The sequence below is a fragment of the Squalius cephalus genome, assembly GCF_949319135.1.
Source record: "Squalius cephalus genome assembly, chromosome: 15".
Taxonomy (NCBI): domain Eukaryota; kingdom Metazoa; phylum Chordata; class Actinopteri; order Cypriniformes; family Leuciscidae; genus Squalius; species Squalius cephalus.
In genome coordinates this window covers 27,289,444-27,361,532 of record NC_137136.1, presented here as the reverse complement: position 1 = coordinate 27,361,532, position 72,089 = coordinate 27,289,444, and the positions used below count along the sequence as shown (strand labels likewise).

Sequence of the window (72,089 nt, the reverse complement as noted above, 5' to 3'; positions counted from 1 at the left end):
GTGCGAGTTCCCTCGAAAGGGAACGTCTCGGGTTATGACTATAACCCTTGTTCCCTGAGAAGGGAACGAGACACTGCGTCGTCCTGCCACGCCCCCCAATGCCTGAGAGCGGCTTGCTTCATCGCGAGGCTAATGTGTGTGTGTGTCAGCGTCACTTTTATGCATCCGGTTATGCCGTCACATGTTACGTCGTGACGCAACACCAATCAGGATTGGATTAGTTTCATTCATACTTCAGAGGCGCACGCTAAGGGAGCGTCCCCAAAGAGTCGTTTTCAACGACGCAGTGTCTCCTTCCCTTCTCAGGGAACAACGGTTATAGTCATAACCCGAGACGTTTTTCGGAACGTATGTGATCGGAGAGAAAGATGAGGCCTTTTTCTCTGACTACGTTTGAATGTGTGAGTTAAGTATTTAACTGTTGGTGAGATGAGATGAGATAATGCAACGCTGACATAGGCTACAGTACAATGACAGTTGCACAGATGTTGGGAGTTGGGAACTGGTGAGAAAAATGTCCTACCCGGTAACTTTACCAGTAATAATAACAATATTAATTTAGTTCTACTTAACGGTTCCTGAACGCTGTAACTAACAGCTGCCCAGCCATCAACACAGCCGCGTGTGATTTGTTTAGGTCTATATCTGTATTCTAAGAGTTATTATTACTTGTATGCATGGGCGAGGCTAGCCCCTTTTTAGGGGTGCTTCAGCACCCCTAAAAAGGAGCTCAGCACCCCTAAAACTTGGAGTAAGAAATGTTGTTATTCTAAAAATATATATATATTTTTTTGTCTTTGACAAGGTTAAATAATGTTCTTCATCTTCAGTCCGCAGCAGCGCCAAGCAGAGCGCAGGTCAGAAACTGTTTGTTCATCTGAGCCTCATTGGTCTTTCACTTCTCGTCAATGTCAGAATATTTGAGATGACCAATCAAATCAAAGTAGGCGGGCTTTATGTTCACAGAAGCTGCTGTGCGCGAATTTTACATGGAATTTTAGCAGCACGACTGACGCTTCAGTTTACGGTCAAGTGCGAGTTAAGAAGATGTAAGTAGCTAAACTAAACATTTTATATTTGACAGTTTTTTAGGTCATAAATGTTAAACGAATGACAAAAATAATTAGAAAAATAATAAACTTTTGTCTAATTTCGCCATTTTGAGCTGAAAATAGGCCTATATAACGTGTAATTATGTCATTGTGAGGGGACAAGGAACATTAACAAAGCCGTTTTCATAGGCACAAGATTAATAATGCATGTGTACATGTTGAGAATTAATATAATACAATTTGTAGCCTTCGGTAAATTAAAAAAGTTCAGCTTTAGGAGGGGAAGAGACAGGGCAAGATCAGGAGACTGAGAGAAAAAGACAGAGTGATGGAGATGAGGAGAGAGCAGGTTTTAAATCTATTTCTTATCCTTTTTTGGCCTTCAAACGTCTTGAAATGCACATATCAGAGAAATAAAAATGTTTAACCCCATAACAACCTCAAATTTATGACCTCTTTGATTATAAAGCCCTGTCTACGGCCATGTATTACTCCTAGATCAATAATTAATGTGTACATATTGTGAATGAATTTAATAAACTTAGTTACCTAGCTTTCCTGGTAGCTTTGTCTGAGAAAATGATTCATAAATCAACCTATCAGTTGACCCTATGTTTACTTTCTTCACTGACAGACAAAAATGAAAAGCCTATATCAGTCAAAGCTCAGCTTTAGGAGGGGAAAAGACAGAGCAAGATAAAAACTAAGAGACAAAGAGTGTGATGCTGATGAAGTGTGGAAAATAAACAGCTGCCCGCACATTGTTTTAAAGCTGTTGTTATCCAATTTTTTTGGCCTTCAAAACATCTTAAAATGCACATATGTAGATCAGAGAAATCAAAATTTTCTCGGGGGAGCATGCCCCCGAACCCCCCTAAATACCTCGCATTTGGTACCTCAGTGATTATAAAACCCTGCCATATGCATGTTACTGGATGAATGAATGAAACTAGTTAATAATGCGCATTAGACCATAAACTAACTTTTTTTTTTTTTTTAAATCATACCCTCATTGGGGGCTGAGCCCCCCTAAAATGAAAATCCTAGAATCGCCCCTGCTTGTATGGATCTCGTTAATAACTTGACAGCACTTAAATGTGTATTCTTACAAGTTAAAGAACAAATGTTTGTGCAATTCCTCTTTTTTTCACCTTTTATGAGGCCAAAAAAAAAAAAAAACTGGCTGGTAAAAAGTCACTGTGGCGGGTGGATTTTTAAATCCACCTGCCACAGTGGCTGGTGGTCAAAAAAGTTAACTTCAGGCCCTGCTTGCAAGTATGCAATGGCTAAAGGTCCTTTTTGGAGCCCCCATCAATTTAATTGTGTAGAAAAGATCATGATTTTGCAGAATATTTTCATTTTGTGTTCCACAGAAGAAAGTAAGTCATATGGAACAGTGTTTCCCATTCATTAACTATGTCCCCCCACAGTTTTATAATTAACCGAAGATATAACGCAACGGGCACCAGTTACGATTTATTTTCACATTTGCATAATTTCCAACATTTTTATGGGCAGATGATTACAGCATTTCACTAGATTTGTAATGAGACACATATGTATTCACAGAAATTTCACAGAAATTGCTAGTGACAGGAAAATGAGAACAAAGGAAACTAGAATTAAACCAAAACAGAACATACACGTGACAATAACATGTTGGCAAATAACAGTGTTTTTATTTTTGGGTGAACTAACCCTTGTCTGGCTTAAAGGGATTATTCAGCCAAAAACATTTATTCATTTTAAGAACACAAATACATTTTTAATAATTAACATAATTTTTGCCCATCCACTTAAAGTCCATACAACCAATACTTTCAAACTTCAAAATGTACATAAAGACATTGTAATCCATATGAATCAAGCACTTTGATCCAAGTTTTCTGAACAGACATTATCGCTTTTTGAAAATGTTTGGTTTTGTGGACTTTTAACTAATTGATGGAGTACTATTTTGTTATTCTGTTTTTTTTTTTTTTTCATATTAAGAGATTACTCCTACTTTTGATTTTGTTTTTCATTTTTCATTTTTAGACAACAAGAATCTTCCTTATGGTCGTCCAGCGGTCATGTTCCGCACCAAATACTGCATCCTTCATCATAGTGAATACATTAGCGGCTACAGTGAAGCTTTGTCTATGCCTCTCTGGACATCTTATACTGTATCTAAGCAGGTACAATTTACAAAATTATGTTAGTTTGTTGTCAATTCACAAAAAATAAAATAGGTAAACTGTTGTATTAGAGTCTGAACTTGAATGTGTGGCTTTTGTGTTGTAGGTAGATTTCACCCCTCTGACTGAGGATCTGAGTAACTGTGTTCGGCCTGATATTAGAGTTCTTCCAGCCTACAGTCAGTCCTGCTCAAGCTACCGCGCAGACAAACAGATCTCCTACAGCTTCCTCTATCCACCTCGTGAGGCTTCCTTCTCTTTATAGTGTACACCCTAGCCTCAGTAATGTCATGTACTAAATATAAGCCAATTCCAGAAACCAGCAAGACAGAATTAGTACAGCATTGGGCTTATGTCCTGAAAATCAAGTTTATAGGACCCAAAACTGTGTCAAAGGATACAATTAAAATTGATATCTCAATTGATAGAATTTGGTCAGAGCATATTTTTAGTACACAGGTTTTAGTGTTTTTAGAACACAAAATTGGTTTAAAAACTGCAAGAATTTTGACTTTATTATTCGATGTCTGTAAAAAAAAAAAAAATTATGATCTTACAATTGACAGAGCTTTCCTCCACCCTGGAACCGAGATATGATGCTGTTCTCATTACCAATACTGTACCAATGTATCCAGCATTCAAACGTAAGTGTTCCTTTAATGCTTGCATTGATTCCTCATTGAGTCACCAAAGATTATAACCACATTTTTTTCACAATAATTTAAAGTCTTAAAATCTTTTTTTGTGAGTGCATGTTATAGGCCTTTTGTGAACAATTCATCCATGCATGTTTCTTTTACTTTTTTACATTTTGACCTTGTAATTAATCAAAGTGTCATGACTGGACCTTCTGGGGAAAATTACACTTGATCATATAATTAAAGAGCAAGGAGGAAAACATATTTGATGTGCTGTCTATATCTAAAGGTTTGATCTTGAATTGAGACTGAGCTCTCAGATTACCCAACATCTGTTGAAAAATACCTAAAGTGACAAAATAAGCCTAAAGATGGAGAAGGGTAGGAGGAGGGATGCTTGAGAAACACCATCAGAGGGAGGTAGGCTAAGTTACTGCTTATATACCCTTGTAACATGATTGATGGGATTAAACGAACAAGCTCCTCATCTGAACATCTTTTAGTGTGCTTAAACCCTGCCCCTGCAAACTTGCATTCATCTGCCTCCCTTTTTGAGTGCCACACCCAAATCTCAAAATCTAATAAACAACAACTGATAGATAGAAGCAAGTCCCCGTCCTACATTTTTTCTTTTCCGATAATCTGTTTCACTCGGATGGATGTCACAATACAGAACAAAAGATCGGTTGCTAGTTCCACTTCATCAAGACTTAAACAGGAATTTTTACTCCCATCTGCACTTTTCATATCACAAGAATGTAAAAAGCAAGATGTTTTAGTCTTATCGTTTATGATAAAGTGTTTACAAATATTATTGAGCCACAAATCTAAAGAAACATTACCCTCATTTTATGTTTGCTATTAGGTTTGCTGGGATGGTTTGTATCTTTTAGGAAATCACAAGTTTTACTTAACCATTATGGCCCCCAGGAAACCCTACAAAAAAAGGTGAAAATGAAATTAAGTGTGTGTGCGAGAGTGAATTAATTTGTACATCTGTCTGTGAATTAGAAGCATATGTGTGTGTGGCCTGTAGTAGCACTTTGAAACCAAGCCACCTAAGAGCCACCTCTGTTTCAGAAGAAGGAACTGTACACACACGTCAAAGGAAATTAGTCCCCACAAAGACACCCAAACAAAATGCTTACTCAAATATTCACAGAAAACATCATTTAGATGTAAATAAAATTTCCTTTATACTAGTTCAGGTTTACAAACAAATTCCCCACATGTAATATGCCTCTCTGGAATCTGTAAATGTGTATTTAGAGGGTTTGGCAGCAGAGGTGAAAGGAGAGTGCAGTGATGAATGGTGTGTCTGCTTTAGATTAGCTGTGCTAGGCTCAGGCAGTTAACTGAGCTGCCACCCACAGAGGGACACAACCCATTCCATAGCTTACAGCAGAATGTGTTCTGTCTTTTTTCAAAACATGTTTTAAAAAATCCTCTCTTACTACTCTGTACTAAATTTAAAGAGCTATTTCTAAAGTATTTAACTCATTCAAATTGTTTTGTTGGTATAAATTAATGTATTTGTCATACGAGTGGTTGTAGTAATCGCTCAAAGACAATGGAGCATCCAAAATAAAAACTTTATTTCTATTTGAACCAGGAACACCCAGGTGATTGCAGGAGTAATATTAATCATAGAACACAATGTCTCAAAACAATGACAATAACCAACAGACTGCAAACTAAATACACATGACAAACAAGGGAACTAGACAAGAAATGGGATAACATAATGGTTAACAATAGAAACAAATGGGCACATAATCAGAAACCAAGGAAGCTAAAACTAAATAGAGTGAAGGAACAGGAAAAAACATAAACGGAACATAATCATGACATAACTCCCCCTCCCGGTGGAGCTGACTGAGGGAGGAGCTAGGGTGGAGTTTTGCTGATGATCCAGGCCAAACCTGGGGCAGAAATGGTCTTATGATTGGGAGATACCAGGGTCTGTGGCTCTACCAGTGGAGAAAATGTAATGGCCCACTTGTATCACGTGTGCCTTGATAACCAATCACATTGCAGCCTTGATGGATGCAAAATTATCCATGATTTCTCTTATTAAATTTTTTTTGTCGTAATTTCTAAAATAGATAAATCCAAAACAAATATTTAAGGGCAAATTTTCCCATAAAAGCAGTTTATTGAGTGTAGTGAAACCTCTTCTCCATTGACTTCTATCTATAAAAACGGCCTCTGGTCTCCTTTCCAATTATTTTCCAACTAACAGACTGACAGTCCGAGGTGAAGTCATGAGCCTGGAAGCTCTGCTTCTGGCTCTGGAATGGTCTGAGCAGTAGGCGATGATTCTTAGGCTGACCTGGCAGTAAGATCCAGTCTTGGTCCACATCGGGTGGCTGGCTCTGGCTCCATTGTTGGAGTGGGCTCTAGTGTGGGGTCCGTGGCAGGCTCAGGCTTGGGCTCTAGTTCCGTGGTGGGCACGGGCTTCATCACTGGGCCCATGGCGGGTGCGGGGCTGAAGGGTTCCTCCTCCTCTGCCGCACATACAATGAAGGAGGATCCAATCATTGTATGTGCATGCATAAGATGATATTTTTACCAGCTGATAACTTGTGAAGAGCTTGTAAAAATGAAGATTATAAACAACTAAAGATCTGCTGCAGGGTAATGCCTGTACCAAACTGTAATGGGTAAAGCTGTTCCTATGATGAGGAAAACCAGATATGCTTGATCATTCTGTCCTTTTTAGGGTTACATCTTGTGACACCATGTATTATGTGACTGTAAGGTGTAACATGAGGACTGAGTGTATAAATTTGTGTCATGGTTTGAATCATTCTGAACATAGATTCTGAAAAATGTCATACTTTGTCCGACACTGAAGTATTATCATATAGTAGGCTATTGTATTGTATCGTACTCATGTACAAGAAGTAAGATTTTATTCTTTTTTGATGGTGCTCTTTTTCAGATTTCCAGCAAACTTCTAGAATTCACAGTACTAAGAAATTCTGAAATATGCATTCAATTAAATCTTTCACTCAAAATCATTATGCTTAAGTTTAATCTCTGTTCTGTCCTTTAAAGGTGCATTTCTCATCCTAACTTTTAACAATTCATCTCTCTCTCTCTCTCTCTCTCTCTCTCTCTCTCTCTCTCTCTCTCTCTCTCTCTCTCTCTCTCTCTCTCTCTCTCTCTCTCTCTCTCTCTCTCTCTCTCTCTCTCTCTCTCTCTCTCTCTCTCTCTCTCTCTCTCTCTCTCTCTCTCTCTCTCTCTCTCTCTCTCTCTCTCTCTCTCAGGTGTGTGGGGTTATTTCCAGAAATCACTTGTGAAACGTTATGCTAGTGAGAGAAATGGAGTGAATGTGGTTGTTGGGCCCATCTTCGACTATGACTACAATGGTCTTAGAGATTCAGCAGAGACAATAAAACAGTAAGTTGTCTTCACAGTCTTATACTTATCACATATACAGTACATTTATTAATTTTGCCACGGAACAGTGAGAGAGGACTCAAGCACAGAATGAGTTTTAAACAGTTTATTGAGACACAGCAGGCAGGACAAGAGATGGTAGGAAAGGAGGTGAACATAATCCAACAGACTTGACTTTGACTTGACCCACACAACAGGAAACATAGACAGGAACAACATACAACGAAATCCACAACTGAAACAATGGGAAAGAAAGCAAATGAGGCAATAAGTAACACAGGTAGCAAAACACACTCGATTACAACGACCTGGCAAAATTAGTGAGAGAGAACACAATAAATAAGTAGCAGAGATCATGAGAAACAGGTGAGCACACTCAGAACAATGACTTAAAGAGGGCTTGAACAAGGGGGCGTGGTAACAGGAAACATGGAGACTGGAGGAGAGGAGCACATGGCCAACACAAACAGAGACAGAGCCTTGTGCCCAAGCACAACAAACAAGGAAACATTAAACCAAGATAAGACAGACAGAACAGACAGATGAGAACCCTGACAAATTTAAGTGCACATACAGTGGATATAAAAAGTCTACACACCCTGTTAAAACAGCTGATTTTTGTTATATAAAAAATTAAATGATGATAAATCATATCAGAACTTTTGCACCTTTGATGTAAAAACCTATGCAGTGCCACTGAAATCCAAAGCGATACATTCCAGAGAAAAAATAAAAAATTAAATAACCTGCATGAGTGTGATAATTGGGTTTGTGACTGTTTGGTTTCTTAGCTAAATTAGCTAATTGAATTAGCTAAGCATTAAGTTCATGTGAAACAGTACACACCTGTCTTCACCTAAAGATTTTTCTGACATCTTAATTGTATGCTAATACAAGAGCCATGTACCACAAAGAGCTTATGAAGCATCAGTAGGATCTCATTGTTGAAAGGTATCGCTCAGGTGAGGGCTACAAAAACATTTCCAAGGCAATAGATATAGTTCTTATATGATTTATCTTTGTTTCATTTTTTCCATCATAAAAATACAGCTATTTAAACAGGGGTGTGTAGACATACTGTATGCATACGTTATGATTTTACTAGTTATCCCAAAGAAATGACCAGTAGTTGACTGGTCTGTGGGTCAGAGTTTATCTTATGTAATTGACTCCACATGCAGCAGCAGCAGCAGCAGCATCAGCGGTTTTTGCTCTTTCTGGCAAAAGCAATACTGTGTTGACAGACAGTATGTGAGTGGAAAGAATGTCTGTGCATCTGAGATGATGTGGGGTGACAAATAAAAGTATGCATATCTCCATTACCAGATTCATAATGCAACTGTTGACACAAAACTAGCATTTTACAAGCCCTAATACTGTATGTACATAATTTAATTTGATATAATCCTTCAGTCTGAGTATGTAACTCTTTCTTTGTTTACAGATATGTCAGTGGTTCTGTGCAAATCCCAACTCATTACTACATTGTTGTTACAAGTTGTCTGGATTACACACAGACTCCTGACTCCTGTGCTGGCCCTCTAAGTGCATTCTCTTTCATTCTTCCACACCGATCAGATAATGATGAGACCTGTAATGTAAGTTCTCTCCTCTCCTCTCCTCTCCTCTCCTCTCCTCTCCTCTCCTCTCCTCTCCTCTCCTCTCCTCTCCTCTCCTCTCCTCTCCTCTCCTCTCCTCATGCTGTTTATTACCAGACAAGAACATTACTCAGTAACATTACTTACTTTGTTAAATGGAAGCTTAGCAGGCAGTCTCACTGTTATGTAAGATAGTAAATATGCAACTATTCCGCTGTCAGAATAATTTCTGCTAATACAATCACTTACCAAACTTACCTGTGCCAAGTTACATGGACAGGAGCGCCAAAATCATACTTTTAAAAATTCCAGTGTGAATATGTTCGCTGCAAATGTATGGCCCCTCACCATTTTCAACTAAAAACTAAGGAGTCTATAATTGAAGTCAGAGGCAAAAACAGCATTAAACACACTTTTTGTCATCCAGAGTTCAGAAGACGACTCAAAGTGGGTGGAGGAACTAATGAAGACACACACAGCGCGCCTACGGGACGTGGAGTTACTCACAGGACTAGACTTTTATCGTCGCACCAGCAGGACCTATGAGGAGATTCTCTCTCTAAAAGTGTACTTGCACACATACGAAAGTGAGATCTAAACCACTGCATCCCTGCATTAGCATTCCCTACATCTTAACTGTCAGAATGCAGAAGTAAGGTGTATATTTTTATAGAATCTATCATATTTATTTTTGGTTGCACTTTATTTTAAGGTGTCCGTGTTGTAGTATAGTTATGCATTTAAGTACCGAGTAGTAATAATTAGCTACATGTACTTAGTATAGAGTTAGGAATGGGGTTGGTTTAGGGTTAGTTGCATGTAGTTATGCACAATTTATTGTAATTACTATAGTAACTACATGTAACATGTACTGTAACAAGGACACTATAAAATAAAGTGTTAACTATTTTTTTTATTGCTAGTCCTTAAGTGTATGTTTTTACATTCTCCCACTTTATGACTGTAAATTATAACCATGAGTAAATTTTCTTGTTTATGAATTTTGTAATACTGTGTAAATGTGTTGACTGGTGATGTTTATGTGCTCAAAGTAACCAATTTTTTTTAATGTCTGTACAAATTGTCCTGTTTTAACATTTACAAAATGTTTTGTTTCAGGCCATTAAAGATTTTAGACCATTAACATGATCGTTTTAAAGAGAATAGCTCCGACTGCTGGTTATATGGCAGTTTGCAGGTTATTGTCCAACAAGAGATTATTTCTTGTATATGTTACTTTTGTTGCTCACAATGTTTTATTTTATGGATCATCAATAAACATACAACAGCCTTGTGTTAAATGTTTGTCTCTTTCATCCAGAGTTCATTACATTCAAAGGTTATTTTGGTTAGAAGTACATTAAAATAATGAAGGCAGGCAGGACTTTAGAATCCTCTTGAATAAACACAGGCAGAAAGTACAATAATCCAATGCAGGGGCTGATGAGGATACAGATCCACAGTAGACTTGATAAAGGAAACAATGTCCAATAAATCTTTAAATGGAAAAAAAGTATAAATATAAACAAGTCAAACAAGTTTTTCAAATAAATCCAGGCATGGGCCACAAGAGAACAGGCAAATCCAAGGATGTTTATCTTAACAAAGGAACACCAAGACTGAAAAGTTACAAACAAATTAAATTAGATAAATCCAGGGGCGTAGCCAACAGACGGGTCTGATGGATATATGCCATAGTATAATGCTTGAGTTCGATTGACATCTTTATCCAGGCAGTCTCAAGCAATTTCGCACCTGTGAGTTTGTGTATTCACCAATTCAGTTATAATTTGTGTAACGCGTCTGGTGGCTGTAGAAAGTGCACGATGAAAGAGATGGTGATAGATACAATGGTTGAATCAGAAATCACCCCATATACCTTCAAATAGGGCGTTATTTGAGGGGACCGCCACTTGTAGTGGTGTCCGAAACCACAGTGTACTTTATTGAGTGCACTTATTCAATCCCACATTGCACTACAACAACAAGTGTAATCCCATGCTTCCTAATGATATCTCCCAAGGGTAGCATACTGTATGTGAACAGAAAATGTCCTAGTACTGAGCCTTGTGGTACTCCATACTTAACTTGTGATTGATATGATATCTCTTCATTTACTGCTACAAACTGATAATGGTCAGATAAGTATGATTTCAACCATGCTAGTGCAAATCCACTAATGTCAACGTAGTTTTCGAGTTTATTCAGAAGAATGTTGTGGTCTATAGTGTCAAATGCAGCACTAAGATCGAGTAACACTAATAGACAGATTCAACCACAATCGGATGATAAGAGCAAATTTTTAACTCTAAGAGCAGTCTCAGTACTTTGATATGGTTTACTTTAAATCCACACTGGAAATACTCACAGACAACATTTCTTTCTAAAAAGGATCATGGTTGTGAGGATACAGCCTTTTCTAGTATTTTTGACAAAAAGGTAGATTTGAGATCGGCCTGTAATTGACTAGTTCTCTAGGAACAAGTTGTGGTTTTTTTATAAGAGGTTTAATAATAGTCAACTTAAAAGTTTTCAGGATCTATGACCTCTGGAAGCATCTCTTTCAGTAGCTTAGTCGGTATAGAGTCTAACAGACATGTTGTTGATTAAGATGATTTAAAGAGTTTAGATAATCCTTCCTCTCATATTGCAACGAATTAATGGAATTTTTCCTTAGTAGAGATGCGCGGATGGGCTATTATTTCATCCGCAACCGCATCACAAAACTCATCATCCGTCCGCCATCCATCCGCACCAACGTTTTTGACCAATTTTCAAAACCGCACCCGCCCGCCATCCGCTTAATGCATGCATATATTTTTCATTTGATTGGTTCATTTGATTGGTTCAACCGCCCGCCACCCGTCCGAATTTAATTAAAAAATAATTTTTCGTCACGTCATCCGCCCAATCCACGGTTTATCCGTGGATTCCGTGGCTGTAACCGCCAACCGCGCATCTCTATTCCTTAGGGAGACTACAATGCACTCCCTTATGCGATACTGTAGTAGACGGTTGCATAGTTATAATTTTCTCTCTAATATTATCAATCTTGTAAGTAAAGAAGTTCATAAAGTCATTACTGCTGTGTTCTTTGGAAACTTCAGAAGAAGCTTTATTTCTTGTTAATTTAGCCACTGTATCAAATAAATACCTAGGGTTGTTTATTTTCTAAGAGAGTCGAAACATAAGCAGATCTAACGGTTTTTAAGGCCTTTCTGTACGCAATCGTGCTCTCTCTCCACGAAATGCAAAAAAGGTCTTGTTTTGTTTTCTTCCAGCTACGCTCCACTTTTCTTGCTGCTCTCTTGAGGGCCAGAGTGTGCTCGTTGTACCACGGCCTTGGACTATTTTCTTTTTTTCATTAAAGCTACACTGTGTAATTTTTTAAGTTGATTCTAAGCAAAAAAAAACAAACACTTTGTTCTTTCAAAATGATATGTGCTCATTAATGTGTAATTACTTCTACCAACTAATCAAGTATTCTCGTAAGCGTAGAATCTGCCATTTAAAATACATACGAGTGAGTCGCTCGATTGGCGGCAGCCATATTGCGCCTCAATCTTGAAAATACATTAGCCAAAGAGGGACATACCTGGAAATTCAAGCTTCGCCTTTCGCGTTTTTACACTCAGTGGCACCGTGACGAATGCGAGGGGGAGATTACTCGCTACTGCCGGCAGATTTGAAATAATATGGCCACCGTAGGAGTTAAAACGCCCTCGGAATGGGAGGTCATAAACAATTTCACCGCTAGATGGGAGAAAATCCTACACAGTGTAGCTTTAAGCGCAAAGGAGCAACTGTGTCTAAAGTGCTGGAAAAGAGAGAGTCAAACGTTTCTGTTGCAATATTGAGTTCTAAGCTATCTGAGATGCTGAGGAGATTAAACTGATCAGGAATAGTTAGTGTGGGGAACTGTGTTATTTTAGGAACAGTTCATATAGATTTTTGCAACTGGTGTTTTTTTACTTGCTAGGACCCCACTGAATACAAAACAACCTGTTTCCAATTTTTTTTTCTTCATTTTTAGTGCCAAAATTCAAGATGGCAGACAATATATGCAGAAAAATCACAGAAAATAAAATATATAATCTTTTCACTTCTATGAAGGCTTTAAAATGGTAAACTTTTTGATGAATGTATTCCTAATAAGGCAGACAAGTGAGACCCAGACTATTTTAAAAATATTTATTGGATCGTTTGCCAAAAAATTGGGCAAAAAAAAAAAAAAAAATCTGAAAAAAATGAAGAAAAACAAAATCTGCATTTTGTTTCATTATTGAAGAGTTCAACAAAACAGTCAGTCATTGTCACTCAAGTATTTATCCTCATCACTCTCACTGTCACTGTCACTGTCTGACTTTTCAATATTGGTGCATGTCTTCTCAGTATGGCAAGCCGTTTTAACTTTTATTCATTTCCAGGATATGAATTCTTGATATCAACAATTCAATTTTCACTAGTTAAAACGATAGTTATTGATATCAGAAATGAGATTTCTACTAGTAACAATGGCAATTTTTGATATCAGGAATTACATTTCCACTAGTAACAATGCTAATTCTTGATATCAGCATTTAAATTTTCACTAGTTAATAACCCCTCTGGGCTTCTTCGGTCAAAAACGGAGGAAAACTTATACATTTTGAATTTTGAATTTTTTTTTGCTTCATCGGAATGGGATGACACTTGGTAACTTTTGTTGTATTAGCTATGTGAACACACAAAAAAATCATGGACATGATTCGGATATGTTAAAGGGTCTTAAAAAAAATAGTCACACTTAGCTTCCTGCCGGTCAAAAATGACCGACAAAGGAAATGAATGGGAAATACGAAAAAATACGAAAACTCAGAGAAACTTTTGGTGGTACAAACTACAAATCAGCCACTGTGCAGAAAAAAAGAGCACAGCAATAAAGGGGTAACACTCTAAAACATCAAGAGTGCAAATATGACCCCCCCCACCCCGCCCCCCCCCACACACACACACACACCCACACACACAAACACACAACAAATTATGCTCCAAACTATATAAAAACTATATAATCATAACTCCAAAACTGTAGCAAGGAGAGTCAAAAGGTAGGTATCATTTGAAAGAACTCTTTTTAAATTTTTTGAAAATATAAATTAGATTACATTTAGACATTGTCCTGCCGAGAAACGGCTGATAAAAGACAAAAATATATATATAATTTTTATTATGATTTTGCATATCTTTCTTATTTGTCATGGAATAACTCAGGAAGGAAATAAGGTAGGAGGAAAATTCGTTTTTAGTGAAGTCCCCCTACATGTTAGCTGCATCTGGATAAAAAATAAATAATTTTTGGATAAAGGAATCAAAAGTTACAGCATTAGGAAAAGAGATAGCCTTTTTGTCTTATATTTGACACCCCCTCATGGGCAATTTTTTCTCCATTAAGAATATCTTGTCAGAAAAGCAATAGATTATGTTAATTTTGGGCTCATTTTAATTGTAATAATATGCTGTAAAAAAATTAAGTGCCATTTTCAATGATCTTTGAATGTTTCATGTTTCAATTGTATGATGTTTTTGACACATTGCAGTACATTATTTTATAGATTATGAAAAAAAGAAATTCTATTTATCAGCAAATAACTCAGCAATACATAAGAGTTTTTCAAAGTGGAATCATTCACTGTTCAGACTCTAAGCTTTCAAATGACATCAACTTTGTGTTAATCAAGGCAAGATTTTTGAAAAATATGGTAATGAATATTTTCGCAGCTAGGTGGCGGCTGCTGGCGGTACACTCGGTTTTAGAGGGATTACTCAGCACTCGTTAGGAGTTAATAAATGTAATTAGATGCATTAAAAAGCTGAGATCCTAAGCTTTAAAATGATATATAATTTGTGAATTTATGAATATAATAGAAATATAATTTTTGATATCAATAATTACATTGTTACTAGTAAAAATGGCAATTACTGATATCAATAATTAAATTGTCACTAGTTGAAATGTCTATTCTTGATATCAACAATTGAATTGCTACTATAGTAAAAATTTTCATTTTTGATATCTGAAAATTTATTTCTGATATCAATATAATTTCAGATATCTAAAATGGCTTTCTTACTAGTAACAATCACATTCATGATATCAGAAATTAACATTGTCACTAGTGAAAATGGAATTATTGATATCAAAAATGAACATTGTTACTAGTAGCAATTCAAATGTTGATATCAAGAATAGACATTTCAACTAGTGACAATTGAATTCTTGATATCAAAAATAAAGGTTTTTACTAGTAAGAATTGTGTACGAATTGTAGTAAGAATTTCTGATATGTGAAACTGGAATTTCAACAAGTAAGAAATCAATTCTTGATATCAACAATTGATTTTGAATGGCAGCCTATGGTGACATTTCACTAGTGAAAATACAATTACAGATATCAAGAATTATAGTTTTTACTAGTTGAAATTCAATTGTTGATATCAAGAATTATCATTTTAACTAGTGAAAATGTAAATACTGATATCAAGAATTAGCATTGTTACTAGTGGAAATGTAATTCCTGATATCAAAAATTGCCATTGTTACTAGTAGAAATCTAATTCCTGATATCAATAGCCTAACTATCATTTTAACTAGTGAAAATTTAGTTGTTGATATCAAGAATTCATATCCTGCGAATGATTAAAAGTCAAAATGGCTTGCCTATTGCCATTCCCAGGATATAAATGGTTAATATCAAGAATTATAGTTTTTACTAGTTGAAATTCAATTGTTAATATCAAGAATTATAGTTTTTACTAGTTAAAATTCAATTGTTGATATCAAGAATGAACATGTTTAATAGTTGAAATGTAATTCCTGCTATCATCGTGTGCATTAATGACATCATCATCTGTCTAACAAAGGTGTTATGGCCTCAAAAGTTAACATGGTGAGCATGAGGAGCTCACAAGAAGAGGCGGACACTCTACTGATCATGTACGCAGTAGCATTACCAGGGTTCCATGCACTCACAAGCTGCGATACCACAGGCCATATCCGTGGGAAAGGAAAGGTTTCTTGTTTCAAGTCATTCATGGAGACAGACGATGATGTCATTAATGCACTTTGTAGGCTTGGTGTAGGTCCTCATCCATCTCCAGACGTGTTAGCTGGATGTGAGAAATTCATGTGTCAGCTCTTCAAACCTGGTTATGAAACAGCTAAAGCCCTTCGGTGGAACATGTTTAAAACTCTAAAACCCAACCAGGGAGTGGGAAAACTATGTCCCACTTCAGGAGCAGTTACAGAGCACATTCTGAGAGCACACTGGCAAGCAAATGTTTGGGCACAAGATGCAGTGCCTGCTCCAAAGATTCTTGACGCACTATCACTGGGATGGAGGCAAATTGATGATGGGCAATGGGCTCCTGTCCTGTCAAAACTTCCACCAGCACCAGAGGCTGTTATGGAGCTTGTGAAGTGCTCTTGTCTTGCCAGCCAATGCAGTAGAAGGTGTTCTTGCAAGAGCAACAACTTACCATGCACGCAACTTTGCATGTGTGAGGGCTCTGAGGAGACATGCACCAATATTGAAAAGTCAGACAGTGACAGTGACAGTGAGAGTGATGAGGATAAATACTTGAGTGACAATGGCTGACTGTTTTGTTGAACTCTTCAATAATGAAACAAAATGCAGATTTTTTTTCCCATTTTTTCCAATGTTTCTATTTTTTTCACCCAATTTTTTGGCAAATGATCCAATAAATATTTTGAAAATAGTCTGTCTCACTTGTCTGCCTTATTAGGAATACATTCATCAAAAGTTTACCATTTTAAAGCCTTTATAGAAGGGAAAAGATTATATATTTTATTTTATGTGATTTGTCTGCATATTGTCTGCCATCTTGAATTTTGGCACTAAAAATGAAGAAAAAAATTGGAAACAGGTTGTTTTGTATTCAGTGGGGTCCTAGCAAGTAAAAAAACACCAGTTGCCCAGGCTGGAAAAATAATTTCCCTCTTCCTGCAAAAGCTCAAAAGTTTCATTTTGTTTATCGTTTCCTAGTAACAAAGGCTGGCTATCTTTCCCATCTTTCCATTGGCTTCATGTAATCCATTCTCCCCAATAATTTTCCATGTCATCTGATTGTTAACAGAATTATTGTGGTGAGCGCAGAACATTATTTTAATTAAAATGATTATTAGGTTATATGAAGGAAACTTTTAATCAGTCAATGCGTTTTTCCGGGTATGCCAATAAATAGCATAATGGTGGTTACACCCATCATTGGTTGATAATCATGATAATTCATGTTACCCATGGTCATATTTATTACCCAAGTCAATCACTTAATTAGAAAATGTATGTATATAATGATATACCTAACATATATCCATTTGAAATGTTTAAAAAGGCGATTATTTGCAATTTTTGGTGATATGTCCGCCATCTTGGATTTTGGGCCTGTGCAGCCCGGAAAAAAATCGGAAACAGGTAGTTTTGCAAACTATAGGGTCTGAAGAAGTCAAAAAACATCATTTGCAAAAATCTATATGAAATGTTCCAAACACTTTATTTTGCTACATATGGCCCTGCACTAAGTATTAATAAAGCAATCTTTAGTGGCAGAAGTGATAGTTCTAACATATTTGTAACACAGAGTCTGCTTTGCAACCTTGGCTAAATAGAGTATACACAAGACTAGATAATGATCTGAGATGTCATCGCTCTGTTGCAGAATTCCAACGGCATCAACATTGATTCCATGTGATAAAGTATGATTACGACAATGAGTGGGTCATGACACGTGTTGTCTAACTCCAATGGAGTTCAGAATATCTCTAAATTCCAATCCCAGTGCATCTTTTTTCATTATCTACATGGATATTAAAATCACCAACAATTAGCACTTTATCTGCAGCCAATACTAACTCCGATAAAAAATAAGCAAATTCTTTGATAAAGTCTGTATGGTGCCCTGGTGGCCTGTATACTAGCACAAATGTCAAGCGGGATTTATCATTTACACTAGATAGTGTTACATTAAGTACCAACACTTCAAAAGAATTATATTTGAAACTAGACTTCTCAGTAATTCTGAAGATATTACTATAGATTACAGCTACACCTCCCCTTTTTCCTTTCAGACGTGGCTTGTTTTATAACAGTAATCTTGGGGGTGGATTCATTTAAAGTAATGTAATCATCTGTTTTTTAGCCAGGTTTCTGTCAAACACAGCATATCTAGGTTATAATTTGTAATCATATCATTAACAATAAGTGCTTTTGAATTATTCATCTGTATTATTTTTTTTTATATATTTGTTGAACATCAATACAAATTTTACCCTTAAATGTGTTTGGAAGTTTTTTGTATTTCCTAGTTCAGGGAACAGACACAGTCTCTATGATGACTGAGACTGAGATGTCTCTAGGTGAAAGAGTCTCTTTCTGATGGGCTTTATCTGACTTCTGTGATGTGAGACAGCTAGCAGACGGTTGGTTTAGCCAGTCTGTCTGCTTCCTGACCTGGGGTGCGTTTCCCGAAAGCATCGTTAGCCAACTATGGTCGCAAGTTCCCTCGTTACCAATAGAGTTCAATGGACATTGCGATGAACTTGCGACCATAGTTGGCCAACGATGCTTTCGGGAAACGCACCCCTGGGCCCCAGAATCAGATAGTCAATGATCAACTCTGAGTCTATGTCCCATATTACTAGAGAGAAGAGCAGCACCATCCCAGGAGGGATGAATACCATCTCTTTTCAACAGGTCAGGTCTGCCCCAGAAACTTTTCCAATTGTCTATGAACCCTATATTATTCTGCGGACACCACTTAGTAGACTGTCTTCACTCAATGGCTGGCTGTCTGAGTATCTCATCACTCCGGCGAACAGGAAGGGGTCCAGAGCAAATTACAGAGTCTGACATCCTTGCAAGTTCACACACCTCTTGTTGTTAATTTTAGTGATCTCCGACTGGCGAAGTCGAACATCATTAATGCCGACGTGAATAATAATTTTAGAGAATTTACGATTAGCATTAGCCAGCACTTTTATATTTGCTTTGATGTCAGGCACTCTGGCTCCCAGAAAACATGTGACTATGGTGGCTGGTGTCTCTATTGTCACGTTCCGTGTAATAGAATCACCAATAACTAGGGCACATTCAGCAGGATTCTCAGTGGGTGTTTCACTGAGTGGGGAGAATCTATTCGTTATGGTAATCGGAACGGAAGAGCGGTGTTTTGTCCCGCGACTACAGCGTCTCACGGTCACCCAGTTGCCCTGCTGCACAAACAGCCGGAACCGAACAATGTACAGAGTTCACTAAGCTAGCCGCATCCAAAGCAGTATCTAAAGCCCATGCATTCTTACTATCCTCGATTAAAGTTTGTAAATGTTAAACTAAAGAAAAAGGGGATGGTGAGGACAGGAACAACACTAAACAATACAGTGACACACACATTACTGGTGTTAAAATTTGTGCAAAACAGATAATGTGATATAATGTTAGTATGAACTTAGTTACATGACTCACCATGTTTATTTACTGATCCTACTCACTACAGTTGTTTGATGGACTCGTAAAAGACGGCAAGCACGGATGGCAGGTTAACAGGCTAGCGAAATAACGATTTAGATAAAAGCTAGTGATGTCAGATTAATGTGATAGGCAATATTAGACAATATCTATTATATGGTAATATAAGTTCATAACACCACAATTCTATGCTCAGGTTAGTAAATGGACTGAAATCCATCTTAGGTTGAGCACACAGACTGAAGTTTTAGAGATCCGACTTAGACATTGGCATTAGTCAATGTATACTTAGACTGGAGAGGCTAATAATGGGTTTTCTGTTTAGAATAACAGAATGTTCTTAGACCAATCTGAATAGGGTGAGCCTCAACCTCAGATTATTGTATAGTATTATGCTAACTATGTGTACGTGGGAAACCATGGCATGATTATACAAAGTTACCATTAGAAGTATAAGTTGGTCAGCTTGGTTCTATGGTAATGGTCGTGGCCTCTGGTTAGATCATAATCATAATAATCATAATAATCTTACCTTAATTAAGTGTGTTCAGATCTATGGGGACTAAATAATATATTCTAGAATGAGCAAAGTGGAGTACTGCCGATATTAGTCAATTACCTCTGTCTAATGACAGAGACTGATGAGCTTGTGATTATGAGATCGTATACCCTGCCGGTGCGAGACTCAAAGTGTTATAGGAATCCGGATGAACAGGTGTAATTTCAATAAAGAGTTAAATAGAATAATCAAACATTCACCAAAATTGAATGATTAACAAACATCAATTAAACCTACACACACACACACACACACACACACACACACACACACACACACATATATATATATATATATATATATATATATATATATATATATATATACACACACATCATATCATACCAGGAACTAATGGCTCCAAATTTGTATCTCATAAATTACCCCACTAATAATGCCCAGAATGGTACCAAACTTATACAGTAGTACAAATAGGTTCTGTACTCAAACGAGGCATTGGAAAGTTTGTAAGTACATCAGGAGTTTATTTAAATAACATTTGCCTGACGGCTCATGCTACTGCTAATCCGGACGTCGACTTCACTTCACTGAGTTGAGAAAAGCATGTAAAAGTCCTGACAGAAAGCAATGCATAAGGATGTAGTGTAACAACGCCCAGTTCCAGGAATCCACTAATATTTTGTTGGTAGTACCAGTTTATAACAATTATTAGATAACACTAAGTTGTCAACACTTCGGAAAAAAATAATAATTCGTTGTTACACTACATCCTTATGCATCGCTTTCTGCCAGGGCTTTTACGTGCTTTTCTCAACTCAGTGAAGTGACGTCGGAGTCCGGGTTAGCAGTAGCATGAGCCGTCAGGCAATGAAGTACTTACAAACTTTCCAATGCCTTGTTTTATGAGTACAGAATCGATTTGTACTACTGTATAAGTTTGGTACCATTCTGGGCATTATTAGTGGGGTAATTTACGAGATACAAATTTGGAGCCATTAGCGCCCGCACTAAGCCATCCGGCTGATTTCTCAAAATAAGCTTTAATAATCTAACTTTAATAATGTTCAACCAAGGGAAAAAAGGCTTCTGGGGGGTGTTTGGCTCGATGTCATGGTGCAAAGGACCCTAGGTTGATTTTACTCCGAACCATCCCTTTAAGGCTGAATGAAAAATGAAATGATACTCTAAATAATAAACTAAAATTAAGTGGTGGCAACTCACTAATGACCCTTATGAAAAATAAATATATTCAGGTCATAAGTATAGCACATAATCTTCCCTTGTCATATTTTTTGCAAGTATCTTAGCTTTTTGAATGGTTCAAATGTATACCCTCTATTTAAAATCGTTTCTCTAGACCTTTAGCTTTATCCTCAAAATCTTTGTGAGAATTGTTTCTCACAAATTCTACTTATTCTTTGAAATTGCCCAAAAGGTATATTATTAATCAATTTTGGGGGTGAAAACTTCTAGCAATCAGAATTATTACTATTGCTAATAAACTACAAACAAACAAATAAAAATGTTTAAAACCTTGATAGGCCTATTAGACATAAATTTCACATCATTTGTGATGTGCAACCAGGTGTAAACTTGATTTTCTAAACCTGATTATTGTAGCACCGTTTGTGCTGAATATAGTAAAATCAGACTTTATCCATTAAAATGTTATAAAGTAACTGAAATGTCAAAACCTCTCCAGGGCCCCCAAAAACAGAGGTTTAAGTGGTCAGGCGCTCCTAGGGCTTTTGGGAAGTTAAAACCATTGGCTCCTATTCTTATTACTCTAGGTCTGACCTGTCAGTTTGTAGTCCTAGAGAGCTGGTCCCCTCCTGATGTCTTTTTGTAGCTTCTTTTTGTGTCTTTTGAACTTCCCAATAAATGTTACTCTTGAGGGGTTCTTTTTGGAGTGCTTCAGGAGAGCTCTTGGTTACCTGTTTTATTTTTTTTATTTTTCTGTTCATAAATTTCCTTGTTTCCCCTCCCTGACCCTACACTGGGGAGGCCTGGCCTGTGACATGACAAGACTTAACTCTTTGTGGGAATCGTAGACCGCTGTCTCTTTTAAATAGAGGAGTTAAATTAAAATGTTAGCCTCCCATTTTGCCTTTTTTATGACTAAACTGGTGCACAGTGATCATACTGGTTACGTTACTGGCAGCTAATAATGTACACTGTTTATTCACGTTGCTGGAAATTGGTTCACCATGTGCTACATTGTCTTTACATGTTGAAAAAGCCATTGACAGGCTGAAGAAACAATACCTCTGGACAGTACTGGAATACTTTGGGCAATGTATTAGATTATATTAACATTTACAATTCAATTTCTTCCCAAACTGCTGTTATTACAATACAATGGTTCACTTTTGAGTTTATTCACTTATATTCAATGCAGTAATTTTGGTAAATTGTAAATCTAATTAAATTTTAACGACTACAAAATAAAATAACAGTAAGAATTGTTGTATAAAATACATATTTTGAAACATGACCATATTTTCTTAAGATTCAACAGATACAGACCCAACTACCACCAACAATTTGATTAAATTGTTAAGACACTTGCCTAACATTACATAACAACCTCTGTTTAAACACTGTGATGAGTATATTACCTGAATATATTTATAGTTTAAAAATATATTAAAAAGCATACAAATGTATAAACTACACTTTTTTCCTGGAGTTTCCTGTGTTCAATATTATTGTCCTGCCAAAAAACAATTCTTAGGTCACCCAAATTTTGCCATGTTAGAATAATTTAGACAGCATGACAGATAACCCTTTGCAGGAATGATTAATCATCAAACCGACATTACACTGTCAGGGTCAAAGGTTTTACTGGTGTGGAAAATTAAAATGTGGACTTTTTAAACATATAAAGGTTTAAAAACTTAAAGGGGTCATATACACTTTTACAAGTTGATTGTACTGAAATGTGTGTTGACAGTGCCTGTACACAACCATCATAACATGATAAAAATCCATCCAGTGTTTTTTTTTTTTTTATCTCCTTATATGTTATCGTGAGCGATCTGTCATCATGGTCCGCGCGTCATTGTTTATACTGGAGCACTGTCTATGAGCAGAATGGCGTCTAAGCGATTGTGGTGTTCTGTTCTTGGGTGTAATAAGGAACACAACAGTCATTTTGATGTTCATAAATCCGAACCGCTGAGGTCGCAGTGGCTGAGTTTTGTTTTCGAAGGTAATATTCCCCACGATCAACGTCAATGCTTTCATGTTTGCGCGAATCATTTCACACACCAGACTGCTCGAGGGTCAGTATAAAGCAGAGCATGTGAGCGGAGTGGAGCGGTGAGAATCTCTGCTCATCGCTCACGGAACTGTTCACCCCTCCACTCCCCCGCTCAAAGCTACATCAGGCCGCTCCGCTCATTATCGCTCAGCGCTCAACGAGGTTTGCTTCGCGCTCCACTCAAATCAGAAATCACCCTCCCGCTCGCTCCGAAAAAGGAAAAAAATCTACATGTATATCACTTTTAGCTTACCTCCTAAATAACTAATGAGTAACAACAACATTTTTCAAATATAAATGTTTTATTTCAAATTACACAAAAAGTCCTGTAAAATTAAACGAATAAATGGGCCTAATAATATAAATAAAAATGATATAAACAAAAATATACATATACATTTTTTTAAAGTAAATTAACTATAAGGCCAGAATTTTGATACGTGAACTTTTGCAACGTGCACGATTAAAATTTAAATTGGCTTCCATACACACAAACTGCTGTAAAATTAAACAAATAAATGGGCCTAATAATATAAATATTATTACAGACGACACAAATTCAGCTAAATAAAATGAACCATTAGGTCTACTTGAATGAAAAAACGAATTTATTTGAATATTACGCTATATTTAATTTACACTTTGTTACAAGTTACCGTATTCAATTTGCTAACCTTTTGTTGCGTGTTCGCGTATGGTCACGTTCATGTTTTCGAGAGATGTGTTTTTTGAGATTCCAAAATGAATCTTTGCTGACTGAAACGATGTCTCCACATTCGTTTTCTTGTACCACATTATCATTGTTAGTTAGTTATATTAATAGTAGCCTACACCTGTATGACTTCTCATTTTCCTTTTTGAAGTAGCCTACTTTTTGAACTCCATTACTGAGCCGAGTTTTGACTGAAAATAGTCTACTGTTGATGACTGTGCAAGACAGATGGATCCTGGTTTAGGTTTGACTGAGCATGCTTCAGACTCGTGGTGTGAGCTGAGCGAAATTGGAGCGAAATTGGAGCGGGAAATAAGGCGACGCTCCGTCCTTTTAAAAATGCCGCTCTGCGCTCTGTCCAAGATACGCCCGCTCCCACTCCCCGCTCGCTCCCGCTCCACTCCGCTCACATGCTCTGGTATAAAGCTTGTTCTCTTACGAGAGGTTCTCTCATACTGCGTAATATCTTATGCTATGGGGAAATCTTTTTTCCGCGAGATACTGAAGCCAAAAATTATCCTTAATTTTGAAATAATGTAAAACGAGTTGCGGCAGCACGCAGACATAGGCGAAACAGCTCGCGCGCCTATTGGCTGCTCTGCGGCAACTGCAGCAGCCTATCGAAAGGCCCCGTCGTGACGTCAGCTCCAATGGGGGCGCTTCGCGCCCACTGCGTCATGTCCCGCCGAAACAGGCGTGGCCTTGGGCTAAAAATATAGCTCAAGAGGCTGGTATAGCTGATTTTTCATCTCTTCAGCGGAGCTCACGCATCGCTGGATCCTGAGAGAAGAAGCCGCGCCGTCAGAAAAAGCCTTTCAGCGGGACGAGCCTTGCATCTGAAGCCGCTGGCCGCGCCGCCTTCAGCCACCGTTCCTGCTGCGCTATCCGGCGTTATATCCTTTTCTCTGCTACTGTGTTTTGTGTGTGTGTGTGTGTGTGTGTGTTCGCCGCCGCGACACACACTCTCATTGCACTAAAAGAGCCGGGCGTCTTTTTCAAGATGCCCCCCTGCCTGGGTGAGTTTCACGCAGCTCTCGCGAGCTACTGCCTATGGCGACTCTGAGGACTCGCCTGGCATCCTTTTCTGAGACTGCACCTCTGCCCGCCGCGGTACCGCGCCGTAAAAAGTGCCGTGCTCAGAACCTCCCCCAACCCGCGGACGGTCCCAGGGCTAGTTTTTCTTTACGTTACAAGAAAGCTACCCCGCCCTTTCACCCATTCACGCGTCACTCACCAGCATAAAAAGAAGAGAGTTTTTAGTCCCGCCGAGGCCGGTCTAACCTCCATTTCTCACATTTCTCAGTCCCCTCTCGAGTTCAGGCGACTGGAAATATCAATATTGCAGCCAACGAGCCTGTTATAATACACGCACGCCTGCAAACAAACGCCGAAGCAAAACATGATGACGCTCTCTCTCTTCCCACTCTTTCTCCCTTTGCTCATGCCGCGCAATCTGCGCCGTTTGCAAGGGATGTCAGAAACGGACGGTCACTGGGCTAGTTTTATTTACGTACAAGAAAGCTACCCCGTCCCTCGCGCCCATTCGCGTGCGTCGCCGCGAAAGGAGGAAAAGAGAGTGTTTTTTTAGTCCCGCAGAGGCCGGACCAACCTCGTTTTTCTCACACATTTCTCAGTCCCCTCTGAAGTTCAGGCGACTGGAAATGTCAATATTGCAGTAAACGAGCCTGTTATAATACATGCACACCTGCAAACAAACTCCGTCACAAGACGTGTTGACGCTCTCTTATATGCTCGCGCTAACTGAAAGCTTATGTGTTTCCCCCTGTGGCTCAGTGGTGGAATCTTAGGCTTAGGCTTAGGATTCGTGTTCGAATCCCGGGTCTGCTGGCAGATAAAATTATGCCGTCAAGGCTTTCACTCTGTCAAGTTCCCTTAAAAGGCGACTGCAGATGTGTATTTTGCAGCCAACGAGCGCGATGTACTACCCGCTCGCCTGCACTCAAACACCGTTTCTAAAAACGGGGCCTCAAAGTCTTCCTAGCCCACCTAGGAAAGTGAGTGTTCAAGTCCCGCTGCGGCCAGACTTTCACCAAAACTTCCCACTCGTTCAGTTCCAGAAAATGCGACTGTCCCAGTGTATTTTGCAGAAACAAGCCGGTACCACAGCCCGTTTGCCTGCACACAAACGCCGTTTTCACGTCGGCCCAGATAAATCTCATAAAGACTGTATTTCTGGTATTCCGGCCACGGCCGATGGTGTTATGAGTGTAGTAAAATGCCCACGCCCAGTGCTCATCCCTACACACAAGCACAGCCCGCCACATTTCAGGGCTCGCACACATGAAATTGACTCATGTCGATTGTGCATTAAATGTAGTGAATGTGCCCACGACCCAGTGCCCACAAACACTGCATGTCTCACGGTTTCTGTAAAAATGAAACCAACGCACATACAGTCAGCTCAAGCCGACGGCGTTCTCAGTGTAGTAAATGTGCCCGCTGTCCCACGCCCACATTCACTCACAGACATGACAAGCCCAGGGCTCGCACAAATAAAACCGGCTCATGTCGATTGTGCGTTAAATGTCCGGCCACGGCCGATGGTGTTATGAGTGTAGTAAAAATGCCCACTGCCCAGTGCTCATTCCTACACACAGACACAGCCCGCCCGACAGGGCTCACGCACATAAAATCGACTCATGTAGTGAATGTGCCCACGATCCAGTGCCCACAAACACTACACACTGCATGTCTTTCGGTTTCTGTAAAAACGAAACCAACACACATACAGTCAGCTCAGGCCGACGGTGTTTTCAGTGCAGTAAATGTGCCCGCTGTTCTGCGCCCACATTCACTCACAAACATGACAAACCCCACGAGGTTCCCCCCGCCCGCTCTCTCTCAGCTATCCGCCCAAAGAGAGTCGAGCGCGGACAGGCTACCCGCTGTGATCAGCGCGCCCCCCGCCTCAAACGCTGCAAGCACTATGTTACAGCATACCGAAGCTCGCCGGCCGCCACTATGTCACGGCCAGAGCCCAGATCTCATTCAATCCCTAGCTATTCATGCGAATGCATGGGCAAAGCTTCCCGGGGTATCAGAATGGGTCCTGAACGTTATAGAAAGAGGCTATTCGCTACAGTTCGCTCAACGCCCCCGCAGTTGCGCGGCGCGAATCGAAACCACGGTGAAAAAGGAAGTAGCACATCTACTTCGAACCGAGATTGCGAAACTGTTGAGCAAAGGGGCCATAGAGCCTTTATCTCAAGCTCAGAGCGAAGGGGGTCTGTACAGCAGATATTTTCTGGTACCGAAAAAAGACCGGGGTCTCAGACCCATTCTAGATCTAAGACAGCTGAACAAAACGCTTGCAAAGCGCCGGTTCAAAATGCTCACAACCAGGAAAATCCTCTCGCAAATTCACCAAGGGGACTGGTTTGTGTCAATAGATCTTAAGGACGCGTATTTTCAAATACAAATAGTGTCACGTCACAGGCAATTTTTGAGATTTGCCTTCAAGGGCAAGGCATATCAATACACAGTCCCGCTCAGACAGTTTCAAAGGATGCTGGGTCTCATGGCCTCAGCATCATCAGTACTTGAGTTGGGTCTGCTTCGCATGCGCCCACTGCAGTTCTGGTTAAAAGCGCAAGTGCCGCGCCGAGCATGGACCTCCGATCTTTTTCGCCTCAAGGTCGATCAGAAATGCGTCTCAGCTCTGAAACCTTGGAAAGCGATCGACTGGTACCAGTCAGGTGTAAGCCTGGGGACTTCCTCGAGTGTGAAGGTGGTGTCTACGGACGCCTCCACCTCGGGATGGGGAGCGCTGCTCGAGGGCAGACCGTTCTTTGGCCAGTGGTCAGAACGGGAAAAGCTTCTACACATAAACTGCTTGGAAATGATAGCAGTCGTTCCAATGTTCCAGCAGGAGAATGGTCTTTACACCCAGAGACAGTCCAGCTGCTGTGGGAGACATTCGGCAGAGCGGAAGTAGACCTGTTTGCGTCTCAAGAAAACGCTCACTGTCCGAAATTTTTCTCCAAGAGCAAGGATGCGCTGGCCCACGTCTGGCCCCGCTGCCCGCTCTATGCTTTTCCCCCCGTCGCGCTCCTACCTCAGGTATTAGAGCGGATCAGGGAAAACAGATGCTCAGTGCTACTAGTAGCTCCGTTCTGGAAGAACCAGGCCTGGCTCCCAGTTCTGATGCAGCTGACAAGCACTGCCCCATGGCCGATACCAGTGAGGAGGGACCTCCTCTCTCAAGCCAGGGGCTCGATCTGGCATCCTCGCCCGGAGCTTTGGTCCCTACATGCATGGGCCATCAACGGGTACCCGCTAGCCTCCCGGAGGGAGTGTTAAACACGATCACGCAGGCTAGAGCCCCCTCTACGAGACGGCTCTATTCCTCAAAATGGTCTGTGTTCTCTAGCTGGTGCACAGCCCGTGGCATATCACCCCCAGATTGTGGGGTGACGGAGGTTTTCTCCTTCCTGCAAGAGCTACTGGATAAGGGCAGGACCCCATCCACGCTCAAGGTTTACGTGGCGGCTATAGCAGCGTTTACTAAACCAACGCTTGGCCAGTCACTTGGAAGGAACGATCTGGTCATTCGCTTCCTTAGAGGAGCTAAGAGGTTAAATCCTCCCAGACCTCCCTCAGTTCCCATATGGGACCTTTCCACGGTCTTGGAGGCCATGAAAGGTGCTCCATTCGAGCCAATCCAATCAGTGGATATCAAACACTTGTCTTTCAAGACAGTCTTTCTTCTGGCTCTCGCTTCAGTGAAGCATATTGGGGACTTACAAGCGCTCTCAGTGAGCGCGACATGTATGGAGTTTGGGCCAAATGACTCGAAAGTCATACTCAAACCGAGGCACGGGTACGTTCCTAAATTCCTCAACACACCGTTCAGGTCTCGGGTGATTTCCCTGTCAGCCCTGCCGGTCTCTAACGAGGAGAAGGATGCTAGCTTCCTTTGCCCGGTCAGGGCATTAAGGGCTTATGTGTCTCGCTCATCTGTCTTCAGACAGAAAGAGCAGCTCTTTGTCTCGTTCAGCGGATGTTCTAAGGGACTAGCCGTCTAGCGGCAGGCCGGGCCTCCCCGTCTACATTTATAAGGTTTTATAACCTAGAGGTTCCCGCTTTGCAGGCTAAGCTGCTTTCGGTCTGATAAATCGGTATTGTCTGCCCCGATGTTTTCAGCCCAGAATACTGAAACTGCTTGAGCAACGCTCACTGATCGATCATGCAGCTCTATGGGCAGTGTGTAAGACCCATAATATTCACCAGACTAGGCCGAGTTTTCGCCCTGGCTGTGTGTGAAACACTATCTATATAATTGCTCCTTTTAGGATGCTATTTATTACAGGAATGATGCTATTCTAGCCCCTCTTCCTGGACTCTCTGTGAGTCCCTGATGATCATATACTATATGGGCCCCGGGCACTTACCCTTGGGACTTTGGTACTGGATCTCAGCATGCACGGCGTTTTACACTGTGTTCCTCATAGCGTAAGATATTACGCAGTACGAGAGAACCTCTCGTAAGAGAACGTACTCGGTTACTAACGTAACCTCCGAGTACTGCGTATCTTGCCGTGCCTGCAACACACTCTGGTTCGCTCCGGCGATGAAAAACCAGCTATACCAGCCTCTCGAGCTATATTTGTAGCCCAAGGCCACGCCCGTTTCGGCGGGACGTGACGCAGTGGGCGCGAAGCGCCCCCATTGGAGCTGACATCACGACGGGGCCTTTCGATAGGCTGCTGCAGTTGCCGCAGAGCAGCCAATATGCGCACGAGCTGTTTCGCCTATGTCTGCGTGCTGCCGCAACGCGTTTTACATTATTTCAAAATTAAGGATAATTTTTGCCTTCAGTATCTCACGGAAAAGAGATTTTCCCATAGCGTAAGATATTACGCAGTACTCGTTCCCTCTTCTAGAGAGAACCGAGGTTACGTTAGTAACCGAGTACGTTTTGCTTAGAAGCTGCTCCTGAAAAAAGGAACGGTACCAACTATTCGTGTTCCTGCTGCACCTCCAGAAGAAGAAGTGAGTGTAACGTTTTATTAACCTTTATATTCATATTTGTATTAATCTTTGCAAATCGCTAGCACGCTTCACGATGAATGTGGCTGTTTACACTCAGGGTACATTACGGCATGTTTTCTATGTACGACGTTCTCTATATAATTCATAATCCCACGTTTATAATGACCAACGCGTTATGGTTATTGTGTTATTAAAACTGTGTACGCAGTTCGCACAGAACAGAGGGGCGGGGTGAGCAAAGCTCATTATCATTTAAAGCACAGGTGTCAAACTCAGTTCCTGGAGGGCCACAGCCCTACACAGTTTTGTTCCAACCCTGCTTCAACACACACACCTGCAGTTTTCAAATAAGCCTGAAGGACTTGATTAGCTGATCAGGTGTGTTTAATTAGGGTTGAAGCTAAACTCTGCAGGGCTGTGGCCCTCCAGGAACTGAGTTTGACACCCCTGATTTAAAGACACATGCACTTAGACGGCATGCTGAAAACAGAGCTGTTTTTGACCCGGGGCCCATTCTTCGTACGTCGCTAACTCAGTTAGCTGGATTTGATTGTTGCCGATTTGGCATGATCTTGGATTGTTTGGTTCTTCGACGCTCATCTTGGACTTGCTGTCATAGCAACAGGTGCGCAATCTTAAACCTGCTCGCGAGCAGGCTTATTTCATGTAAACAGGATTAGATCGCGGCTTTATAAGCGGAGCTGATACGGGAAGTCCAGCGCAGCGCGATAGTGCACTTTCTGAGATATATATTTTTTCTCGTGACTCGTGAGGTTGTCGTTTACATTATTAATTTGTTGGAAACAAACATTTATTTTCGACTTGTCGGAGTCGGGCTTTAACTAAAGCACAAACTGTTTGCATTGCCCTAAGATTATTTGCGCGTGGCTCTTTCTTTTACACTATTGGAGATGCGGAGAACTTGATGGAAAGTGCTGTCTGTCGTGTCATTCGGAGTTTACTTGGCGCTTTTAGGTTTAAAAAACAGTTTTAGTTTTTTTGTGGCATTTCCAAGCCACTTAAGACCCAATGTTGTAAAACAGTTTTTTTTAAGCAGTTTTTTTTAGGCTATCATAATTTTTTATGAGGATCATGCAATCATGGCCATGCCGATTACAATAGCCTATATGTCACTCAGGCTTAAAGGGATACTCCACTTTAAAATGAAAATTCTGTCATGATATACTCACCCTCATGTTGTTTCAAACCTGTATGAATTTCTTTCTTCTGTTGGACTTCCCGTATCAACTCCGCTTATGAAGCTGCAGTCTAATCCTGTTTACATGAAATAAGCCTGCTCGCGAGCAGGTTTAAGCTTGCGCACCTGTTGCTATGACAGCAAGTCCAGGGGCCTGTACCATGAAGGTAGCTGAACAAACTCGGGGTTACAGGATTAGTTTTGAGTTGACAAAACCAAACCGATGCAATCAGGCTTTATTGGTACCATGATGCAGCTCATCAACTTTCTCTGTCAACTCAGGCTTTGATCCTTAAGCTATGATTACTCCACGCACGCGTGCACATAAAAGAGTGACGTCGACACTGAACAACCAATCGCGGGTAGAGCGAGAGCGATATATTTTTCCGCGGAGGAGCAAGAGATAATCATTCAGAATTACGATGAATTTAAATATTTATTTCAAGCTCGAAACAATACGGTCTCTGCTGCCAAAGCAAGAGAAGACTGTTGCAGAAAGATTGCTGATTGTTAATGTGTAAGTTAAACAAATACGTTCTATATTTATGTAAAATTATGTATATATGTATGTGTAGCCTATGTGTAATATAGCCTATTTTTATAATGTATAAAAAATGTGCATGTATGTACTAAGAAAGATTAATATTCATTGATTTTTTTAGATGCAACCCCAACTCCAAATGTTCTTGGCAGCAGATAAAGACAAAATATACAAATATAATTACAAGTGGTGAGTATTTACCACAACCTTTTATTATTTTTGTGAACATTTTATCACAAACACTTGTTTGCAGCAAACAGAAATAAAGAGTTAAATTCAGAAAACCAGAATACACTGGCGGAGGAGTTGGCTCTGAGTAGGCAATAAGGAATGGCCGATTATGGATGGGATTACAGGTGCTGTACAATCTGACCCTGGTGCTGGCTCCTCTAAGCAAGTAACACTGGGTACGTGTGCAATACATTACTACTTTTTTTAAGTTTTAAATATGGCTGACTGTATGTTCTGCAGTAGAGGGAAATACAGTGTCCCTGTTGAAGCCAGCACACATACACACAGTCTCCCACACAGAGGTCAGTATGCAGCAGACAGAACACCAAACATAACCTGCTTTACAACAGTTATGCTTTACATTGGAGGAAATGAAGACACTCTGTCTGTGTGTTCTCAGACAGTTGCTGATGTGAATGCACTGGGCTTTTTATTATGGCAAACATTTGAATGTGTGGCATAAAAAAGGGACTGGCCCTTACACATCTCTTTTATTGTTGGATTTTTCACAACCTGCCCCAGAAACTGAGGCCTCTACCTCAATGGGCTTCAGAAGAAATGTGAAGGTAAGGATTTAAAACCCTTGACAGAAATTACAGTCAGTCCTGTGTTTGTAGGAAGTCCAGGAACTTTTTGTGATTTGATGAGCCTCCAGAAAACTTGTAATGATCATGTTTCAGGTGGAAACAGACTCAGTCAGGGCCCTGTACAAAAGGAGTCTTGAACTAGACTGCACACTAAAGGAGACTTGAACTAGACTGTTCACTAAAGGAGCTGGAGGAGGCTCCAAAAAAAAAAAAAAAAAAAAAAATTGGAGATCAAACAGCTGGATAAAACTTATCTCAGTATAGCCCCTTTCACACAGAGATTCCGGAAAATACACGGATAAAGTGACCCGGGATTTGACCCGGGTTCTTTTGATTTTGGTTCATTCACACTGCCAGTGATTTTCTGGAATCAGAGAGTGCGTTCACACACAACCCGTAAAAATCCCGTAAAGACACGTGACATCGATGTGACTTTAATGTCTCAGCAGCGTCTTAAGTTTGCTTATGAGCTGCGATTTCTCTCGAGAGAAACCACGCTTGTGCATTTTTTTTTCTGTGATTCGATCATAAACTTGCGCTTTACGTACCGTTTCACAGCTGGCGAACGAGCCCGCGCTTCAGCGTCATCACTACGACACGGCATTATTACGGCTTTTGTTCACACAGCGCGCGTTCCGGGACTAAACAAGGCAATGTTACTAGGTCCCCAACCCGGCATCGATCCCGGTAAATCCCGGGTCGTGTTTGCGTTCACACAGAAGGCACTCTGGCAATTTGCCGGCAATTTCCCGGGTTCAAAGCGCTGTGTGAAAGGGGCTTATGTGAACTTATGAATATTTATTAATGCAACTTTCTCTTTCTCCCTCTCATCCCACAAAACCAATAAAACAGTTTGAGACCTATCTGCAGTTTCAATGTGCTTTTATTAAGTGTAATATTGTATGGTGATTGCATCTACATCTGCACCGGCTGGGTGGTCAAGTGTGATCGGGTCAGTTTCATCGGGGAGAAGCTGGTTTTGTGGTGTTTCTCGCTCCTTTCTACTGGTGGCTATATTGTGCAGAATGGCACATGCAGCCACTATCTGTGATGCCCGCTCTGGTGACTCTTAAGCGCCGAACACAGTTGAAATGTGCCTTTAGGATGCCAAAGGTCATCTCTATCTTCACTCTGGTTTTACTGAGGGCCACATTGAAGCGGTGCTGTGGCCCTGTCTGAGGGTCATGATAGGGGGTTATTGTGTAGGTTTTTCTATCTCAGTTCAAATTAACAGTGTTTTGTACTGTACCAAATTTAACTTGCTTTCCTCAAAGCGCTGACACAACAGACTTACGGAAAATTTGTGAGACAAGCACTGGAGCTGAAGCACTTGTGATCATACGTTCATGACCACAAGTCGTCTGCAGATGAAATGTTGAGTAGATCATTGTTATATCTGTTAATGTTACTATTAATTTAAAGATTCATCTCACAGAAAATAATAATCTCACATATTCACATCATCTCTACCTGAACATTAAGGCTGTGATAGGATTTCCTATTAACATAATCTGCCTCCTGTTCCCCTAGAGCAGTGGAGATTGGAGCAATAGACTGCATACATGTTGCAATTGACGTACTCTAGGGAATCCTATCATAAGATTAACAGAATAATAATAAAGATTTAAAATAATTCTTAACATGTATTATATTATATATATATAGGCCTACTATATATATATATATATATATATATATATATATATATATATATATATATATAGTAGGCCTACATTTGTGAAATTTGCTTTTTGAAAAAAAAAGAAAAAAAAAATTGACCATGTGATGTCACCCTATCAATATATCTTACCGGCAATTTTATAAAAGCCCTCTTTTATGGACATGGTCGATAAATGTCCGGGGATCACTAATGAAACTATTCATGTACCCCTGCAGAGCGAGGACCACCTTGCGAATGGTTCGACAAACCGTGTTTTCCCCTAGCTTCTGTGCGTCACCCACCGTGCAAGTATATGTAGCCTACCACTTGCAAAAAAAAAACGCAACGCAATACAGGTAAGTAAGTGGATGAATTCGACGTGTTAAATTCTTTATGTGCGGCTCAAGAAGTTCGCAAAGATAAGACATTCCTTCCACGGAAAATCTGTATCTTTCATACAAGTAACTATCAGGAAAGGCAAGGGGATTCTTTCTCTACGAAGTGCTCGTCAAACAATTTGCGCTGAGATGTCCACCGGATTTGGAAGAAAAGGTGAAGTCATTGTAACAGGCACTGGGAATAAGTTACGTCACCTATATGTTTCTTTGCTCTCAGCTGATTGGTCAAACTTCAGTCTGAGATCTTGAATCCAGAACATAACCTGCCCTTCGGTTAGCCGTGCAGCGTAAGATACCATGGCAACCAACGAACACCGATTAAAGCCAAGCTACTTTCATAGTACCTAAAACCCAGGGTTGGCGGAAACTAAACTGAAACATAGCTGGCTAGCCACCTAAACCGGCTTCATGGTATAGGCCCCAGGATGAGCGTCGAAGAACCAAACAATCCAAGATCATGCCAAATCGTCAACAATCAAATCCAGCTAACGGAGTTAGCGACGTACGAAGAACGGGCCCCAGGAGCATGTTTTTTGTTTTGCAAAAATCCACCGCTCCCGGATCATCGGGTCCAATCAGCGCAGGGGGGTGTGAGATCTGACTGTCAATCACAGGTCGTGCACACGCCACATATCCCCCCTCCCTCGCGCACGTTACAATATCACATGCACACGACACACCTGAAGTTCGCCTGAAGATTGTACGAAGCGTGATGGCGGAGAGGAAATCTACTAACAAGCTTCCAATTCCTCGGTTATTGCTATCTATGGGTAGATTAGCCAGGGCAGCCTACCTCCGAGTTCATGGTGTTAATCGATGCTGAAGAGGCGGACGCGTTCACAGAAAATCTGGTTCACACGCACTGACGAGCACGACCTTGATGGGAGGGTGCTCGCTGGTAGTGGGGGAGAGGCATGAGAGTTGTAAACATTCAAAATTTTGGCTAAATCGACCCAATCTGCCAGACTTGCCGACTGCTGCTTTAACAGTATATTGTGGGTACTGATAGTATCTACACTGAACTTGCTCTAAAAAAAAACTTTCAATGAAGGAACCAGGCAGTTGTATTTTAGTTTTTATAATTCATGAAAAGGATGCCCTCTAGTGGCCACATTTCACCAAAACAGAAAATTCCACAAGCTATTACAAAAAAAGTATGGTTTATAAAAGCTATTATAAAATTTAACATGAGTTATGTAAAAAAAAAACAAAAATATATATATATATATATAAGAGAACTATTTATATAATAGTTCTCTGAGAGGTATGAAAAAAAAGTAGTCACTGATTAGCTAATAGTGAACTACCACATTCAACTGAGCGCTACTAACTAATTGGTTAAGCAGAGTTTCTTGTTAGTTAATAGTGGTTAGTAGAATGTTAATAGTGCGTAACTCATTTGTTCCTGTGTATAATATTAATTAATTAAAGGAACAGTATTCTAAAATGTTACCCACATGCCTATAGACTAAACACACGTAATACACATTGGCATGCTCCCAGAGCTGCTGTACAGCCACAACAATCTTTGTTGCATTATTTTCCTATTATCACTGTCAAGCTGTTTTGAAACAATCGGTATTGTAAATAAAAAGCGCTATATAAATGAAGGTGAGTTGACTTGACTTAAAGTATACTTGCAATTGTTTCACTTTAGCACAATCAAATATACTTAAGTATATCTTCAGTTGGTCCTCAGCACTCTTTCTGGATAACTAAAGTGCATTAAGTACAAAATTATTTGTTTCTGATTTAGAAGACTTTAAGTATACCCATTTAGTATACCAAAAGTACAATTGTAGGGTATTTATATTAAGTACATAAATATGTAAATGTATTTGTTGTATACTTAGCATAAAATAAATGCATTTCAAAAACATTTCAGTATATTTATTTTTCACTAGGGTAATACAGGTGAAAAAGGATTTACAATTTGTTTTTGGGACCGATAATATATCTAGAAATATTACCAATAAGGTAAAATCAAAATCTAGCACTGACTGGTGAAATATTGTACCTCTCTGAGCACCAGTGAAGTTTAAGGATAACATGTTAAAACAAGTAAAATTTAAATATGATTGTATATCTTTTTGGCCAAATCACCAAAAAATGTAAATATTTTACAGCTTTTAAAATGACTCTTTACTTTAATGTGAATAAAGAACTTGGAAACATTGTGGTAAACCAGTGGTACCATTATCACCTTGTGTAATGTCCATAATAGTACAGTTGACATTTGAAGACTCCGTGTTATGAATGGGTCACATATGCTCCACTTTTTGTGTGCTATTTTCTCCATCTCCTGAAGCCCATGAACATACTGCAGCCATAACACAAAGTCACTATAAAGGCAAATATCTGTGGAGAGAGAAATAACAGAATTATTTACATACTGTAAGTGTTTAGAATTTTAATCGCTTGAAAGCAAATGCAAACATGGCTCACCATAAATATTACGATTTTGTTTCTGCTTTAGAATGTGAATGGTGAAGGTTGCATATAATTATATATTCCTTATTGAACACTGTGCCAAAATAACATTTGATACTCTTCCTGTTTGAGTTTGAACAAAGTAGAGCTTAACTAAGTGACGAATGACAAAAGGCATTGACAAAAGACATTGATGCCACTGACTGGCCCTCACGTTCCCCAGACCTAAATCCAATTGAGAACCTCTGGGACATTATGTATCGGAGCATCCGAAGCTGCCAAGTAGCGCACCAGAGTGTCCAGGAGCTCACAGATGCCCTGATCCAGGTCTGGGAGGAGATCCCCAGAACACCACCCGTCATCTCATCAGGAGCATGCCCAGATGCTGTTGTGAGTGTATACAGGCATGCACGTGGGGGCCATACACACTATTGACTTACATCATGAGTTGCTGTGATTAATTTCATGCAAGTTGGATCAGCCTGTAAGTTCAGTTTTTAACATTGATTTTTGGTATGAATCTGAATCCAGTGAGTTGATGATTTTGGTTTCCAATGACTGTTGTCACAGTTCTTAACAAATTATAGAATGATAAATAAAGATTTTCAAATTTAATATTTCATTCATTCAGATCCAATGTGTGATTTAAACGGATACTTCAGGATTTAGCATTAAGCTTTGTATTAGTAGAAAATCTGTAGTATTTTCGAATTACCATGCTTTCCACCATCATATCCCCCTGAGACAAGAGATTTATGTATTTTTTGTCTGGAAAAAATCCTCCGATGACGCAAAAATCGTCATTTTGCGTCATCTGAGGATTTTCTGGCCAGAGCCTAAAGACTACAGCCAGTAGATGGCGTAGTTCCGCATGTTTTCAACCCGCCCATAGGGTTGGATCTCACTCACAGATTGTACACAGTGTCAGCCGTCTTTCTTTGGAAGCTATTTAGCTAGCAGGCTCTTGTTCTGTGGAGAAAGCTGAATAGTAGGAGAAAGCTGAGTAAGTAGGGGTTACCATCCTCCTTTTCCCGGACTTGTCCGGCGGGCGAGATCGTTCAAAATGTACGGGATTCAGCTTTTGCGTTCTGCAGTCGCCATTCATTGTTTACATGCACACCTTTTGTTTCAATCTAACTGAATTCATTCCAATTGGTGAATCTGAATGTAGTGTTTACATAAACGCTAAACAAGTGATCGTTTGATGTGCGTTTTAACATTGCTTAGAAAATTCCCGCTCCTCCATGAGAGATGCGAGATCCGGCGCGTCTCAGTAATGACGCCACCGGCCTCGCGCCGTTCTCCCGCTGCCGTCAGCCTCGTCCTGCTCGCCACAGTAAACATGATGAATGAATGGCGACTGTAGAACGCAAAAGCCGAATCCCGGACATTTTGGGCGATCTCTAAATCCCTGGCAAACTCATCACGTAGGCTAGCCTTGTTGTTTGTTTTCAACTGCGCTCCCTTACCGGTAGGCGTGGCCTCCTAAGGCAGCGAAGCAAGTGCATTCTGGGAGTTGTTGTCTTTCATCCACATAAGCCAAAAATACATTTTCTGGCTTTTCTCAGTCTAGAAAGCTCCAAATTAAAAAATTTCTTCACATTTCTTCTACTTAAATGACCAATTTTAAATACACATTCATCTTCCCAGAGGTGAAGTATCCCTTTAAGTGTTCCCTTAATTTTTTTTGTTTGTTTGTTTGTTTGTTTTTTGAGCAGGTATAAGTAGCCACTGGTAAGTAGCCCTTGAAAGTTGTAAACATTGTGACTCAGTGGTGTGTCCAAATCATTACTCTGCATAAGCATCCTTACCAGTCCAAAACAGCAACTCCTCGAGCAGGCAAAGGAATATGGAGCAGGGAGAGGTGGATCTTAATATCAGCCATTTTATTATAAAAGGGATAGTTCACCCAAAGAATATGAGCAACCAAACAGTTGACAGTAGCCAATGATAGTTTTGTGTTGTTGTTGTTGTTGTTGTTGTTTTTTACATACTATGGAAGTCAATAGCTACTGTCAACTGTTTGGTTACCCATATTCTTCAAAATATCTTCTTCTGGGTTTAGCAGAGGAAAGAAAAACATAGAGGAACAACTTGAAGGTGAGTAAATGATGACAGAATTTTCATTTTCGGGTAAACTCTCCCTTTAATCTAAAAAAAAAGGCAAAACAAAGAAGAATATCCAAAACCATTGCCCATAGCAAAACATGACAGTTTTGCAAAAACAAAGACAATACTGGACAGCGAGTAGAACTAAACATAAGATTACAAACTGGCTTATCACTTTTTAAAGCACTGTGTACCCCTTTAATTTAATGTAATTTTTTGACATGCAGGCTTACATTGTTGATTTCACATTATAAACCTTTGCATAACACACAGACACAATGTGCATGGGAATTTTATAGTCATGTTGAAATTATATATTGGGTTATAATTTTGCCATTATGACGTATGTGTTGAGGTATGACTTTCAATTTAAACAGCCATAATAATTGTATTTCCAATTTTCCATTAAACAATTTAGATATTTTTGAGCACATAGCACAACCCCTTACCCAAACCTACCCATTTATATATTATATAAAATAAAACAGTATATAACAGGTCTGGTGGATTTTGGAATAAACAGGTCATTAAAACATTTTTAAAATTCTATTTTTTATTTTAATTTTAATTTTTTTTGTCTTGTCAAAGGGAGAAAACATTTTATGTAAATTATGCAGTATTGTTTCATGGGAACATATAATCCCCAAACTGTAGAAATGATTCAGATTCAAGTGCTGTCACAATATATTTCAAAAAGTACAAGTACCAAACAATTGGTTTGTCAAGTCAAGTCAAGTCATCCTCATTTATATAGCACTTTTAACAATGTAGATTGTTTCAAAGCAGCTTTACAGAGACAAACGTATAATTTAGGGTGACAGAGATTGTTTGGGCTTTATAGCAGTTCTTTAATAAAGTTATTTTCCAGCTAAAGTTAGTTATGATTGATTCGCTTCCGTTGCAACGATCATTTGTTATTAAATTAGGGGCTGCTAAGACGACACCATTCTCTCTACATAGGTTTGTGTTGGGAACAGTACCAAAGCGATCACTACCATCTGCCGTAAAGATCGTAAGTTATGACTATAACTATGGATCTATGAGACCGAACGATGACCGTCACCACGGTCTTACCTTGAATGACGCCATTCCTCCGCCTATCCTCGAGACCTAATATCAACAATGTCGGGTGACTGACCTTAGGGGTTGGCTATATAACATCCAGGTGAACCAACCACTTCCTCTTGCCTGGAACGCCCAGCTCGTCCCGAGTGACAAGGGATGGTGACGGTCATCGTTCGGTCTCATAGATCCATAGTTATAGTCATAACTTACAATCTATTTCGACCTCACTCAGACCGTCACCACGGTCTTACCTTGGATGACTTATACCACCAGGGTCACGAGGGACTAGTATATTTTCCCTCCCCTGTTTACTTAGCGACAGATAAAACAGCAGACCCCAAAGAATTTGGATTTGCAACATTAATCCTATAAAATCTCGTAAACGTGCATGGGCTGCTCCAAGAGGCTGCAGCACAGATGTCTGAGAGCGCTACCCCCTTCAGTGCTGCCCAGGAAGTTGCCATGCTCCTGGTAGAGTGAGCAACCAGATCACCAGGGATAGGTAGATTTTGGTTGACATAAGCTTGTGAAATTGTATCCACTATCCAATGAGATAATCGTTGCTTAGACACAGGTTTGCCTGCACACTTCTTGTCAAAACATACAAATAGTTGTGTGTGTGACTGTCGTAATTGATGAGTATGCTCAATATATGTGTGCAATGCTCTAATAGGACATAGAGAAAAATGATCCAGCTCTTCACCTGAACAAAGGGGATCTGGATGGAAAGCATCAAGCTCAATTACCTGATTTATTGTGCTAGGTTTAAGGACCTTGGGTAGGAATGATGGGTTTGGCCAGAGAAAAAACCCAATTTTTTCTGCCTTCCATCTCAAGCAGTCTTCACTGACTGATAAAGAGTGCAACTCACCAACTCTCTTAGCTGAACATATCGCCAGTAGGAATACTGTTTTCCATGTCAAGAACTTGAGATCTGCTTGCTCCAAAGGTTCAAAAGGTGCTTTGGCTAGTGAGTGTAAGACAATAGAAAGGTCCCAAGCAGGTGATCTCATAATTCTCCCTGGTCGCAAACGTTTTGCACCCTTGATAAATTGAGACACCAAAGGGTGTTTGCCAATATTTGCACCATCCACTAACACATGGAAGTGTGAGATGGCTGCAATGTAGACTTTTATGGTATTAACTGATTTCTCAGAATCCATCAATGTTTGAAGAAAACTAAGAACCAAACTGGTGTCACACTTGGCCGGATCTAGTTGTCGGTCTTGACACCATGCTGAGAATATTCGCCACTTGCTAGAGTAGTTACTCCACGTAGATGGTGCCTTAGAACTATTTATTGTCCTTAATACAGCTTCATCCAAGTCTTCAGAGAGGGACTGAGCAAGGGCCATACCCATAGTTGAAGTGTCTCTGGACTTGGGTGCCAGATTTGGCCCTCCGCTTGAGAGAGGAGATCTGCTCTCCTCGGTAACTGCCAAGGGTAACCTTGGACCAAACGTACAAGGGTTGGAAACCAATGTTTCTTTGGCCATCTCGGGGCCACAAGTAAAACCTTGTGACGGCCCAAAGCTACCCTGTTGAGCACAAGGTGGATCAAAGGTAGAGGAGGAAAAGCGTACAACAATTCTTCCGGCCATTCTTGAGATAGTGCATCGATCCCCAAGGGGCCTCCCTGGCTGTTCAGAGAATACTATAGATCGCAATGAGTTGTCTCTGTGGTCGCAAACAAATCGACCTTTGCCATACCGAAATGCCTCCATATTAATCTCACCACTTCGGGATGGAGACGCCACTCTCCTGGGAGAGGCCCAGTTCGAGACAGTAGGTCTAATGCTCTGTTTGCTACTCCCGGTATGTATACTGCTCTGAGTGATGAGAGCTTCGGAAATGCCCAAGAAAGTAGTTCCTTTGTCACCTGGAGACACCGCACTGATCTGGTGCCACCCTGGTGATTGATGTGGTTCACTGCAGACATGTTGTCCGTTCTCACCAAAACATGTTTGTTCTGCAACAACGGGAGAAAAGCCCTCAGGGAGAGATGGACTGCCCTGAGTTCCAGCACGTTGATGTGCTCTGTGGTCCAGGGGAATTTCCAGTGTCCCCTGATGGACCTGCCTTCCCAAACTGCTCCCCATCCTGTTAGAGAGGCATCTGTCGTTATCACAGACTGCCTCGCTGGGATGTTGCCTAGAGGAACCCCTTGTGATGGTAATGTCTTCCAAGGGTGTAACATTTGGATACACCTTCGTGTAACCTTTATCTTTACATGTCTGTGAAATTTGGGATGTAAGTGAAAGTTGTTCAACCAACGCTGTAGTGGACGGGCTCTGAGAAGGCCGAGTGGGACCACAGTTACTGCTGCTGCAATCATGCCCAACAATCGCTGAAATTGAATTAATTTCATTCTCTTGTTCAGACGGAATGACTGAGTAAGATTGACCAACTGTACCACTCTCTGGGGTGATAAAGTTGCAGTCATCAGTTGGGAATCTAGCGAAATTCCCACAAACACGGTCTGCTGTCTGGGACTTAGATTGCTCTTTTCCCAGTTCACTTTGAACCCGAGAGACTGTACATGTTGAAGCACCATTTCTGTGTCCTTGATGACTTAATTGCGAGAAGGAGCACAAATTAGCCAGTCATCCAGGTATGATAGAATTTTCAGACCTGCACACTGAAGAGGACGAAGGGCTGCTGAAACCACCCTGGTGCAGACCCTTGGAGACAGAGACAGGCCAAATGGAAGGACCCTGAACTGATAAACCCGATCTTGGAAGGCAAAGCGAAGAAACGGGCAGTGATCCTGACAGATGGGTATGTGGAAATAGGCATCCTTTAAATCTATGGAAGTGAACCATTCTCCCAGTTCTATGGATTCCAGAATTTGTGTTGTAGTCAGCATTTTGAAGGGCAACACTTTTATGAATTTGTTCAGCTTTCGTAAGTCCAGAATGGGTCGAAGTCCCCCGTCCTTCTTTGGCACTAGGAAATACTTTGAATAGAACCCAGTGAGCTGTTTGCTGGTGCTTATCTGTACAATCGCTTTTTTTTTTAAGTAAGACTGTGATCTCGTTGGCCAAAATTTGTGCCTGGACTGGGTCTCTGACTATGGTCATATGAACCCCTGAAAAAGTAGGAGGGCGCCGCCGGAACTGTATCCTGTATCCTGTCTTGATGGTGTCTAGAACCCAAGGATCTGATGTTACCTTCTCCCAACTGTCCAGGCACAGTTGGGAGCATTCTCCGGCGACTCCGAGACTGCTATGCCTGGCCTCCCCGGGGTTTGAAACCCCTGGAAGTACGCCTCTTAAGTGGTCCTCCCCTGACTGGATTATGAGCCTGGTCGGTTTGGGGAGCCTGGTAAAAAGGTCTGTTTCCTCGATCAGGGAACTGGTAACCCCTAGATCGTCCTCTGCCATACCCCCAAGTTTCTGAACGAGGAAAGTGTGGGGGCTGAAAAGAATGAGCAGCCCTATGGCCATATTTGGTAGGGCCACCAAATGTTTGCTGAACTGACTCCCTTCTGCGTCTTGCCTGATCAGCAGTATCCAGTAAAGCCTGTGAATCAGTGTGAAATATCCGACCTGGAACCACTGGCATATTAGTCAGATCCTTCCTAATAGCGTCAGGTAAAGATGTCTGAGCCAACCAGATTTGTCTTCTAGCTAAAATTGCCGAAGACATAGATGCCCCTATGTCCCTGGTAAGCTGTGAGTGTGTGATGAGTGCTGTGTCAATCAAATTCATCACATCACGCTCTTCTTTATTAACGACTTTTCTTAAAGCAGCCAAAACTATTGCTAAAGCATTTCCTGAACGGGCTGCCCGAGTAGCTGCGTTATATGCTTGGCTCATTATCCGGTCTGTCTTTTGGCACTCCTTACCGGGACAACGAGGATTGTCAGTAACCTTATCAGGTCCCAAAGCGGTTAAAGCTGCGATTTCTCGCTCCACTGATGGCATGTTCCCCATACCACTCTCAGGGGGGTAATCCAACTTAACAAACCGTCTACAACCTGCATTAAACTGGGGTGCAGCTTTTGGATTATTCCAGGCTTTCCTCAGCATCTGGGAATAATCCTCAGATACAGGAATTGACACAGTAGGCTGTGCAGGGGAAATACTCGCCCATACACCTTGTGTGGGGGCTGGAGCTGTAGCTTCTCCCTGAGCATCAAGAACCAGGATCCTTGCTGCACTTAAAATGCGTGAAAGAACGTCAGAATGCAGGCTTCCTTCTGAAACCTCAGACCTGGATTCATCTTCCTCGTTTTCGTCTGCATTCTCCTCACTACCATAAAGGGAGTTATTTGCATGCAGTGACACGGCATCCGTATAATCATCCCTCTCTTCCTGGCATGATGTTAACTCATCTCCAGGAGAGGGTGCAGCCCGGAGTGCAGATGGCTGTGTGCTTACTGAAGAATTACGTGTTTCAAGCTTACCAGCTAAGTCACGTAATGCTGCCAAGATTTGCAACTGAGTGTCATCCTTGGGCTCTTGAACTACCGTGGCCCTCTCCCATTTATCCGGAGGCATGTCAGAACCTGAAGACCTGATGGAATCATCAGGCTTCTTGCGTTTATGAGAGGAACTACTGGGAATAATTTCTTTATTACCACCAGTTAGAAATTTTGCTCTTTGCACTCTTTCCTGCAAAGATAGCTCTATTGCAGCTGCACAGGGATTTTCGATATCGTCTAATACATGTTGCATACCCAAACAAGAGGGGCATTCGCGATGCCCATCTCTTGGGTGTATACTAGTTTGGCAAAAACGACATTTTGAGTGACTCATGACAACAAGCCAGAGGTCAGATCACTCATATAATAATGGTCTATGAAAAAGGAAAATTAACAAAAGATTAACTGTAATGAATCACAGTATTTTAACTAATTCTTTGAAGTTGAACTGCAAGATTCCCAAATAACTCAGCATTTAGTTAAAAAAAACAAAAACAATAATGCCGTAAACAAATAGATTGTGACGAATCACAGATCATTAATCAAATCAAACACTTCCTTAATCTGTAATTCCTCAAAAAAATAAAAATAAATCTGCCTGGTATTAGTTAAATACAATTAACCAGATACAATTAATATAAAGATTGTGACGAATCACTCTTCATATTCATCTTTCAAAATAAGTCTGCGAACAGAACCACTTGAAAATCATATTAGAAAATTATCCATCATTCTACATGCGCACACGCAGTAAATGGAAAAACTCTCGTCTGCTGCGAACAGCTGACCTGAGAACAATCAATAAATACCTGTAAACAAATAGAAAAAATAAAAAAATACTCACCGACGTGCGTTCCAACGATTTAAATATATATTTAAATGAGGAGAAAAAAACACTGCAATCCTGCAGGGACGTGAAGCACCTGCACGAAAACGAGACGGATTGAAACAAATCTCTCCTGTAATCAAAACAATGCGCTCTACCGCGTCGGTCTCAGACGAGGCGAGAAAGGCAAGAGGAAGTGGTTGGTTCACCTGGATGTTATATAGCCAACCCCTAAGGTCAGTCATCTGACATTGTTGATATTAGGTCTCGAGGATAGGCGGAGGAATGGCGTCATTCAAGGTAAGACCGTGGTGACGGTCTGAGGTCGAAATAGATCCTCATCCTGAGCACACATTCAAAAATTGCTGCAAGAAAAAATGTTACATCAGCTTTGACTGTAAAATGGGATCAACTTTCGTCTGTCTCGTGATTGATTGCGTCATGCTAAGGTTCGGGTGTATATCGTATGACTTCAGAAGACTTGGAATGCAACATCAGTTGTTTACTTTTATCTTGTTTTTGGTCAGTTTTTGCTATATGTCACGTTGTCAGTTTGTTTTGATTTCTGTTCTTCTCAGTGTTTGGTTAATCTGTTAATTAGTTCAGTTCTTTCTAGTTCAGTCTCCGCCCCCTGCCTGTTTGTTTCCATGGTAACTGATTTGATTTTAGTTTCAGTTCAGGTGTCTTGTAAATTGCTCCTCAGTTGCTGTCTAATTAAGCCCTGTGTTTCTAGCAGTTCTTTGTCAGTTCTACGTTGCATGTTCGTGGTTGTTCTGTTCATGTTCCTGTTTTGTGAAGTTTTGAGTTTGTTTTTGAATAAAGCTGCAGCACTTAAATCCTGTTTCATCTCTGCTGCATCCACGTTGTAACAAAATACTTGACAATACAAATTAATGTACTTTTATTTGCCTGTTATGTGTTTTATATTGTTGAGAAATTGTTAAGGTTTAGGGTAGGGGTTGGATAATTTTGAAATATCTAAATAAAATAAATATATATATATAAAAAAAAATCTACTTTTACAAATACAAACAAAGAATTGAATGCGTCTTGATCTGATGCATATGGTAACTGAAAGCAATGGTGCAACCTGCTCATCAAAAAATTACGCTAAAGGGGTAATGAAATAGCAAGGGAAAATAAAGGTAGTGTTAACAACTCACCGCAGCAGCAACATTAATGCTATATTCCCGATAGTCCAGAAATGTCATTATATTGCCATGGGGTCTGCGTATACAGGAGGTGCTGTTTACATATGTACCCGCAGATGAGACTGTAGCCTCCAGCAAGAATGCACCAAAATAAAACAGCAAAGCGATGAAATGGTAGAACATATCCTGTGAATGGAAGACAATTTATAATGCTTATGATGTGTACAGATCACCAGATCAAAAGACTGTATTTCAGAGAATCCTGTCAGATTAATAATTACTTAGTTATAATAACTTATAATAGCTTTTTCATAATATACATCACTGCACTATTATTAACCTCTATTTATTAACTATTATTATCCTCTAACCTCTATTATTACTATGGTTTATGTAAATTGTCACATTTGGTTTTGGACCTTGAATCACTTAGGTTTTCATGCCTTTTACTTTGTAATTGTCATAACAATATGTTCCTTGTTCCTATGTATTATTTATGTTGTTATTGGTTTATTCAAGTCATTTGTTTCTCTGTTCTGTTTAGGGCTGCAAATTAACCGCAAAGAAACCGCACACGATTTGGCAAAGGCTGTGATTATTTTACGCGCAGCTTGTCAGTGCAGTGCGGCTGGTCAGTAGTAAATGCTGCTCCATCTGAACGCCAGAGGGCGCTCTCAAGCAGCCACGCCAAATTTGCCCCGCCGCAGAAGTACAATAACGTGCATCATTCCAGGAAGTCCCTATCGGGCATCATTGCTGTAGCTGAATAAACATAAGAGATGGGATGGGTCCAGGAAAGGGGGCGGTGTCTGGCGGTCACACATCCTTCTCTCTCTCTTCGGTTTGAGGCACGAGGGGCGGCGGCTTCAGCATCGCGGCTTGTCCTCTCTAGGCCCCGACAACTGATGCCTTGCATCCTAGCCCGTCAGCCAAATCGGTTTAAGTGCGATTACATGGAAATTGCGATTAATCGTGCAGCCCTAGTTATGCTTGATCATTGGGTCATTGTTTGAGTTCTCTCAGGTAGGGCAACCACCTGGTTATTGCTCTGTTCATCATCACATCTGTAGTAAATGTAATTTTGAGGGACATTGCAGGACACGTGTGGAGAGATAAATGTACTACTATTGTAATTAAGGCTTCCTGGTGGAAAGATTCACTGGCCCCCACTGATAAGAAGCTATTCTTTAACCTGGTTGTTCTGGTTCTGATGCTGCACAGCCTCCTGCCTGAGGGGAGAGGGACAAAAAGTTGATTGGCAGGGTGGGGTGCTATACGTCCCAAGCTTCAACAGCCGTGGAGCTTGGTTCACCACGAACCTTCTTAGCTAATGGACCAGGCTCGGGATGGACGAGACTGACCACTAGTGTAATGGATCCACGGTTGAGGTCAGGTCGAGCAGCAATCAAGTCCAGTGGTTCCAAGTCTAGGTCCGGTAGTTCCTGAGATCATACCTCTGTCCACAGTACTTCCTGTAATGACCACCGCTATGCTGTGTGTGTGTGTTAGTAGGGAGGTTAAGTGACTTTTGACTTCAAGTCATGATGCAAAGGTCCCCTTTGGTATGGAAGTACCTTAGGGCCATAGAAATAAATTTATCCTAAGACACACGTGAGATCACATTTTGTATCTTATATACGCACATTTTTTAAAAATGGCCGCCGACCATACTTGAGAGGCCCATATCTTTGCTTCTGTTATAGCTATAATGACAAATTTGGTATCAACGTGTACATTTTTGGGGTCAAGGAGTCCAATAAAATAGGTTCCAAGACTAAAAAACAATAATGTTGTCCTTACCATGACAATTGGAGGTGAAGTATGCAATTTTTTATTAAAAAACACATGCCAAACACACAGTGTTTCGGCGCCAGAGGTTTTTTCCTAAAATGCTCGATTTTGACATCTTAATTTCAAAAGGCTATATCTTAAAAGTGATAAAAGATAGAGACTTTCTGTAAATTAGAGAAATATTAAGGATGACCCAAAGTTTATGTAGGGATTACATTTTCCCATCTAATTTGCATATTATGACGTCATTATGGTGGCGGCCATCTTGGATTATAGAATTTTCATGAAAAGTCACGTTTAAATGATAAAATGATCAAATGCAGCACTTCTTTCCCCCCAAAATGTCCCTCACCTTCTGTATGCTATATTGCACAATACTGAATGCTCAGGTAAATAGTAAGTAGTAAACAAACTGTGTAAATCATTACTAATAAATGGTAGAAACAAACCGAATGCAAGTAGCGGTTGGCCTTTTGCTGTAGAGATTTTCTATTTACTACATATAGTAAATCATCCTCATTGGCCAAGTACTCAAAAGCCGGCATTCCCATCAGCTTGTGATAGACTATGCATAATAGCCCCTCTGCCCCGTGTCACACCGTCTCTGCTCCTGCTGCGAGCAGCGCGGCCAAATCTGCCTCGCGCGCACGCCGAGTGTGCACAGCTCGGACTACTGTCATTGTCATTGCGACTCCCCACCCTGCCTCCATGTTGCCCCCTAACTCTCCTATGAATACTTTGACCTCGTCTAACATACCCAGTGGCATTAGACAAACAAAGTCTCCACCACAATACTGTCGCCGCGATTGTGGAGAGGCACACACGGTAAAAATATCCCGCCTCGTTCCCCACAACACTAACACGCCTGCTAACTTCGCGATGAACACTCCGACCCCGAGAAACATTGTTCCCACCACTGACATTGGGTAAAGGACCATCTAAATTGGGCAAAGGATTCACCGTTTGTGCTTGGTGTAGGGCTATACTTTCACTTTCAGAATCAGGCAGATATTCCCCTTCAGAATCAGGGTCCACGAATAGAAGACCCAACACTTCATTGCGGGTAAGCTTTATTGATGCCATTAGATAATAATAATAATAATAATAATAATAATCTAATGCAAATACTCGCTGACGTTGACAATATTGCTCTGATAAAATGGCTCACTCGCACACTAGCTCCGCTTTTGTTCGCACTGATTCAATGCACTCTAGCTCGAAGATTTTGTATAGAAGCATGACGTTTTTTTGAGTCGGGGATGAAGTATGACATGTCTGCCATCTAATGGAGGGTAGGTTGAACGAAATTTGACACCCTATTTGACAAAATCGGCCGTTTTATTCAGTGGACTGCCTGAGGTGGGACCACGACACCAATCTGCTCCTAGTGACTGATCACTGAATTCGCTATATCTATGCTAAATGTTTTCAAGTAGTCATATGACACACATTCCTCTTTTATGCATGGCCTCCACCAGATATCTACTACCACTTTGCTGGTGTAGTTTCATTGCCAGATATAGCGAAGCTGGTGTTTCCCTCTCTCTTATGTGACGAGGAACACTGCCATGTTTCTTGGATCTGCATCTTACAGAGTTGAAAATTATTTGCTGCCCAATGGATGTTGCAGCCTGGAACTTCTCAGGTCCAGGAGGTGGCTGATCAATACCTGATCCATCAAGAAGCATGTGTAAGAACGATCTCAGCATGGGAGGGATAGAATCAGCTTCACAGGAAGTTGAGAAGGCACCTGTAAAAGCATGCTTCATGGGGAGATACTCTTGCCGGAGGATTTTGGCTGCTTTGAAGATGATGGAGACATCGGTAGAAGTGTTGTTTTTCATGTTAGCAACAGCTTTGCTCAGGTCATCATCAAATACAACGGACCAGACACGATTTATTTGTACTGATCTGATGTCAGGAATCAGGCGTTCAATATCCTTCCGAAGGCGTGTGGTGTTGCATTTGATGTTTGGAAATCCAAGATCAGCAATGCGCTCGTCACAGAGGGCTGTCAAGTCAGACATTGCCAGTGATTCCCCTGAGCAACGATAGTCCTCGATGTATTCGAGCAACTCATTGAGAACATGTGCTCTGATGACCTGAGTTGCATTACTTTCAGTTGAGTCACATCCAACAGTTTCTGCTTTTCTATAGAGCCTAGTCAGGCATGCACAATGATAAACAGCATTAATAGCAACCATGTCACCAGCAGCTAGTTCAGCCAATAGATGCCTGTCACCCACCACCTGAGCACATTCTTTCACTTTTCTATCCAAGCCAAGGGTGGCAGCCCTCCTCAGTTCCTTTTTTTTGCCCACTTCACCACAGAAGAGACACAGTTTATCAAATGGTTCACATGATGATATTGAGGGTCTGGGTAAAGCGAGTGTGGTGGACTTGTCACTCATGCGCCATGTTTTTACTGGACTCACAGACTCTTCATGCTTTTTTCTTTTTCTTGCTCTCTCAACTTTTTGTTTATCAATCGCATTTCTGCAGCTTTTGTGCCACACCATAGGATTTTGAATCATCAGCTGAACTACATCCTGACTACCACCACTAATGTCCACTATAAACTCAGGCAGATCCCCTAATGCCTTCAGCTCCTGGATGTTATCTAAAGCTTCTTTGTAACATGATTGCAATCTTTCAGGATTGTTTCTCAGTTTTAATGATGAAGAGGGATCTATCCATCCATCCATCTTCTTCCGCTTATCCGGGGCCGGGTCGCGGGGGCAGCAGTCTAAGCAGAGATGCCCAGACTTCCCTCTCCCTAGACACTTCCTCCAGCTCTTCCGGGGGGACACCGAGGCGTTCCCAGGCCAGCCGGGAGACATAGTGTCTCCATAGTCTGTCCTAGGTCTTCCCGGGAAGGCGTCCAGGAGGCATCCAGAACTGACCGCAAATTACTGCAAAAGCTGCACCGATCCGTCTGTCAATCTCCCGTTCCATCCTTCCCTCACTCGTGAACAAAACCCCAAGATACTTAAACTCCTCCACTTGAGGCAGGAACTCTCCACCAACCTGAAGTGGGCAAGCCACCCTTTTCCGGCCTCGGATTTGGAGGTGTTGATTCTCATCCCAGCCGCTTCACACTCGGCTGCAAACCGTCCCAGTGCATGCTGAAGGTCCTGGTTTGATGAGGCCAACACGACAACATCATCTGCAAAGAGCAGAGACGAAATCGTGTTGTCACCAAACCTGACACCCTCCGGCCCCTGGCTGCGCCTAGAAATTCTGTCCATAAAAATTATGAACAGAACCGGCGACAAAGGGCAGCCCTGCCGGAGTCCAACATGCACTGGGAGTCCCGCAAGCCAACCAGGCCCGATAGGACTCCTTCTTCAGCTTGACGGCATCCCTTACTTCCGGTGTCCACCACCGGGTTCGGGGATTGCCGCCTCGACAGGCACCGGAGACCTTACGGCCACAGCTCCGAGCGGCCGCTTCGACAATGGAGGTGGAGAACATGGTCCACTCGGACTCAATATCTCCAGCCTCCCTCGGGATCCGGTCGAAGCTCCACCGGGGGTGGGAGTTGAAGAGCTCTCTGACAGGAGACTCTGTCAAACGTTCCCAGCAGACCCTCACAGTACGCTTGGGTCTGCCGAGTCTGTCCAGCTTCCTCCCCCGCCATCGGATCCAACTCACCACCAGGTGGTGATCAGTTGACAGCTCCACCCCTCTCTTTACCCGAGTGTCCAAGACATACGGCCGCAGGTCAGATGAAACGACCACAAAGTCGATCATCGACCTCCGGCCTAGGGTGTCCTGGTGCCACGTGCACTGATGGACACCCTTATGCTTGAACATGGTGTTTGTTATGGACAAGCTGTAACTAGCACAGAAGTCCAAACTGAACACCGCTCGGGTTCAGATCAGGGGGGCCGTTCCTCCCAATCACGCCCCTCCAGGTGTCACTGCCACTGCCCACGTGGGCATTGAAGTCCCCCAGTAGAACGACGGAGTCCCCAGTTGGAGCACTTTCCAGCACCCCTCCCAGAGACCCCAAGAAGGCCGGGTACTCTGCACTGCCGTTTGGCCCGTAGGCACACACGACAGTGAGAGACCTATCCCCGACCCGAAGGCGCAGGGAAACGACCCTTTCGTTCACCGGGGTGAACTCCAACACATGGCGGCTGAGCTGGGGGGCTATAAGCAAACCCACACCAGCCCGCCACCTCTCACCATGGGCAACTCCAGAGTGGTGAAGAGTCCATCCTCTCTCGAGGAGTGCGGTTCCAGAGCCCAAGCCGTGCGTAGAGGTGATCCCGACTATCTCTAGTCGGAACCTCACGCACAATCTCAGGCTCCTTCCCCGCCAGCGAGGTGACGTTCCACGTCCCTAGAGCTAGCTTCCATGTCCAGAGATCGGGTTGTCGAGGCCCCCACCTTCGACTGCCGCCCGATCCTCTCAGCACTGACCTCTTACGGTCCCTCCTGCAGGTGGTGAGCCCACGGGAAGGCGGCCCCACGTCGCTCCTTCGGGTTGAGCCCGGCCGGACCCCGTGGGGGGAGGCCCGGCCACCAGGCGTTCGCATACGAGCCCCAACCCCGGGCCTGGCTCCAGGGTGGGGCCCCGGCTGCGCCATACCGTGCGACGTCACGGTCCTCGGTTTAAGAGGGATCTAATGTTTTTTCAATCTTTAGGGCGGACTGACATAGGAAGCATAAACTCCAGTCACGGCATTCCATTATGGCTAATCTGAAAAAAGAAATGAAATTGCTTTAACATCATAAGAGAGATAATATGAGCATTAACAAGCATTCGCAAAAGTAAAAAAATATCAAATAATGAAGCTAACTAACTAGCTAGCAACATGTAGGCTATGTGCTTGCTTCAATAAAAATGACGCTAACTAGTCACTAGCTAGTTATGATGAAGCTAACTAGTTACTAGCGACCTAGTTATAATGAAGCTAACTAGTTACTAGCTAGCTAGTTACTAGTTATCTAACATTAAAAGCATTTTTCTATTTAATGAGGAAGTCATACGAACCTCAAAGTGTTAACCTGTCACCTCTGACCTTCAACAGCTGTCACAGCTCCTGGTGCAGATGGGATGTGTGGTTGCAGGAACTGATTTGCTATAGGCTACTCCTGACTGGTCGAAATCTCATGCTACTTAGGACAAATGTAATGTACAGAAGTAGCTGCACTGCTTAAATACAAAATTTAAGTTTTTGAAGGAAAAGATAAGTAAAGTCACTCTGATGACACAATTTTTATGTGAAATGTGCATATTTACCCCCAATTGTCATGGTATGGGGAAAATTTTTGTTTTTTTAAACTTGAAACCAATTTTATTGGATTCCTTGACCCCAAAAATGTACACTTTGACACCAAATTTGTCATTATAGTAATAACAGAAGCAAAGATATGGGCTCTAGAGTATTTTCGGCGCATTGGCGGCCATTTTTAAAAAAAACTGTTTATTTCTGATACAAAGTGTGATCTCACTTGTGTCTTAGGATAAATTTATTTGTATGACCCTAAGGTACTTCCATACCAAAGACGACCTTTGCATCATGACTTGAAGTCAAAGGCCTATTTTTTGGGCTTAACCTCCCTACTATGTGGGGCTCACTCCTTCCGAGGCGGTGGCGACGGCTACAGCTCTTTCTGAGTCATCTATCTGGGCTGTACAAGGACTGTCTATGTCCCATGTCATGACCACAAAGTCCTTTCACAGACTTTCAGGAGAACTGCCCTGGCCTTTGTTCCACCATGGCCCCCTGAGTCCACAAGGTAATCTGTGCTGCTTTGGTGAAAATCACAACCACCTGCTCCACTCTGGTGGCCACCAGATCCTGCATAGTGTAGTCATCTGCTGGATGTTTCATGCATGCTATTGCTCCATGATCCAGGCCAGCCTTTGCTCCACATCCCTGGTCTGCCCGTTCTCCATGATCCAAGCCATGGTCCATGCCGTCTTCCTCTTCACGGGCCTGGCCCTCCATCCCTCCCCCTGGACCTCCTCCAATCCACCACCCTCCTGGACTGTTTTGTGTGGGTGTTTCTCCAGGGCGTTCACCAATGACAATAATGACGTGTGTTTTGTGTTTATTATGACACCAATTCTGCTAATACTCACAAATTCACGGTTTTATAACAGCAAATTTTCAATCCCCCCCGACTGCAAACAGCAAATCTCGCTGAACGGTCTGCGCAGCGCCGCATGAAGTCGAACACACCTATTAGTTTATTCTAGTCATGTTCTCTTTTCTGTTTGGTCATTGGCTGATTACTCTCAGGTGTTATGTGATAAATCCATGTGTATTTATGGCTCTCATGTTACTTTGTTTCTTGTCTAGCTTTGTTTTTTGTAATCCCTCTGTCTGTGAGTTTGTCAAGTTTGTTAATGCCAAGTTTTAGACAAGTTTGCTAATGTTTATGTCATGGTTTATTTTTGTTAGTTTGGTTTGTTTCATTTAATAAACTGCACATTCAACTCGCCTTCAGTGAACTAAATGTTACATAAGACCATGAACATTAATCATGGTTATAGAGTAGACATTACTCAGCACTGGAGTTGAGGCCATGGCCACTATTGAAAACTGGCACAATGCTTATTCTTTGACACCTAAGTCTTGCTATTAGATTTATCTGAGCCAAATGCCTATTCTACAGCTTGCAAAGCAGGACTATATTTAAACTTCTTTTATTTCTTCTTTTTCTTCTTCCTCCTCATCCTTGTTTCTGGGGGCCATCTTAAAACGCTAAATGTAAGATTAGAGTTTGAAAATCCCCCACTTTTTCACTTTTTCAAAATTTAACTGACATTGTTCTTGTACATTGACATTGTACATGTTTGAATTGTGATTTTTATTTTCTTGCCATTTATCTTTCTCACATTTAATGAAATTAAACATAATGTGTGTTGATTTTTGAGCACAACAAAGAAAAAAACATTACAATGTGTGGACACTGGCAAAGGGGGTCTAATTTGATGTTTTCTTCACAGGTATTTCTTGTTACTGCAACATTTAAAATAAAATAAAAAGATAGTTGGGGCAAATTTGTTAGTTGTGGTGACACCAGAAATCAGAGATCAAATCATTATTTTAATGTAGTGTAATAACTATGTAATAACAAAAATGTCTGATATGTTTTTAAAGAGACCTTTATATTACACAAATAAAGATGTAGTTTTATTAAAAGTGAATTTCTTGCATTTAAAATAACCTGAAAAATGACAAATCTTGCAAGCACTATTTCCTGCTCTACCAATCCAGTGACCTTGAGGCAGGTGCTTAACCCCAAACTCTACTTGGAAGTCCTGGAAATTTGTGTACAATAATCTACACTAAAGTGTCAACTCCATGTATGTGTTAGAGCTAGTCTGAGCACTGTGCATTTGTAAAGAAATACACACTCACCATGAAATTCCAGTCAGTGTTAATCTTGTCAGCCAGGCCCAGCAGAAACAGGGCGAGGTATACAGATGAACAGATGAACATGGTTACTGATACAAACATCACCCATCCCTGCAACAATGGCACGGACACATTCGTCGATGCTACTAATATCCACACCAATCCTCCAAACACCTAGTGTTTGAAAAAAAAGAAGAAGAAATTTCTGAATTCAGAGGCCTCAAAGATTGTGTAGCATAATTGGTGTGTACAGACATAATTAATGTAGTATTACTGTATTCTCTCTCAGACTATCAAATATAAATAATCATAACAGCCATATTATTATGACCATTTTTTGGCCATGTTTTAGTTATCAAGGTGTGTATTGCCATAATACTACAAGGGACACACCTTTGTGAGTTACAGAAGTTTAACCCAGTAAGTCTTGAAATAGCTACAAACAACAACACTTACAATTTCCAAACAAATCAAGGCCCCGGAATACGTCCTCAGTATTTCCACTCCGAGGGGTAGAGAAATAGTCGGTGCTGGGAAGGAGGTAGTGGCTGGGTTCGGTGTTTCCGCCATCCTCATTCAGCTCGACAAGCACAGGTTGAACAAAAGACTAATCCATAGGAGAATTATGCTGGAGTCATGTATCAGGAACAGGTCTGACAGGTGTGTGGCCACTCCCATTTTGTTCTTGTCCTTTCTCACCTCCACAGTTCAGCCAAATCCCTGGGACTGAGGGCAGGCTGTTTCATTTACTGTGAATGACTTTAAAAAAGGAGGTATTTAAATATCTATTTAAAATGAAGGTATTTAAAATATGCCTCTCATTTTGTATTTTCCTTGCACCATATGATTTTTCTTCTTCTGTTTGGCCACGTACAAAAATAACTGAATGGTTTCACAACTTTGGTTAATGATTAATGCATATGCTTAGGTTCAACATACCTGAGTAAATATTATGTTACACCCTAAAATGATTATAAAGAAAAGCCCAGAAAAAAAGCCCAGATAAACGTGAATGTGCGGAGTTGTGAATTAGCCTTGGCTATAAACATGATACTGACATGGGATTGCTTCGAGAAGATAATCTATGTTCACTGTATCTTACCCTACCAAATAAACTATAAATAAATAATGTACATTTCTTCCAGTGCTTTGTGGAGTTATAAAATTCATTAATGGAGTTTAAAATGATTTGTTTTATTTGAATTCAGGTACTGAATGAAATCAATATACTTACAGTTGAAGTGGAATCATATTGAAAGGGGTAAAAGGCTTTCAGAAAAGGTGATTGTTGATAGAAAACATTCACCATTAATGAATAGAGGTGAAGTGCATAGGCTTATTTTTTATAAAGTATAGCCTAGTTTCGTGGATAAGACCACTGCTTTAGTGGCTTTAGTGTTTAGTTTGTACAATGATGAGGGATATACACTGAATACTGCTAATGTGCACAGAAAATTGTAAGTTTGTTTAGGTATTTATCATTTATCAGAGCTTCTTATAAAAAGTACCTTAGCTTCACGTGTGACAATGCCATGATGAACAGATAGCAATATGCAATTCTATTTATCTGCTGGAAAAATAAGTGTTATCTGTACAGATACTGATTACCTTATGTCAATAATAAATCACTTGGTTTTTTTTTTTTATTATATTTTGTTAACGATGAAGCAACTATAAGTGAAGTGAATAAGAAGTGAGTCTTGAGTCTGCAAATTAATAATAATAAAACATAATTTTATATTTTACATTGTACAGTAATCAGAAAATAATCATATTCAGCAATTGCAGTAGATTATTGTAATTTGTTTTTACAATCACTTGCTGGCAGTATTTTGCTGTAAAAAACAGTGAGATCTAACAGTGAAGGATTTAGAGTGAAAAGTTCCCTCACCGTTATTTAAAGAAAGGCATAGACACACTCACAGACCCCTTGTTATCCTATTTACTTTTTATTTAATTTAAGTGATTTAAAGGGTGGTGGATAATTTTCATAAAATCAGAAACATCAAAATAGTTTTACAAAAAATCTAAATACATTAGCCAACATGAGACAAGATATATTTACTCATACATTAGCATAGCATATTTAAAATGATGATATAAAAATAAAAACTCTTTTCCTTTGTGGCTATTAAACCATCACAAGTCTTAAGTTGCTGAAGTGTTTTTGTTTTTGACAAACTCACATATGAAGTACTGTGTGGCTCCACAATCTACCTGGCTCCAGCCTCCGGTACTACCAAGCTGCATACAGGCACCTTTACTGCTGTGTGGCCCCTGCAGAGCCCAGACTGTGGTATTCAAGAGGGGGTTACCATCAACATACACATACCCCACCTCTGTCACCCCTACCTGTAGTCCTATGAACACATGAGCAAGATCAGCTTCTCTGATATAGTTGGCCAGCAAGGTGTTTGTCTCTGTGGTTCTGGGCATAGCAAGAGACCCCCCACGCAACTTGCAGTTTAGAAGTGAGTCTTCATACCTCCGTGCCTCTGTCACCAGCAGATAAAACATGTTTTCAGTCTCCCTGATACCTAGAACCACTTTAAAGAAATTGACAAAACATAGTACTGGTTAGTGTCTAGTAAACATTTGTCCGTGTTTTCAGTGGAAATAATTGTGACATGCCATGCTGTTGTCTCATCTCATCTAGTATTCATTTTGCAAGAGAGCAACAACAACAAAAAATACCACATTTTTTAATCATACACAAATTTTACATCTATTTCACAAAAATAAGTTGACTTCATACCCAGGGCCGGGTTAACATAAGGGCTAGGTGGGGCTGAAGCCCCAGGGCCCGCGGGATTAGGGGGCCCATGATTGGCTGGAGGAAATGAGATTGTCAAGTCATAGGTGGTTGATTTGTGTATAACAAGTTATTGGAAAATGTGCCTGACTGATATAATTCACCGCCCAATTAAATTTACTCTACAATTTGCGCCATGACGTTGGGAAACGCCTCTTTTCGTTATGCTTTCAGGTATAAATCGCTCGCTGGAGTTCAAAAATGATGAAAAAAGTGATAGTGACCACAAAAACAAACTCGAAAGGCAGAAAAGGGATGCAAAAATTCCTAAACTAACTAACTACTTTGGTTCACTTTCATCCGTGCCCGTGGAAGACCACGAGTGCAGTGGCAGCAGCCCACAATAGCTTCACCCTCCTGCGTCGTCACCGATCCGCGTGTTTTATACGTCGAAGAAGGTAAGCAAGCAGCTGAAGTAAGTTAATGAGTTAAGCACTATTTGGATGGTAATTGTTTCTCGTGGAGTCGTAAGGTATTTTCAATATTTATAGGGGCTGTCGTGATTTTATTGCAGTCTGAATCCAGAATGTCAGTGTTTTTTCTCCCACCACCCACCCGCGTAAAAATCCCCGGCCGAATTACTGTTTTTTGACGAACATCAAGGTCCAATATCCAAGGTACATGGGCATTTTTTGCCCCGATGAGTTTTTGTCTTATTGTAATATGACATAATATAAAATAAATATATCACACAAGTAAAAGCGCAGTTTTCCCCAAATATCAGCACAATTATTTGCTAATGTGATATGTTATGCAACAATAAATGAGTTGACCAATAAGGTAACATTGAGAGTTACGTTTTGTTTATAGTCATTTCGCCGATGAAAATTCCTAAATGAAACCACAGCAGAAACAATCTCTGAAACTGATAGTGGTGATTCGTTACTGAATAATCCGCGTTTTGAACGAATGGGTTCATTTAATGATTCATTGACTCCTCGTTTGCTTCGTCGTTGAATGAATGACTCGCTTATTAAAGGGATAGTTCACTTTGAAATTAAATTTTGGTATGTTTTAGCTTACCTCAAGGGCATCCAAGATGTAGGTGTCTTTTTTTCCGCAGTAGTTTCAATTTTGATATTTTTAGGTCAAACCGTTCTTGTCTGACAGTCATATCATGCAGGTCTATGGTCACCCCCTCAAAGAGCATGCACAGAGTCCAAATTAAAACAATTCCCCATCGTCCAAATTAAACAATTCCCCATCGTAAGTACACATTGATGGCCTAAGACACGAAACGAGCGGTTTGTGTGAGAAAACTAACAGTATTTATATCGTTTTTACATCTTATAACACAGCCTCGTCCAAGTGATCTGAGGGCGCGAGCGCATCCTGTTGTGTGACGTGTGCGCAGACTGGTGCATAGATATGTACACTAGATGTCGCCTTGGCTACGGCAGTTCATTGGAACGAATGTCTTTAATGCGACATCTAGTGTATATATATCTATGCACCAGTCTGCGTACACGTCACACACCAGGAAGCGCCCGCGCCTTCAGATCACTTGGACGTGGCTGTGTTATAAGAGGTAAAAATGATATAAATACTGTTCGTTTTCTCACACCAACCGCTCGTTTCGTGTCTTAGGCCATCAGTGTGTACTTACGATGGGGAATTGTTTAATTTGGACGATGGGGAATTGTTTTAATTTGGACTCTGTGCATGCTCTTTGAGGGGGTGACCATAGACCTGCATGATATGACTGTCAGACAAGAACGGTTTGACCTAAAAATATCAAAATTGAAACTACTGCGGAAAAAAAGACACCTACATCTCGGATGCCCTGCTTGAGGTAAGCTAAAACATACCAAAATTTAATTTCAAAGTGAACTATCCCTTTAAGACAGTGACTTGCCGCCACCTACTGTTAATTTTAGTTTCATAATTAATGTACCCTTTAATTAAAAATTAGAAATCATTTTATATTTAAATATTAAATAAAATAACAATCATAGCATTTATGTAATTGTAAATGCAGTGTAAATGCAGTGTAAATGTATTAATAATTTTTAACAGATAACCACATGAGAAACAATTACCATCTGAATAGGGCTTTAGAAAGCAAATGTTTTATTAATGCTTACTTTGTCCCTTTAGATAAAATGAGAGAAATAGCCATAAATGCACTTATGGAAGGGGAGGGGGTAAAAATGTTTTATCAATAAAATGTTCCCAAAATGAACCAAGAAATTATAAATTTGTATCATGATGTTCCATCAAAATCTGTGTAGTAGAGGGTTAATGTGTTAAATAGCCTGGACTATTTAGTGTGCAAAAATAATAATAATAAATAATGATAAAGAAAAACATTAATTAAATACATTGATTAATAACAATAAAAAAATATTTATTGCAGTAGATGACTGTGGTGTGGCAATCAGATGAAAGGGGGCCCTTGGTGTTGCTATAGCCCCAGGGCCCAAAGTCCTCTTAATCCGGGCCTGCATACAACTACTAAAAATTATGTTGACAGTTATAAAAAGTCTATGGTTTTGAGTCAATAAATATATTTATTAAGCATTTTTAACTCTCACTATTTGGCAGTTGTTGTGAATAAAAAAATATTCATGAAGTTAGGGCAATCAACAAATTATAATGCATTTGTTAGAGTTAGTATTAGTATATAATGAAATCAATGTTGTTGTTTTTTTTTTGTTTTTTTGTTTGCACCATTTGTGTGAAGGTTTACAAGGTTTAATACTTTGTGTATTGTTTCTTATGTTGTCTAATATCATGGAAATGGCATGATTATCACAATGGAGAACATTAAAACAATATCAAGATCACACAAGAAAATTTGATTAATTAAACACACAAGTCTCACCGTTCTTAAGAAACTTGACAGCATTTCTCAGTTTGCTTATATTGATTTCCATATGTCTGACAACCTTTCTGTACCTCCCACAGTCACAGGTTGTACCTGTTACAAAATTGTGCAGCCTTTAGGCGGTGTTATCATAAACAATAATAAATATGAAGAAAATCTAATGCCTACTGTTTATTCAGAGACAGATACAAGTATTTTTTCTTATATGAAATGCATTCAGACAGAGCGGAAAACACACAGATGCTTTGACATTTACCAGGCTTTCCTTTTAACCCTGGGAGACCATCAATTCCTTGTTGTCCCTTGTCACCTGTCACAGTAACAGATTAACAGTTACAATTTAACCTCTGACATTTCATTTAAACATACAGGCTAATAACTAAACATTAGCCTCTAGTTATTAATATTGCAAGAACTTATCTTGCAATGATTTATAGAATCCAGTAATAAGAGTGAATAACCAGTAGATGGCAGCAGTGCACATACAGTACTTCATACTGGTTTCCCCCTGCAAAGCAAATTATGTCTGTCTCCAACTAACCATGATTTTTCTTTTGAAACATTAGTGTTTTGTGTCCTGTTATAAAAAAAAGAAACACTTGGGAATTAAACACTTTTTTTTATTTTTTATTATGCAATTTTGTTCAGATTAGAGAATAATTTCAAATGTATCAGTTGTTTCTTTTCTTGGAGTGCCAAATTTTCTGGAATTTTACTGGTACAGTATTGTGTAAAATATTGATGTAGGACAGTAAATACCTTCACTTTCTAGAAGGGCATTAGGACATCACATTACCTAATTAGATCAATGAGCATTGCATTTTAGCCTTCAGTCACCAAGTATCAATATAGCATACATAATATGTAAACATAGCATACATAAACAAACAGCATTCAATCTCTGTTTAGAGTCTAACCTCTCATTCCCCTAGGGCCCATCTTTCCCATTTGGCCCTTCTCTCCCTTTTCTCCATATTCACCGGTCAGGCCTATGGAAGAAGAAAACAAGGTTACTGGTTATCTGACTCTGCCAAAATTCATGAAAATTGCCTCACAATGCTTTTCCAATGGAATGAAGCACACTATCAAAGCACAATAAGTCTTGTTATGTGCATACTCTTTTAGCCTCAATCATTGCATTTTGTGTGTGGCGAAATTATATTGTGTCAGTAGTCTTTGATATAAAACTGATTAAATTACATTTTCCAGCTCGTTAAAAGGTTTGAGACAGCTGTTTTTGGGACTGCTTGTGACAGCCTTGGAGCAAAGTTCCTAATTAAATATCCATCTGGAAATGGTTAATAGGCATTCCTGAGTTTTGCAAAGCAATAATAGGATACAACTGCCAAAGCATTAATAGGATACAATTGCTTTCATTTCTGTACTGTCATTTAATATCATCTCTGTGATTAATAATTTTGGCTGTGTGGCACTGACATTCCCATACACATGTTCTCATATCTTTTTTTTTTTTACAGAATAAAGCGTTTCAGTTGCTGTCTGCCATCAGCAGTGATTGCTCCATTTATTAAAATATTTCAGTTATACGGCAAACTAGGCTGGAAAACCTCAGACAGCATTTATAATATGATTTGTGGAGTACAGGAACCATCCTTGTGTCTAAACAAAATTATGTGGAGAAGAGGAACTGAACCATCTGAATGTCTCAAAATGACATCCTGCAATACTTAATTTTTAAACTTTGGAACTTTTTCTCTTTCTATTCTTGTAAATTATTTCATTTTTGCTTTGAGGGTGTGAGGTTGATTAAAAACTGGAATGATAATTTCCTGTACTAAAATGAATTAAAGCAGAGTCTAGCATGGTTTTGCCAGTCAAACCCATCGGTTCTGAGTTTCCTTTTTTTTCTGATGAACATTTAGCTGTCATGTATAGCATTTTGCAGATATGTTACATTTAGATGCATAGCTAAAAATACAACAAAATTTTGCAGTAAACAGCCATTGAAAAACTTAATTCCTCTGTGGTCACTCTGTAGAGTGAAAAAACAGGCTAAGAGCCTTCCTGGCATTTTGGCTTTTTTTTTTTTCATTTTATTTTTAGTAAAGTACGTTTATGTGTGGAAAAGAGGTCATGTCTTCCTGTGATTGCAATTGCAGGCGTTCTTGTACTGGTTCGATTAACAGCCTGGAAGAGGTTTGTCTGCTGCAGAGCTCTACACTTCCATCTTTGAACACATGGCGACACCGCTGCCACTGGCCTCAATTAACATGTCTGCCTGCCCCTGACGTGACTTCCCTCAAGGGAAGATGTGGTCTGGCAGAAACAGACAGTCTTCCAGCTACACTCTGATGCCCAGTGAGGGCAAGGACACATCAAACAGCTAACTTCAGGTCAAACTTAGTAGAGTAGTACATATGCTACCACTTCTTTAGAGTCGTACATAAGAAGCTACTGTCTAGCATTTAGGAAATTCCAACAGCTTGATCAGTGTAATGCAGCTCAATTTTATAAAAATACATATTCCACAAAACTCATTCAAGTTCACACAACTCTTGACTACTTATTGTTCCAATAGGATTTTAAAGTAAATAAGGAGAGCTTTTTTTTGCATTTGGCTTCTAAACTCTGGAAAGTCCTTTCTGAAAATATGTGGGGTTCAGATAATATTCTCTCAGTTTAAATCTAGATTAAAGACACAACTCTTTAGCCAAGCATTCACATAACACATCTCATAACCTATTACAGTTATGTCTCATGAAAGTGTGAAGTGTCTGAAATAATATGATTAGCAGCTATGCTAATCCTTCTCCTTTGCTTTCCTATTTTGGGATTCCCATACTGAGGATACTAGAGTAGTCAAAAATGGAAGGATGGACTCCATAATATTTTCCTTATATTGCAATCATTATGTTCAAAAGCTGTATTTACTGCCTTAATGAGCCCGATTTCATGAAAGTGCGTATCTATAGCACGAATGATATTTCTCGTATCATTTATACGCCAAAATGAGTTTTTGCGTACATATGATACGCAGTTTTCGCGTGCATATGATACGCACTTTATGGCGTGTAATATGCATGCACTCCTCACCCCTAATCCTACCCAAGGGGTTTACAGTGCGTGGCATTTGAACGCGAAAACACTTTTTGGCATATAAATGATACGAGAAATATCATTCGTGCTATAGATACGCACTTTCATGAGATTGTGTTGACATTATTTTGTTGCCAGAGGAGTATGGGACCCAGATGAGACGGATTCTTTTCAAGATTTTTCTCCAACACCTCACCACATATGTGTTTTTTTCCCCTTTGGCTGCTCATTTGGGGCTAAAAGAGATAAACGGAAAATTCTTTATTTAATGCTATATTCCCTGTTCATTATGGCCAACATGCATTTACCTAAAACAATCGTTTGAAAAAGTGCTATACAAAATAAATATTAATAAAAAAAAAAAAATTTAATTAAAAAAATCCAGCACAGAATGAGCAACTGCATTAGAAAGTTTTATTAAAGCAGCTGATTTGAGTTTACTGGATATTTTTGGCTATGAACAGTAAATAGACATGCATCAACCAACTTCCCTTTAATCTATCACTGATTCATTAAATAACAAACCAACAACGTCTCAGAGACCTCGCTGGCCAGGTGGACCGGTTTTCCCCAGTCTGCCCCCTTCACCGTTTGTTCCCATGTCACCTGGATCACCTGTTAGATGAAGGCAAAGTTAGAGATTGGGGCCTCTCAACAGAAAATGTACAGACAGGTCTTACCCAAACACGCTTCTCAGTTACATCGCAGCTGTTTAAATACAGACAGTTATTCAATATCAAGAAGAGTAAGTTTATTGGCATTGCCAAAAGTATGAGCTGCGGGGAGAGACATTTCCTCTTAACAGTTTTTTTGTTTTGTTTATGAAACAAACAAACTGTATATATCATTACACACACACACACACACACACACACACACACACACACACACACACACACACACACACCTCATTTCCAGAAATAACATCAGCTATTAAATGCTTGCTGTTTACCGTAATGGAATAATCACTGACACGTTAATGTTCCAGAAAATTTCCTTTGCTGACACTGTGATCCTTTCAATGACAGAACCACTTTTTAACAAAGGCACACTGTTGTGTTTACCAGCAGATTTCCTGTCATATGAGAAGCTACTGTAGCACATTCAATTGATGATTTCATCTACCCAGTATGACAACAACAAACCAGCAGGGAGCCAACAATGTCAAAAGTGGTCATCTGCAATTGTTACCTTAAAGAGCTATTTCTAACTGATCTTGCCCTTAAATTTAGATTTGTAAGTGTAACCTAAGTTATTCAGGTTGATACAGTAATACCCTGCCATGGACAGGCCATCCATCCACAGGGTGTTTCCTTGCCTTTGGCCTGAGACTCCGAAATAGGCTCCAGCATCATTGGAACCCTGCTTAGGACAAGCAGTTTGATGCTTACCACATGAATGTTTTAGATGTTACCACATGAATTATCATAGCAATTCACAAAAAAGTGAAGGTTATTTGTCCAAACTAATATTTAGTGATAATGTTTGACCAGAGAAAATAATAATCATAATAATAATAAATTACAAACTGGCTGTTCTGAAATCTATACTATTAAAAACCTGTTAAAAACTATTAAAATATGATTAAAAAGGTGATAAAATCGTCTTTTTCATAAAATAAAAAACACAAATACCTTTTGATCCAGGGAGAATGCTGTTGGAGCAAATTTCAGTTGTAGTACAATAAAGGTATACATTACAAAGAAATAGAAATAAAAAAAGTTTCCTGCTAAAAGTGTGTACATCCATGACTTGAATTGGAAACTTCGTTCTGTTCTCAAGAGGAGAGTGAAAAGGGAGTTTAACATATGTTTACCAGACCTTATCATATCTGTGTTTAGCTTTCAAACAACACTGTCCAGAACGCAGACTATCTCCTCCTTGCACTGCAAGAGAGGAATTTGGTTGTGTAAAAAAGTGTTGCCACCATGAAGATAATTTCTGATAGTATTGTGGCAAATGTACATACTATATGAATTTTAAAAAGATGTCTTGTTTATCATATGTTGAAATGTTTAACTAATTTTCAAAATAGTTTATTAAGTTTAATGAATCTAGTGTGTTCAAACTGTGATTTAAAACGCATTTATTGTTTAAATATATGCTTTAACCCTTATAAGCTATTCATTTGAGATGGACACTCCAGAGAGCCCAGACAATAAAATGTTTGTTTTTTTACATTATAATGTATATATATATATATATATATATATATATATATATATATATATATATATATATATATCACTCACTTTATTAAAGGGGTCATATAATGGTACATGCACTTTTACAAGTTGATTGTACTGAAATGTGTGTTGGCAGTGCCTTTACACAACCATCATAAAATGATAAAAATCTATCCAGTGTTTTTTTCTTATATGTTTGACCCTCTTTGAAATCAAGCCGTTCGATTTTGTGACGTCACAAAATCGACGCCCCTCCCATGATTGGTGATTGACAGCAGCGTTTCAACACAGACCTGCCCTCGCTCCTGAGCGAGCTGTCATCATAGTCAGCATGTCATTGTTGATACCCTCACTGGAGCGTTACACAGCAGTCATTTTGATGTTCCTAAATCCGAACCATTGAAGACACCGTGGCTGAGTTTTGTTTTTGAAGGGATATGCCCAAAGGATTGACGCGGGGATTCCCTCACGGGGATTCCCCACGATCAACCATGCTTTCATGTTTGCACAAATCATTTCACACCAGACAGCTTTACAAACGAGAAAAAACGGATCGGTACCAACGAGTTCCTGCTGAACCTCCAGAAGTGAGTGTAATGTTTTATTAACCTTTATATTAATATTTATATTAATCTTTGCAAATTTGCTAACCTTGCTGCATGCTACAGATGAATGTGTGGTTTACACTCAGGGTACATTACAGCATGTTTTCTATGTACGACGTTCTCAATATAATTCATAATCCCACGTTTATAATGAACAACGCGTTATGGTTATTGTGTTATTATCATAGACTGTAAACAAATATGGACGTAGTGTCCGTGACGTCACCCGTAGAGTTCTGAAGACCGTTTTTGAAGCCTAAAGTGGGCGTAGCCGACCGTCGCCATCTTGGCAGCGCGTCACTCCCGGATAAACGAAAATGGGCAAAGAAGCGGTACGTGGGTGGAGCTGAGGAGCCTGATGCTGAAACCACGCCCACCTACCTCGACGCGAATCACGCGATCAAGTTGTTGTCTTGGATACTACAAGATATTGGCGCCGGCGGTTCATTTTGAATTCAGCTCCAAGCTTACCATTGAGGTAAATTAACCTGAACCTACACAACAAAACTTGAAATAAATGTATGTTATTGATATTAAACTACACAAGGTTGAAAACGCTGCAGCACTTTTAATACATGTGTAGGAAGGGCCGTAAAGGCCCGAAACGTCACACTTGAAATACATTTTGTGAATGGGAGCTCTCCGGTGTGCGGATCTTTACTTTGTGACTGGACATCACAGCTAGCCCTCATTCTGTTTCGCTGTACTGTCTATTAAGTAATTACAGGCTAATTTCCTACACATATCTTTGAGGACATGTAAAAAAATACTTCCAATATAGACAGTGTTAGTAATGTTAACGTTACGCTAAATAAATGCAGGCGTAACATTATATGACAACGTTTAAGACGTTTTAGGCAGTATGTTGGATCTTGGAGTGTAATAAAGTTTTAAATGCAATTATAAATAATAAATAAATTATTCGAAATAAAAAATAAAATTATATTAGAATTTCACTCACCGGAAAAAATGTAGCCCAGGCTTCTTCTGGGACGATCTGTTAATACAATTAAACCCAGAGCAAGTCATTATGAGAGTGAAATAATCTCGACACGGCAAACACAGCAGAAATGCTAAGATTAGTGGCTGGAATTTATTTATTTTTAAGATAAATTAGCTGAGGTAACGTGACGGCTAACAGACAGCAGACAACTGGCTAATGACCACAGCAGCGGGAATCCACCTGTCACTCAAGTGGCCACACCCTTAAATGCAGAAATTTAAATATTAATCAACTAAACAGATGAGTTATAAAAAAATTCACCCCCCTCACAGTTGTCATGAAGGGCAAAATTAGCTGTATAGACCAAAAAAACATACAGACACCAGGCTGTAAACACGTTTTTTTTCTGCTGTAAAATTTGGCATTTTAACATGGGGGAGATACAGATTTGACTCACTTCTGACAACAGCCTCAAGCGGCCAGTCAACGAATTGCAGTTTAACTCACTTCCGTGTTGGTTTCAAGAGAGAGACGGGGAGGTTGCCGCTTGGTTATTATTTCAAACGGTGTACGCACAGAACAGAGGGGCGGGGTGAGCAAAGCTCATTATCATTTAAAGACACATGCACTGAAACGGCGTGCTGAAAACAGAGCTGTTTTTGACCAGGTAAAATGAGTGTTTTCTTACAATACTAATGAGAATTTTTAATTAAAGTATATTACAAACTTTTAATTTAGACCCTAAAGAATCATATTAGCTTGTACAAAAATGGCATTATATGACCCCTTTAATGTTTATTGTTTCGACAAATCATGTAACAACATTTTTTTATAGTCTACCATTTATGTCTATGAAAAAATGTTTTTCAATTTATTTATATTCATTTAAAAACAATCTTAAATCCCCCAACACTGCACAAATGTAGAGTAAAAACATTAATAAAGTGAGGGATTTTACATTTGTTTTTGTTTTTTTAAGAATTGCCTTCCATCTTTCACCCAAACACTTTCTGGATATTTTAATTAATCATACTGTTTTTTCATATCTTAATGACAATATTTAAAAACACATACCACTTAATGTCAAATTATAGTCTAATAGCACATTTTGGGATGGTTGTTATTATATCCAATCTTTTGACCTGGTCTGTGAAAAATAAACTAATACTGTATAGGGCTTAATTCCTTGTGAGGTAATTCACACAGCAAAATGTCTTGACAGGGACATTGGGACAATGTCTCCTCATAAATTGTTATTTCCCCTTCAGGGGCCGTTTTTACACTATACTGTTTCCAACTGCCGTTCATTTACATGAAAATGCATTTTGAGGGCCTGAAAGCGGAAACTTTTGAAAACGGGATTCAAAGTGTAAGTTTTTGAAAACGATACTGTTATCATCTCAGTGTAAACTAAAAAAACACAAATTTGTGAAAATGGTGACGTAATGCAAGGCCCGAAGTCAAGAGAATGATCTCGTCTCCTCAGCGAAAAAACTTAATGTGAATATTTGCCTTATATACCCGGAAGCGGGGAGCGGCTTGCAATGGAAATCTCACTCGCCAAAGTGCATTGGCTTATTCTGTTACCACCTGAAGGTGATTGGGCTCTCAGGAGAGATCCCAATTTGTCAGTCACTGATGTTGACGTTACATTAGTAACCTAGACGTTATGTCATGCCTAGACGTTATGTCACTTTACAATGAAACAGAAAGAGTCTGAGGGGCCATTTATACAACAAAAATAAACAAAAAAATCAACTAAAAAATCAACTATATCAACTAAAAATGGAAAACTTTTTATGCTTCTGGGCCGTTCATTTACAACAGCATTTTTGGGGACTGAAAATGCAAACTTTTGAAAACAGGATTCACGTTAGCATACCTGTCACAGTCATGTTCAGTTTGTTTTGGTTTTCAGTAGTCACATGCTATCCTTTGTTCTAGTTTCCCGCCACTCATCAGTCACCATGGACTAACACTCATCATCACAGCTGTTCATCTTTTAGTTAATCATCTCTGTGTATTTAAGATCCTGGTTCTAGTAAGAATTCAAGCTGCTATGTTTTGGACCAGCTGGAGTTTGTTTATTAAGTGTGCAGGGTAACCACCCAGTAAAGCATTACAATAATCTAGCCTTGAGGTCATGAACACATGAACTAACTGTTCCGCATTTGTCATTGATAGCATATGTCGTAATTTAAATATATTTTTAAGATGGAAGAATGCGGTTTTACAGATGCTAGAAATGTGACTTTCAAAACAAAGATTGGTATCAAATAGCACACCCAGGTTCCTAACTGATGACGATGAAGACGACCTTAGACAGTATTCTAGGTTATTGCGTCCGGAGTTTTGGGTCCTCTGTTTTTTCCAGAATTAAGTAGTAGGAAATTAGTAGTCATCCAATTTTTTATATCAGCTATGCATTCCATTAATTTTGTGAATGGGTAAGTTTTGTTGGGGCGCGAAGAAATATAGAGCTGAGCATCATCAGCGTAACAGTGAAAGCTAATGTCATGTTTCCTAATGATATCTCCCATGGGTAGCATGAACAGGGTGAAAAGCAACGGTCCTAGTACTGAGCCTTGTGGTACACCATACTGAACTTGTGATCGATATGACACCTCTTCATTTACTGCTTCAAACTGATAACGGTCAGATAGGTATGATTTGGACCATGTCAATGCAGTTCAATTAATGCCAACACATCATTTTCGAGTCAAAACAATATTCAAAACAATATTGTGGTTTATGGTATCAAATGCAGCACTAAGATCCAGTAACACAAATAGATATATAAGAGCAAATCATTTGTAACTATAATGAGAGCAGTCTCAGTACTATTATACAGTCTAAATCCTGACTGGAAATCCTCGCAAGAACCATTTCTTTCTAAAAAGGAACACAGGATACTGCCTTTTCTAGTATCTTTGACAGAACAGTTAGATTCAAGATCGGCCTGTAATTGACATTCTCTAGGATCAAGTTGCGATTTTTAAATAAGAGGTTTAAAGGGACACCAGGCAACGTTTTCGTGTTAATTAATCATCTTCGTAAGTCGGTATATGGTTAAATGACTCATTACAGGGCGAATGAAGACTCTCTCGCCCGCCCCTACTACCTGTAGGAAGAATATCCCGCTTGCAAGTTCGGTGTATCCTACCCGCGTCCTTCAGTCTCACAAAGTCTCAGACATCGCGAGAAGCAGGATCAGTTTACGGCAAGCATCCCCAGCACAGAGGCAGGCTAACGAAACCCGGCTGGCGATTGTTGCAAACGTGTGTATAATGGAAGAGCCGGGGAAGAAGCAGCAAAAACCCTTGACGGAAGATGCAAAGAAAAGGAAAAGAGCTCAGACCGAGAGAGACACACGAAAGACTTTCAGACTTTCGCACACGAAAGCAGTAGTTCGCCTCGTTCATCGTTCGTTCCCGGTAAAAATACTAGTATGCATGACAACACAATAAAAAAAAAACTCGCCATCAGTTGGAAAGAAAATATTACTTTACTTACCTCGGTAGACATAACTGGTTTCGAAATAGCCGGTTCCTCTGCTCAGCTGGGTTGACAGCTGATCAGCTGGGTTGCTCGTGGCGAGGGGGGAGGGACAGTTTGTTTTTACGACAGTGTGTTTGAAAGCATTTACTACCAGACACTAGGGGGAGCTAGGGGGAGCTTCGTAGAGAAAAAACACTCAGGCTTGCCTGGTGTCCCTTTAAAGGTGTATTGCGCAAGTCTCTGAGTTTTTGCAGAAGTATGCCCCCTCTGGCGACAAGCGAAACTGCAACCAGAGGTGTGGACGCTCATGGACCACACGCATGTGTCTTTGTCTTACGTGGAGTTTGCGTTGGGGTTTGGAATGGACTACAAGCCGGTCTCTTTGAATCCATCTTCTACTGTCTTTTGTCGCTCGAGTTGTCTTCGCTGATACGGAGAATGGCGGCGAATACACAAACCTGCCAGACAT

The 72,089-nt window shown here is 40.2% G+C and overlaps 3 protein-coding genes across 6 annotated transcripts in view; 1 reads left to right on the top strand and 2 right to left on the bottom strand.

The window, feature by feature from the left end:
* Positions 1-10,168, top strand: part of enpp2 (ectonucleotide pyrophosphatase/phosphodiesterase 2) — a 48,054-nt gene extending 37,886 nt beyond the window's left edge. For 2 of the 4 annotated variants that reach the window (XM_079895306.1, XM_079895305.1), the window contains exons 20-25: positions 3,090-3,229; positions 3,336-3,471; positions 3,796-3,873; positions 7,140-7,272; positions 8,717-8,870; positions 9,298-10,168. In XM_079895306.1, the coding sequence (XP_079751432.1) occupies positions 3,090-3,229; positions 3,336-3,471; positions 3,796-3,873; positions 7,140-7,272; positions 8,717-8,870; positions 9,298-9,468 (812 nt within the window). In that variant the 3' untranslated portion in view covers positions 9,469-10,168. The remainder of the gene's footprint in view (positions 1-3,089; positions 3,230-3,335; positions 3,472-3,795; positions 3,874-7,139; positions 7,273-8,716; positions 8,871-9,297) is intronic. The other 2 variants (XM_079895307.1, XR_013823752.1) reach the window with 2 other exon arrangements.
* Positions 10,169-36,389: 26,221 nt separating this feature from the next.
* Positions 36,390-56,560, bottom strand: mal2 (mal, T cell differentiation protein 2). Its single transcript, XM_079895319.1, has 4 exons — positions 56,149-56,560; positions 55,696-55,866; positions 46,535-46,708; positions 36,390-36,872 (listed from the first exon to the last, which is right to left on the bottom strand). The coding sequence occupies exons 1-4, from the start codon at positions 56,266-56,268 to the stop codon at positions 36,801-36,803; spliced, it is 537 nt and encodes a 178-aa protein (XP_079751445.1). The 5' UTR covers positions 56,269-56,560; the 3' UTR covers positions 36,390-36,800.
* Positions 56,561-57,350: 790 nt separating this feature from the next.
* Positions 57,351-66,241, bottom strand: colec10 (collectin sub-family member 10 (C-type lectin)). Its single transcript, XM_079895318.1, has 6 exons — positions 66,023-66,241; positions 64,932-65,003; positions 62,249-62,320; positions 61,588-61,641; positions 61,329-61,424; positions 57,351-58,238 (listed from the first exon to the last, which is right to left on the bottom strand). Exons 1-6 carry the CDS (start codon positions 66,135-66,137, stop codon positions 57,841-57,843), a joined length of 807 nt encoding a protein of 268 aa, XP_079751444.1. The 5' UTR covers positions 66,138-66,241; the 3' UTR covers positions 57,351-57,840.
* Positions 66,242-72,089: the final 5,848 nt, after the last annotated feature.

Excerpts from the sequence above, each read along its gene's own strand:
- colec10 (XM_079895318.1), bottom strand. The coding sequence starts at position 66,137 with ATGGATGTACACACTTTTAGCAGGAAACTTTTTTTATTTCTATTTCTT. Across the intron at positions 65,004-66,022 it reads CATTCTCCCTGGATCAAAAG|GTGATCCAGGTGACATGGGA; the intron begins GTATTTGTGTTT and ends TTCATCTAACAG. Across the intron at positions 58,239-61,328 it reads TGTCAAGTTTCTTAAGAACG|TGGTTCTAGGTATCAGGGAG; the intron begins GTGAGACTTGTG and ends ATTTCTTTAAAG.
- mal2 (XM_079895319.1), bottom strand. The coding sequence starts at position 56,268 with ATGAGGATGGCGGAAACACCGAACCCAGCCACTACCTCCTTCCCAGCA. Across the intron at positions 55,867-56,148 it reads CCTTGATTTGTTTGGAAATT|GTGTTTGGAGGATTGGTGTG; the intron begins GTAAGTGTTGTT and ends TTCAAACACTAG. Across the intron at positions 36,873-46,534 it reads GCATTAATGTTGCTGCTGCG|ATATTTGCCTTTATAGTGAC; the intron begins GTGAGTTGTTAA and ends CTCTCTCCACAG.